Source organism: Bos grunniens, chromosome 26, assembly GCF_055505025.1.
Source record: "Bos grunniens cultivar Pamir isolate PY7600 chromosome 26, Bosgru_T2T1.0, whole genome shotgun sequence".
NCBI lineage: Eukaryota > Metazoa > Chordata > Mammalia > Artiodactyla > Bovidae > Bos > Bos grunniens.
Window position 1 is genome coordinate 47,388,734 of NC_141190.1, and position 71,170 is coordinate 47,459,903.

General features: G+C 49.4%; 2 long non-coding RNA genes across 7 annotated transcripts; one reads left to right on the forward strand and one right to left on the reverse strand.

Annotated features, from left to right (window-relative positions):
• Positions 1 to 14,476: 14,476 nt before the first annotated feature.
• LOC147344543 (uncharacterized) lies at positions 14,477 to 36,796 on the forward strand. Of its 6 annotated transcripts, none has more exons than XR_015155391.1 (7): positions 14,869 to 15,167; positions 22,529 to 22,696; positions 27,978 to 28,168; positions 31,555 to 31,755; positions 32,356 to 32,916; positions 33,846 to 34,064; positions 35,815 to 36,796. It is a non-coding gene; the product is annotated as an uncharacterized LOC147344543 (long non-coding RNA). The 6 variants fall into 6 exon arrangements; XR_015155393.1 differs by having other exon boundaries at positions 32,356 to 32,750; XR_015155392.1 differs by lacking the exon at positions 31,555 to 31,755.
• A 29,705-nt stretch (positions 36,797 to 66,501) lies between these two features.
• On the reverse strand, positions 66,502 to 67,549 carry LOC147344544 (uncharacterized). The gene is made up of 2 exons (XR_015155397.1): positions 67,377 to 67,549; positions 66,502 to 66,799 (listed from the first exon to the last, which is right to left on the reverse strand). It is a non-coding gene; the product is annotated as an uncharacterized LOC147344544 (long non-coding RNA).
• Positions 67,550 to 71,170: the final 3,621 nt, after the last annotated feature.

The window sequence follows — 71,170 nt, forward strand, 5'->3', positions numbered from 1 at the left end:
AATGCTTTAACTAATTGCATCACGATTTTGGGGTATCAGAATCTCCAGAATGGCACATGGGCACTTGTACTCTCCCATGCCCTTGAGGTTTTATTCTGCCCAAGGGGAAAGTTGGCACCAGACTATACATCCTAGCTTTTGTTTTCCAAATCCTGAGTCAAAGAGTTCATACCAAGGGGTCAGGGGAGGGAAGGGTTGTCAGGAATTCCTGATAAAGGTCATGATTGCTGAGAGGTGCAGGTCTCCGTGGGGTACTGAGGAAGGCTGGTCCCTGGCATGGGGACCTCCAAGAGGGTGAGGTTTCCTGGCTCAAGCCTGTCTCCCAGGGAACCCTTGGGCTCAAATGGCAAGGCTACCCAAGATGCCTGTGATGAGCTGGGGATGCAAGGACTGTGCCTATTTTCCGGACACCTTGTAAGTCCCCTGTACTATTATGTGGGCTTCCCGGGTGGCTCAGAAAACCTAAAGAATCTGTCTGCAATGCAGGAGATCTGGGTTCAATCTCTGGGTTGAGAAGATCCCCTGGAGAAAGGCATGGCGAACAACTCCAGTAATTTGCCTGGAGAATTCCATGGACAGAGGAGCCTGGTGGGTTACAGTCCACAGGATCACAAACAGTTGGACATGACTGAGCAGCTAACACTTTATGTGTACTGAAGGAAGGATGGGAGCTTCCAGGAGATGGCTGAGATAGAATCCCTGACACCTAGGGGAGGGGTGCTTGAAGCTGGATTTAGGGAAGTTGGTTCTAGGGAAGTTCCGAGTCTATGGTGCGTCATCTAGCCCTGCTGTACCATACTGTGTGTCTTGACACGTTTCTTGCCCCGGGTTCATCTGACTGGAAAGCTGAATTCTCCCCAGAGTAGGCTTAGAAGGAGATGGCGGCCCGGAGCATGGGCCAGGGACAAACTAGGGTCTGAGTAGACGCACTGCCTCTTGTGAGGGTCGCTGGCTTTTGCCTTCCTCCTGCTAGATGGATGAGTTGGTTGGAGGGCATCACTGACTCGACGGACATGAGTTTGAGTAAACTCTGGGAGTTGGTGATGGACAGGGAAGCCTGGCCTGCTGCAGTCCATGGGGTCGCAAAGAATCGGACACGACTGAGGGGCTGAACTGAACTGAACGGACCTGCTAGGATGGCCACTGAAGGTCACCCAAGCAATGCACTCGTTAGGGACTTAGACCACCAAGGAGTCAAGGAGAGTGCATTTACAAGCCTTTCATTTTTTATGAAGATCATAACAAGGCTTCTTGTGTGACTCAGTTGTAAAGAATCTGCTTGCCAATGCAGGAGACACAGGCGATGTGGCTTTGATTCCTTGGTCTGGAAGATCCCCTGGAGAAAGAAATGGCAACACTCTCCAGTATTCTTGCTTGAGAAATCCCATGGAAAGAGGATGTTGGCAAGCTACAGTTCACAGGGTCGCAAAGAGTCAGACGTGACAGAGTGACTGAGCATGCATACACAAATACATTCACAACAAGGCATATTTTCAGATGTACTAGTTCAGTATTTTAAGATGTTCCTCTCCGGGATCCTCCGATGGGTGAGTCATTGGGATGGAATAGCAGTTACTATATTCCCTAATTCTTTCATGTTTGTCTCATATTATATGTATTGTAGTTCATGGTATAACTGCTCTTTTTTTCCTTGATGAACATTTTTTTAATTAATTAACTTTGTTTATTAAAAATTAAAAAATTGGAATATAATTGATTTACAATGTCGTGTTCATTTCTGCCGTACAATAGCATAAATCAGCTGCCTGTATACACGTATCCCCTCCCTCCCACCCCTGCCATCCCACCCATCTAGGTCACCAGACAGTGTGGAGCTGAGCTCCCTGTGTGGCACAGCATCTCCCCGCTAGCTAGCTGTTTTGCATACGGAGGGGGTAGGTGTGTCCAAGCCACTCTCACGTCACCCCACCTTCTCCTTTCCCTCCTGTGTCCACAAGTCCACTCTCTACATCCGCGTCTCTCTTCCTTCCCCGCAAATAGGTTCATCCTTGCTGAAAAATTTCAACACCACAACTGAGTTTCCTTCCTGAGTCAATTTTTTTTTTCTTAAATAACTATTTTTTGGGGGGAGGGGGAATGATTTCAGATTTACAGAAAAATTGCAAAGCTAGTATAGGGAGTTCCTGTCTGCCTTCACCCATTCCACTCATGATGACATCTTCCATCAGTTCAGTTCAGTCACTCAGTCGTGTCCGACTCTTTGAAACCCCATGGACTGCAGCACACCTGTCCATCGACAACTCCCAGAGTTCACTCAAACTCATATCCATTGAGTTGGTGATGCCATCCAACCGTCTCATCCTCAGTCGTCCCCTTCTCCTCCTGCCTTCAATCTTTCCCAGCATCAGGGTTTTTTCTAATGAGTCAGTTTTTCCCATCAGGTGGCCAAAGGATTGGAGTTTCACCTTCAGCATCAGTCCTTCCAATGAATATTCAGGACTGATTTCCTTTAGGATGGTCTGGTTGGATCTCCTTGCAGTCCAAGGGACTCTCAAGAGTCAAATATCTTACATAACTGTGCACATTTGTCAAAACTAAGATGTTAGGACATTACTGTAACTAAACAACAGACTTTATTCAGATTTCCCCAGCGCTTTTAGTTTGGTTGGTTGTTTTTTGCTTCCCACACCCCCCACCAATGTCCTTTTTCTGTTCTAGGATACAACCCAGGACCCCACACTGCATTTAGACTAAGTCACATTTAACCTTTGTATGACGCCGTTGTTTCTGCTTCCCCTCTGTTTCTAGCTCACAGCTTTCAGCCTCCTATCATGTCCTTCTTGTGGCCTTCTTGCCACCAAAATATCATTCCTGTCACTGGATGTAGAATTCATATCCGATAGTGTCTCTTTAATAAAGTTCCTAACTTTTATACACTTTCTGTGAAACCGCTACAACTTGGACACCATTTAAAGACAGTCTGGGCCATGAGCCAGATCATCATTGCAGCTTCAAAATATAACTTGATGAAAAATATTCCCCAGAGAGCACCTTGGAAGGGAGTATGTATAAACCCTCACAAGTTAAAATATTTTTCTTTGCATGCAAATTTGGAAATTTCCATATTCCTCCTTGTTTGTGGGCTGAAAGGTTAGGAGGCAAATGGATTTGTATTTTTATCTTTTCTGTTAAAAGATTAGTGTATGTTGGCTTTAAAATGCTCGTAATAGTTTTTTTTTAAATATCCATAGACTTTCATATATGATTGTCTAAGTAATCCAATTGGGAAATTAATTGCTTGATCTTGTAAGTTTCTGAGTACAAGACATGGAAGGGATATCAGAATGTAATTCTGTTTGATGGTATCTTGAGATAGACTCACCCTTGGAATTGATTTTTGGGTCCGTAGGCGCCGACTGTGATATCCTGTACCGGCTGGGGAGGCTGACCTTGCCGTTTGATGCTGTATATTCGCATTTACACTGTGTCTACATTTGGCTTCAGAAACTTGTGAAACAAAATTATAAAGTGGAAAAGAGGCCCATGATCAATTATTTAGTCTTTGTAACACCATAACTGGCTTGTAAGAACCTTTTCTCACCAAATTGCCCGTGCTTTCTTACGGTCACGCATGTATTATTATTTCTGCACCATCTTGTGGGACCCTCTCCAGGAACACTCAATACAGGGATCCGCGTCAACCTCATCCTGACACGGATACAAAGAACACAGCACCAGCCACCGTGCTGGAGCATCCTGCGTTACTTTCCCTGGCTCTGGGAATTTTTTTTCTCAACTTACATGCTCTGAAGACCTGGTACGTTCCTCATGCCCTGTATCCTCAACTAGGGCAGATTAGCTTCATCTTCATGCCCTTGGAGACCTGGCTTCTTTCAAACCCGTCTGCTATGAACTTTTTCTCAACTGCCCTGCTTGAATATAACCTCAACCCCTTCAAATCCCCATAGACCTAAGATCTGACTTGCTCGTTTCTTGAGAATCATACATTTCTTTGCTGGGTTCTCGAGGTGTAAGTGATTTCTGCCCCCGCCCACGTCCTTTCCCCCTCTGCACACCCCTAACTTGCAAGATTGTGGTAGAAACTGGTGGAGTTCTGTGCATGCCCAGTAACCAGTCAAGGGCACCACTTCTGGAGCATCTTCCAGACATTACCCATTCCGTCAGGGAACACATGGATTACCCCACAACTTTTTGAGATGGCTCTTACTCTTCTCATTTTATCTGAGAAGAAACCGAACCAAGGAGTTTGGTGGTGGTGGTTTTAGTCGCTAAGTCATGTCCGACTCTTGAGACCCCATGGACTATAGCCTGCCAGACTCCTCTGTCCACGGGATTCTCCAGGCAAGAATACTGGAGTGGGCTGTCATTTCCTTCTCCAGGGAATCTTCCCGACCCAGGGATCGAACTCTGGTCTCCTGTATTGCAGGCTGGTTCTTTATGGACTAAGGCTTGAAAAGCTTAGTGTCAACTTCAATAGAATCTCTGGGCCATGAAGCTGGACTAGGAGCCCAGTTGTGTCAGGACACCAGAACTGGACTGTACTTCTCTCCCTGGAGATATAGGCCTTATCCCCTATGATATAGGCCTGGTCAGCACACAAGACATACTTTTAGCTAAAGCACTTACGGATTTTTTTAAATATCTCACTGATTTGTTCACTTGGCTGTGCTGGGTCTTGGTTGCTGTTGGACCTTTTCCCAGTTGCGGTGCTCAGGCTTCTCACGGCAGTGGCTTCTCTTGTGGAACACAGGCTGGTAGCTGAGGCGCACGGGCTTAGCTGCTCCAGAGCATGTGGCACCTTCCCAGATCCGGGATCGAACCCATGTCTCCTGCATCGGCAGGTGGATTCTTTACCGCTGAGCCACCAGGGAAGCCCTAAAGCCCTACAGCAAGGAAGAGTTCAGTCTTCTAAAGCGCGTTCTGACTACATAGTGCAGTCCCCAAGTATATTGTTTAACTGTCCCCCGATCTTCGAATGACTTTATTGTATCATGTCCTGTCATCCTCACATTCTGAAATTGATTTTTGAACAGTTTAATCTTTTCTTTGAACTGAATAATATGATGCTCCAATGTTGCCCAGATCTTCCCATCCTGCAGAGGCACTGAAGGAAGTCTGCAAGCTCTCGGGAAGTTTCCCGATCATTGTCACTAGTGATATTAGGGGGCATGGACCGCTACCCTTCCCAGGTCCTCCACCTGGGCGGCGGCCCTCTTCCCAGAGCAGAGAGGCTGCAGCTGCCTCTGAATGTTTGGATTTCCTGGAGACCTGGGTGAGCACGTCCACATATGCCTGTGCTGTGAGATGGCATGGTTTTCCCGGGTTAGCGCAGGCATTTCTGGAGACACAGGGCAGGAGAAGGGAGGGTCACCGGCTTGGCTCAGGGGCTATGTGCTCAACGGCCTCTAATTCTTACGTGTGTTTCTTGGGGAGGTTAGGCCAAGCCCCCGTCTTTCCCAACGTGACCATTTGGATCAGGCTGTGTCTCAGTGGATGGTTGTCGGACTCTCAGTGGGACTGGACTTCCCAGCACCTGGTGGAAAAGAATAGAGGCTTTTGGATGCAGGAGGCGGAGGGCTGGGCAGGGCACTGGCTGGGTCTTGGGAAGCGTGGGGCCATGGAGAATGAAGATGGGAGTGTGGCCATCCTGTGTTTCTATCCCAGGGAGGGGGAGGTTGCGGTCAAGATCTGGGGTTGCCTAGCTAGCCGGGGTGGGCGGTGGGAGTGATGAGCAAGTTTGAGAAGAGCTGGCTCAAGGCTGGAGTAAGTGCCACTCCTCTAGGCTGTGGGCCATTTCCAGTGGGAAGGACTGGAGAGCAGGAATGCAAAAGGACAGCACGAATGCAAACTGCAGAACGGGAGAGGTTCCTGGGCCGCCTTGGCCTAGGAGCTCACTAATGACGGGAGACAAGTGGAGGCGGGGGTTCCCAGGGGCAGAGATGAGCCTCGGCTTCCGGGGGAGCTGAGGGCCAGGGGATGCCCCCTAGCCATGGGACGACGGGCCACCAACGGCACTGCCTAGCTCCCCTTCCAGCTGAAGGAGGTGTCCGCGTGCAGGCACTTCAGGAGGAGTGGAGTGCAGGGAGGCAGGCGGGGAAGAGAAACCGGCTCCAAGGGCCGCCACGTGGGGGCAGCAGCCTTGAATATTTCACGCTGCCAGCCACTCTGCTGCCGAGATGCTGGCAGCAATAACTTGCCTATTAACAAAGGACATCTCGGATTTTAAACAATTTAGGGGCAAAATCCTGTTTTAACATCAGAGTCCGGGGTTTCCATTTATATTCATATTCAGATTCATCTCCTGAAAATAATTCGTGGAGTTAAGACTCCGGTGAAAGTAACTGATGAAGAATAGAAATCACAGCCAGAGTGGAATAAGCCCTGGAAAAAATCACAGTATGAGGTCGGTTTTCTGAGTGGATGAAACTGGGCTTCGAGTTGATGCTGGGAGTATTTGAGCTAAATTAAGTCATGAAAGAAGATAATACAATGTACCATCATTTCAAAGTAATTTAATCACGAAAACTAAAAATTTGGAAGAAAACAGATATTTTACTTAATAGAAACCATCTGTATCGTACAGTAGGCAAATTGTATAAAAATGAATAAAACTGTCTCTGAGGAGTGTGGCTCAGGCACGGGCTTATCTAATGAAGATGTATATGTGCCTTTTAGCATTTGCATTGTCTATTAGATGAGGAAAATCGCACCAGAGTCTAAGGGAAACAGCTACAAATTTTATTACCATCGTATGACTGATGACAAACGCAGCATTAGAAATAATGCCTACGAGACGGGATTGTTCCCAACTGCAAGTGCCTCTCCACTTCGGACTGGTCTTGACGGCCGAGTCTCTCTGGAGCCCTGGGTCACTCGGGTGTTTTCTGCCTAGTTACAACTGCGCTGGCGGCTGGTGCCCACACGGACCATCTTTTAACTTGTTTAGGCGCCAAGAGAGCTCTTTGATTTGATTCGGTTCCACCGGGGAAGGAGCTCATTTAAACATGTCCGGGGTGGCTTTTGCTCTGGACTTTTGGCTGCAAGGATGTGGGCGGGTGATCTGAAAAGCATCTCTTTACTCCCCTTGACCTACATCAAAATGCATTTATTTGACAGGAAACTTTTGTTCTCCTAGAACAGGGGTTGGCTCATGTTGCTCTGTAGCTGAAGGTCGAGTGGCTGCATTTTTCAAAACAGGCACTTGCTCCTAATCTGCAAATTAACTAAATAATCACAACTGCTAATTATACAGTATCAGGCCCAGAATACATAGGGCTTGAGTAATAATCAGCTTTTTAAATTAAGTTGGTGACAACCACTATTAGCTGCTGTGATTTAATAATCCCAGTAAATGTGCACATTTTAAAAAGGGGCTCTTTGTAATTTTTTCCCCAGCATTTGCAACTGAATCTGTTAATGAAAAGAGAACACAACAGTTTTATGTTACAAATGATACCATAATAGGTAAATAAAAGGGCTCCTCCAGATGCTGTTACTGACAGAGGTGTGGTGATTATGAATGGGAGAGGCACAGCGAGCGAAATCTGAAATCAAGTTTCTGCATCTGTTTGTGATGATGAATTAAGGCCAGACAGAGAATCTGATTCCCATTGTATATTCAGCATTTTGGGGCTGTAAGGAACAGACCCCACTAACAAATGTGTGAAATAAATATACCTCCCTGAAGATTTAGAATTTGGCAAATTCAGGACAAATGAGATGCAATTTCCTGTTACTATCTCATCGGCTTGCCTGGATTTACCTAATATTATTATAATACACCGACTCACATGGGGGACCTCTGTCCCTGGGGCCAGGGTGCATGCCTCAGAAGCAGGTGGGCGTTCCTCTTTTCCCACCCTGGGAGGAGGAGCAGGCCTGGGGGCTCCATCGGGGTCGTGGGGACCCTCACCCTGCTGGACACACGCCAGCCTCTTCCTCCTCTCTCCGCACTGCTGGAAGTACCTTTTTTTTTTTTTCCTAGTGGTCAATTGAAATTTTATGGCTAAGTTATTTAAAGGAGACTACAGAAGAACCAGATGAGGGCAGGATGATGGCAAGACTGTTGCCCGTCTTTTACAATAATTACTCTTGATAGCCATTTGAACTAATTTGCATTAAAAACATCCACTTAACCAATCTGCTGAAAAGGCCGACTTCTTGTATACTGTTTCCTAAGACCTCACTGCAGACTCTTTTTCTTCCCCCTCCAAAAACAAATTGAGTTTAAATGTGGAAGCCATCCAGGGCAGCGAGTAAATCTCTCGGCCTAGGACCTGGATTAGGCTTGTTTTAAACTACCTGCGCAAAATTAAGATATCGCGTTTCATGGCCAATTTGGCTCATTTCTCAGAACTGCCCTTCTCTTACGTGGAGCAGCTTGAAAAGCCAGGAGCCGAGGGCAAAGGTCGGAGCCAGGATCCCAGGCTCTGTTCTCCTGGCGTGACCCTAGACAAAAACCCCTGAGCTTCAAGTCCTGGGTTGTTTTCATCAGAACAAGAAAAGAAGACAAATGCATTTGTCTCTCCACTCTCCAAGGCCGTTGCAATATATATGCATACGGAGTATCAGGGGATATTATTACTAATCGTCAGCATCGGTGCGCCTGCTCTCCCCCAGTGCCTGCAGCAGACACTGATGGTCTTACATCAGGCACAACCCAGGGGGGCTTCCCTGGCACTGGAGGGGGCATCCTGTGTGCCAGTCACGTGACCAAGAAAGCCAAACGGAGACGGTTTCCCTGACATCACTCTCTCCGCACCTGGCTTCCTCCTAGGACACCTGACATTGACCTTACACTTTGTTTCAAAAAACAGAGACGAGGGTCCAGGCTGGTTATCAGTACCAACCTTTGGGACCCTCCCCCTTTTGTTTTGTTCCCGTCCATGAAACCCTTTCAACCTACACTCGGGATGCAATTCGAAGCCAGCGTTTTTCTGAGCCTTTTGACTATGTTGCAGGCATGGTGAGCAGAGGCCTGAGAACCGAGTCGGGAGGTCACGGAGCCAGGATTCAGGGAGCTGCCAAGGGTCTCGGTTTACAGATGGAGAGATTGAGGCCCTGACGGGTAGCCAGGCACAATTTCTGGCGTTTTCCCTGAAGGGCTCATGCTTTCTGTACTCATGGTTCAAACCCTCTGAATATGGAACCGAGTTTCTGGAATCTGACATTATGGCTGAAACCAGCTGGAAGCCAAGTGCAGATGCATTTGTCTCACTCCTGGCTTTGTTCTCACCACTCCTTCCTTCTCTCCTTCCCTTCCTTCCTTCCTTTTCTCTTTCTCTTCTGCTCACCTCTTTCCTTTCTTTCCCGCTAGTGTTCTGACCAGCTCAGTTCCACGCTGCACACACCTTCCCAGCCATGAGCTGCACACAAAGCCAAGGCCAGGCTGGCTGGGACAGCAGGCTGGGTGACGAAAGACCGAGGTGGTGCATGTGGGGTGCAGGTGCGGGGCGGGGGGCGTCCCTGTGCCCTCGCTTAAGGCCACAGCACCTCGGGCCGTGACCCATCATGCAGAGGCCAAGCAGGCTGGCTGCGCCAGGGGAAGGAGGCAGGCTCCTGAGATGCAGCCCGCGATGCTGAGCTCCGGCACCTCGCAGTTGCACCCTGCGGGCACTAGATGGCACTCTTAAGCTGCACAAGGCATGGGGTGCACCGCGCATCCCCGGGACCTCCAACCTTCCCCAGCCCCTCCTCCTGGAGGGCCTCCTGGCCAGGCAGGAAGAGGGGAGGAGAGTTGGAGGCCTCCTGGACGTTTCCTGGCGCCCCCCGTGCGGTGCCCCTCTGTCTCTGCTGTCTCCTTAGGCGGCCAAGGGCTCTCAGAGACCCACAGAGCTGCGGCTGTCAAGCGCAGGGATCGCCAGTGTGGTCCTCACTGTGGCTTCTCAGGCTTTGTTTCCCCAGCAAGGGGCAGAAGCAATCTAGAGAGCCAGGTCTGAGCCCTGTGTTCCAGGCCTGAGGGCTGTGTTCTGTGATTCAGTGGGAGGGTCTTGGTTTGCCCACCCTGGTGCCGGTTCAGAGCTGTGCTGGCGAACGAGCCCTGGGAGGGAGGCCTCTGGGTGTCTGGGAAACCCCGACCAGTGGGGGAGACTCTCTTCCTCTGGAAGGCGTGCCCAAGGCCCTGTGCCGGGGGAGGGTGCCTTGCCGTCTGCATCCGCTCCCTGGGCCACAACTGGCCACCCATCTGCCTGGGAATCCCTGAAGCTGGGCCCAGCCAGGGCAGGCAGGGCACCAGAGCTGGGTGCGGTGGGCAGACAGAGGGGTCAGAGCTTGTGACAAATGCATGTCTCGGGGACCAAAGGGATGAGATTTCAGACGTGTGGGAGGAGGCAGGAGACCTGGGCGAGGGCCATGGGACGCCGTGTTAGGGTTCAGGGCTAGGGTTAAGGGGAAAAGTCAGGATGTTACAGCGGCCTTCATACCAGTCGGCTGCTGGCGAAGCCATGAAAACTCTCTAGGTCTCAGTTAAGTTGTCTGCAGAAGGACCCTGGGGATCAAATTGCATTTCCAACTGAGGGTCTTGCAGTACGCGTGAACGAGATCTTGTGAAGAAACGCCAGAATTCATAGCTCGTGATGAGGATAAGCGCTAGTTTTTTGAATTTTATCTACTGTTTTAATTTTAAACATTTTGCTTATTTTTTAGTTTTATTTTTGCACTTTTATATTGGAGGATAATTGATTAACGAAGTTGTGTTAGTTTCAGATGTACAGCAAGATGATTCAGTTATACATTTCCATGTATCGATTCTTTTTCCAATTCTCCTTCCATTTAGGTGGTTACATGACATAGAAACTTTTATCTCAGCGTATCTGTGTACACACACGCTCCCATGAAAGCGTGCACACACGCAGATGTCTGTATGTCAGCCCATGAAGTTGAAGTTCCAAGAAGCACCAGCCTCTGCTCTGGAGGATGGCACGGTACAGGGTACCTAAAATGAGCTGGGCTGTTCCAGTCGGGGCTCCTGGGTTCCCAGGTGGTTCTGCCACATGTGAACTTCGTGACTGCTTGTGTGCCCACTTCCCTCCCTGGGCCTCGCTGGGCTGAACTCTGCTGAGCCCTGATTGCCTGGTGTTCTTGAAAACAGGTCCACCAACACACACGGCTTCCTAGGCTGAAGTGATTTTGACCAGGTTAGAGACTTGCCGGTGGTCCCGTGGGGTGCCCAGAAGGAGGCGTCTGCTGGAGGGAAGGACCCGAGAGGACGGGGGGCGGCAGTGACGACTCCCGGTGTGAAGAGCCAGCGAGCTGGCCAGAGAGGAGTGGCTGGGGCTGGGTGCCGGGTGGGGCAGGCCCTCTCATTTCTGCCTTGAGCATTAGTGGCAACCTGATCGGAAAGGTGTGATTGACCCTTTCTGTCATCACACTGTCTGTCTGTTGCAAAGATCTGTGTTACTGGTTTGGACAGAGGTGTAGATGCTGTCTTGGTTTTCATCCCCTGGGGTCTTAGGACCAGGCTGGGGAGAAGGTGTGGACCCCACTCAGACAGAGCTGTGGGTGGAGGTGGCACCTACCTCCAGGTCTGACCGGGCTGATGAACCCCTGTGTGCTTATCCAGATGCTGAACCCGCAGCCCTGAACTCGGGCCACCCCTGTGTGACCAGCTCATGCTCCCCGACTGGGTCCCTGGGGCAGAGAGACCCAAACTGAAGATATGGAGGTCTGTGGTCCAGCTCTGGCCTTTCTTCCCGGAACACCCTGGGCAGAGCTGAGCCCGCATCTCAGTTTCCCCGTCTGTGGTCCAGCTCTGGCCTTTCTTCCCGGAACACCCTGGGCAGAGCTGAGCCCGCATCTCAGTTTCCCCGTCTGAGAAACCAAGAGGCCATGTGGGCTCATCTACAGGCCCCTGGAGTCTGGCTGGAGCAGAGGTTACTCATCCACTTTTCCATTCTGAGGGTCTTAGTGACCCTCCCCCTGATCCAAGTTCCCCGGTTCCCAACTTCACCTTGAATCAGACCATAACTCCTAGCCACTTGCTTCACAAAAGCTTTGGTTTGACGATTAGCATCCTGGCTTGGACTCCTGCACCCCCGTGTCTGATCCGGCATAAACTTTTTAACCTTCAGGTATGGCACGCAATTACCTCCCAGGAGACTTCCTATTAGTTTTATAATCACTGGGCCAACAAAGAATTGATAAACTGTATAATTTCACCTCCTGGTTCTATTACTTTGCCCTGTGTTATTATAGATAATATTTTAACTAGCATTGCCTTAATTGTGTTTGCAAAACATTATTTCTGCAGGGTATTAGAAAGTATTCTGTGGGGAAGTGAGAGGAGTGTTCTATAATCCATTTGAGAGGCACTAGTCACGTGCATTTGGACGGGTTACCTCAGTGCAGACCTTCTCAGAGCCTTATCTGTGCAAAGAGAATTGGGTGGACTCTGCCTCTTCCTGCAAGGAGTCTGTGGATCTACAGTCACTGCTGTGACAACGGGCTGAGGGACACCCTCTTTGAGATCCTTTTTAAGCTCTGCTGTTCCTTAATTTTGGTTCTGATTCTCACTTCCTCCTAAACAATTGAGAGGAATTTCTTGGACTTTTACGACATATAAGATACTGACGGAGTTTATATCTTATGTTACATAGCTTATTAACCCTGAATATTCATTGGAAGAACTGTTGCTGAAGCTCCTCCAATACTTTGGCCACCTGATGTGAATAACTGATTCACTGGAAAAGACCTTGATGCTGGAAAAGATTGAAGGCAGGAGAAGAAGGGGGTGACAGAGGATGAGATGGTTGGATGGCATCACTGACTCAATGGACATGAGTTTGAGCAAACTCTGGGAGATAGTGGAGGACAGAGGAGCCTGGCGTGGTGCAGTCCATGGGGTCGCAAAGAGTTGGACATGCCCTAATGACTACACAAGAACACAGAGCTTATACAACCATGTCCTGTGGGAATACCAAGTCATGGCTTCAGCCCTCAAAATGGTTCAACTCACCTTGGGAAGGCAGGACATGCCAAAGGTTTCCTGGCGAGTCAAAGTCATCTATGTGACGCTACATGATGGGTAAGAAGTGGTGGTCTGGGCTGGTCAGGAGGGTCGATGGATGAAGTTGGACTTAGCTGGATGTTACGTGAAGGTTGTGTTTGCACAGATCGGGGCTGCGAGGGAAGAGCCTGGAGTCGAGGTCCCTGGGGAGTGGGGGAGGGCAGGGATGATGAGGCTAGGCCTGTGCATCTGTCCTTATTTCATCAGGGAGGGGTAAGGGCATCCCAGCCTGACACCGCAAGCAGCAGCTCAGTTTTACCCAAACAGGCTTCCTCTACCTTGTCCTGGCTTCTTCCTGCCTGCCCATCCCCTGGCCCAGGCTACTCCCTCCCACCTGAGCGACTCATTTGTGCTTTTCTGAAATGAAAGTCACTGCCATTCAACAGGTGCATATAGCGTGATCCTGGTCTGTCTGGTTTGCCCTCAGGAGTGGAGGGTTTGAAGGCTGCAAGGCAGCCCCAGCCCGTCTCGGGGTGTGTAGGTTGTCTCGCCGCCTCTCCTGCTTTGTTCTGAGGGCACAGATGTCCGCAGGTGGCTTAGGGAATCAATGTTAATGGCTTTTCCTCTGTCACGTCACCTCGGAGCTGTTGAAGCCACCGTAGTATCAGGAGAAAGAATCAGTGACAACTGTCATCTTTGGATGTATGTGTTCACGCTGAACAATCCTGTACGTTAACTAACTCTAATGCGTTCCACAAATACATTTTCTGAGCATCATTCACGTGCTTTGCACTCGTGATATGAAGGAGAAAAGGCAAAGGTGCAGTCCTTGTTTTGGGGTTGCTCGCGATCAGGGAGGAAAGACACCCATGACAGACAAACAAATTAAAATACCACGCAGCCGGCTATCCTGAGCTGAGCCCCACGTGTTGCGCCTGTGGTCCAAGCAGTGCGCCCGGTGCTCCGCATTTTTAATTTTCTCCTTTCATTAAATGCTCACAATAATCCTTTGTGAGCTGGTAGAGTCGGTTTGTGCTTCATATTATTATGTATTTTACAGGCGCAGAAACAGAACGACAAAGCAGGTGAAGACCGTGGTCTGTGTGAATCTATGTGAATCTGTGTGTTTGTTCTCTCAGGCACCAGGACATGTTAGAAATGGGGGTGGAGGTTCTGGACCACAGAGGAGGGAGATGTTAAGTCTGCCTGTAGAGCTAGGAAGGCTTTAGGCACCAGGAAACACCTGAATTGGGTTTTGAAGGATGAGTAGGAGTTTTCAAGATATGAGCTTTGAGCAGAGAAGGGAAAATCATTTTCAGGTCATGGAACAGCATGTGCAAAGGCCACAGGTCAGAGAAAAGCGAATTAGGGACCTGTGCATGGTTAAGTCTAGTGGAGGGGGAATGCTTGGGTGTGGTCTGGAAGGAAGAAACCTGAGGGCTGAATACGGCCTACGTGAAAAGCCCTGTATGACAGGGTGAGGAGTTTGTATAAAATGACATAGACTTTAAGCCAGAGGAGTTACCTGAGTTTCTCTCCTCTTCTCCCCAGATTTACAAAGTCGCATGGGTTACTTGGCGGGAGGTGATCCGTTTATCTGGAGGAGGAAGCGTGGAGCAAACCATTCCTTACTCGATGAGAAACTCACCTGTGAAACTTTACGTGGCATAAAAGAAGCTCCATCTCCTCCTCTCAGCAGAGTCCATCACGTGTGGACGCATGGCACTCCTTCCCTGAGCAAAGCCATCTCAAAATCCCCATCAGCTCCCCCCAGATAAAACAGAATTTCCATAAGCAATTCCACTCCGGGCTCTATGCCCTAAAGACTTGAAGACAGAAACCCAAACAGGTATTTTTACGCAGATTCTTAAAGCAAAGCTATTCGCAACAGCCAAGAGGTAGAAACAACTCTAGTATCCATCCGCAGAGGAATGGCTAATTAGAAACAACTCTAGTATCCATCCGCAGAGGAATGGCTAATTAGAAACAACTCTAGTATCCATCCGCAGAGGAACGGCTAATTAGAAACAACTCTAGTATCCTTCCGCAGAGGAACGGCTAATTAGAAACAACTCTAGTATCCATCCGCAGAGGAACGGCTAATTAACATGTGACACACTCATGCAGCGGAATAGCATTTGGCCACGAAAAGGAGAAACAGTAGTGACCCAAGGCACCACACGGAGGAACCTTGGGCATGTCCCAAAGAAGGATCACATGTGCATCAAATTTACCAGAACAGGTAAATCCAGGGAGGCCGAAAGCAGACTGGTGGTTGTTAGGGGCTAGAGGTAGGGGGACTGGAGAGAGGCTGGCCACGGTGCAGTTTTGTTTGGGGTGATGAACTTGTTTGGGAATTAGAAGGAGGTGTCTGTTGTGCACGGCTGTGAATGTCATCTACGCCATTGAGTTGTGTACTGAAAATGCTTAATTTTATGTCATGTGGATTTCACAGCAAAAAAAAAAAAAAAAAAAAAATCCCAGTCAATGGCATTCTGGGTGCTGTTTATGAGCTGGAAAAGGGGGCAGCATGGCCAGGACTTTGGGGTGGGTCCCACAGGTTCTGGTGTCCCTGAGAGGCCCTGTTCCCTTCTCAACTCAAAGGCTGTCCCTTGGGTCTCCCGGGAGGAAAAGATTCTTCACCATGGAAAGAAGATTATTTCCAAGTGGACACGATTGACTCTGTAAATCACTTTCTTGAATGCAAGATAGTAAAGGGCAAAAGTTACTCCTTTCCTATTCTTTTAATTGCCTGGATCGATAGGCACAATTGATTTGAATGGAGAAACAGTCTCCAGGTAACGTTTAGGAAGAATCACTGAGACGGGGACATGGCGGGTGACCCTCTGCGGCTCTCCGTGGGGATGCCTTTAGGGTTCCAGCCGGTGCAGGAGGCCCTGTGCTGAGAGTGAGGGAGGCCAGAGCTTCAAGGCCCTGCAGTCCTCTGCCCAGGTCCTGGATATTTCTGATGGGAGGGTGTGTGCCCTAAAACTACACTGGCCGTGGGGGCTTTGCTCTCCTGCTGGGGAGGAATCTCTGATCAGCAACCACCTCCTTGGAGTGCAGGGGCAGGCCCGGACCTTTAGCTGGGCGTCGTCAATCAGAAACTCCTCTGTAAGGAGGAGATGTCAGCCGACATGGCTTTCTGAAGGCCTCTCCTGTCTCTGCGCCTGGGGATGCACGCCCTGCAGGGGACAGCACACTCCCTTTGGGCTCCATTTTGCACATCAGATTGGGTGGCGTGAGGCAGGGACAATGTGCCATGGTCAGAGCAGTCCACGCCTGGGACTCCCTGCCTGCCTGAACCTTTCTGTAACTCTTGGGAGGAACAGCTGGTCTCAGAAGAGAAGCCAGTTTCCAAGCCCAGTTCTCTGGGAGTGATATCAGAGGGAGGAAAAGAAAAAAAAAACCGTATGGACTCTTAATATCCTACGTCGGTGAGACAGCTCATCAATAAGATTGGGGGACAGGATTGATCTTTTACTTATAATGCAGAACATTCAATGGATGGCAAAAGTGCTTTTAAAGGGGGCCCACGGAACACTTTGAAAATATTAATTAGCGTGTTGCAGCATTCTGCATAGCATTTCATAGCGAAACTGCTCCAGGGGGTTGCTCAGGATGAATTATTAATAAGAAACCCTCTCCATCCTCCGCTTCCTTCCCACCCTGATTTTGTGGGTGTGGGTGCGGGTCGGGTGTCTGTTCTATCCATTTACTGCTCATTTCAGGCCAGGGCTGAGATCGGGGTGGCCCATGTTGGGGGTCCACAAGTCTGGAAACACAGACACACCCCAAGCACCAAGAACACTCCATGCAGGAGAAAGGCGTGCATGGTGGTGTTGGTACTCTGTATGCCAACTAGAAACCAAATGGGTATGACTTTCAAGGGTGAGTTTACGTTTTCCTAAAAATTCAGCAGCTTCTTGGAATCACTGGAGAGAACTCAGGGGCCTTGCTTCTGCCGTCCTCTGAGCCCCCACCTGGCCTGTATCACCAGTGGGAGGAACCACCATCCCCTTCCCAGGGGATCTTCACTGTGCTAACTGAGCAACCACAAGGGTTCTCGGAAGCTCACCAAAACACAACGTCCCCTAAACAGCTTAGCAATTGATTCCAAGCTGAGCACAAAACCTACTTTCCCCCCCCCCCCCCGCCCGTTCTCAGAAGCATAGATTTGTAGGAATATAAACATATTAGTAAGGGCATTTTGTTTTAAAATTTTAAACTAATTCAATCAAGGATCATAGAGATACTTATAGTTCTGCAAAATTGAACAATGAGGCTGGGGGGTTAATCTAGTTATCCCCGGCACTTCTTGCCTTGGAAGGAGGCCAGAGCGTGCGTGCAGAGGAATGCCTCCGCCAGTCCCCAGGTCTGCTTTTGTTCCTCCTCTCTGCGCTCCCTTCATTTCACACTTCACATTTATGGATTCCATATCTTTTTTCTTAAAAAAAAAAATATGTGCAGATGTCCTCACTTGCTGGAAAACAGTTCAAAACTATGTCTGTAAATGATGGAGATTTTCGACCTGACGGCCATGTTAGAGAATCAGATGAAATGGTGAATTTTCCACTTTAATTCTGTTAGTGTTCACCGGTCTCAGGATATAAAAGCCATGGCCCTTCCAGTTTAAAAATGAATTAGTCACCTGGACTTCTTTGTTCAGTAGCTTTTATAGGAATGACTCTGGTCTACTGGGCCATACAAATGTGTATGCACCAACCCCCCACCATCCCCAGAAAGTTTGAGGTGTCGTATTGGACACATTTGTTTAACCCTCCGGGGAATACCACAACCACAAGCTTAACTGGAATTTTCGTGTTGACAACTTCGTGCTACGGTGATGGGAGCTGGATCCTTAGGCATTGGCTACGCTTGGGCAGTGGGGATTGGGAGCAGATAGCCAGGCAAGGCTTTGGAGCCGCGACAACAACACCTCTGCTTTTTAATGAAATGAAGAGGGGACACGTTTTCCTGAGGAAATCCTGCTCATGCCGTGGATGTTATGGGACCGTGTCCTCTGGAGTGGGCTCTGGAGCCAACTGATTAACATTTTAAGCATGTAGACGACCTCCTGGCCTTCGGAGATCAGTTTCTCTCTTGCCATCTTCCTTTGTCTGTGTCTTTCCTTCTCAGGAAAAAAAAAGAGAGACTTCACTAAAGACGTCTCTAAAATTTCACATCCCCGGTGCGATATGATTATTTTATTCACTTGGTTTCATCAGAATTAAGCCCAGATTGGAAAGAGAAAAATCAGCAAACAGGGAGGGTATTGCCTGACCCCCTCCCTTTATTGGGTTCTGCTTCTTGGCGAGGGTGGCACGGCCGTCCCGTGGGCAGAAACTGCTGTCAGTCTTCCTCGGCGCCAACTGAACACAGAGCCTGAAAGTGAAAGGAAAGGAACCCGGAGATTCACGGCTGCCTTACCCACCTCCACGGACAAAGGAGTTTGCAGTGAGCTCGTGTGTGTGTGTGCGCGTGTGTGTCAGAGGGGCCTGCTAGACGTTGCAAAGTTTTATTTTTATTTATTGTTTGGTGATGATTTAAACACCTTATGCTGCCAAAGCATAAGCAGAAAGAAGCCTGCTTGGCTTTTATCAGCTAAGAGAATTAAGGTTATTTTTTTTCCTTGACTTTTTTTTTTAGCAGCCCCAGTGCCTTGGCTGGATTCCAGTTCAGGTAATTACATTCTGTCTTCCTAAATTCCCTTGTAACTCCAATTGGGCAGGTTGCTCTCCACTCCCCTCCTCAAAGCGGATGTGCGGGGTGCCTGGCACCAAATGGGGTGGCATTCCTATAGTGGGTCCCAAGGTGTTCTGCTGCAAACGCGCTTCCAGAGGCTTCCGTGCTCAGGGCTCGTGTGCAAATGGAAGGAGTATTATTTATTGCTCTTTCCCGTCAGCAGCTGCCAACCCGAAACTACCTCTGAATGACATTTTAAATATGAAGGCCAGGGTCATTAGGACGATTAGACACAAGGTCTGCTCTGCTCGTCTCTAGAATTATTGGGGGGACGGACACCGGGGTGGGCAGTGAAGGAAGGAAATGCGTCTCATCACGCGGACTGCTTTGTGTTCCAATTTTCCACAAAATGGCTCTTGTTTGCTTGTGGTTGTTATTTGCTTTTTTGCTATCTCCTGATTAAAATTAAGGGGGATTATTGGGCTTCTTTGTTTTTATTTTTATTTTTTTTTTAGAATGAATGGAAATGAAAGTGTTTTTCATGTGTAGAACTAAAATGATATAGCTTTTAAAAAAAAGTCTGAGGTTCAATTCATTTTAAGTTAATTCTTCAAATATTTATTGAGTCCCTGCCATGTACCAGACCATGTCAAAGGACTCTCTTGGCTACATAAACACTTGTTGTTTTTTTTAATGTTTTCATTAATATTTATTTTATTAATAATTATGGATACAAATGTGTTTTTCAAAAACAGTGAAAGTAATTCCTATAAAATAGCATCTGTAGGGATAACCGAAGTATGAAATGACCAGCTTGTGTTTATGTGGCTTGTAATAACACACTTGGTGGGTAGCTGATTTTGGTGAAGGTATATTTGCCAAAATGGACACCCGTCTTTGCCACAAATCAGAGGTTAGGATATGTCCTGAAGGATTAAAAAAAGAAAATCTGATGTATGGAAACCGTTTTCATTTTCAGGATAAACGTGAGTGTAAAGGGATCCTTTTTCCAGTGGCCATTAGAGATTCAGGAGCTGCTGCCACAGGCCTATCGTCAGTTCTGCTCGTGTCATAATTCCTGCAAAACAAGGGTGTGGAGGTTTCACACACGGCGTTTCTGAAAGACCTGGGTTGGACGCTCTGGGGCGCACTTTGGCTCTGTGTCCTAGTCTGGGGTCTTTCCACACACCTGGAAGCAGACACATTTCCCCAGGACTTTTAAGTTTTACTTCTGTTAGCTTTAATGTTCCTAACCCCGCGTCCTCTTTCTACTCAGTGTATAAATGGATGGCTCCGCGCATTTAGGGGGACAGAGCAAAGCCACTCTGAGGGGCCTGGTGACCACATCTGATGTTAGGTCTTATCACCCCTGGGTTTAGATAATCATTTCTTTTTGCCCTTTTACCTCCCACCCCCGTCTTTACAAAGCATCGAGTCTTGGCAGATATTAAACAACTCAACTCAATCCTGCGATCTCCTCTGGGCTTGTAACTCTAGTGAGTTGCATTTTTTCCTAATTACGGGAAAAACAGCAAATTGGCAAACATCAGGAAGTGGGTACACCCCCTCTGATTTACAAGGAAGAGTGTAGGGTGACTCTATGGCTCAGGAATTCAGTGAAATAAATTTATGGTTAGAAAAATTCATGTTCTTAATGTGATGAAGGTCCTTTAACTTTTAACACGCTTCTCCAGTTAAGCTGCGCGGGACTCTCACGGAAATGGCTGTCTACGGCTGCTGCAAACTGATTTATCCCCAGATAATAGTCAGAGCTGCAGACCAAATTGTTGGAAAGAAACAGTTCTTTAATTTCGGCGTTTGGGGCTGTCTGTGTCTTGTTTATGCACATTCCCACTGTGTACATGAGTAGAGACTTGCGGTGGCCCAACTTTTCCGGGCAATCAGGGTGACTCCCCTCCAGGCCAGAGGGCCTGCCCTGCTGATAATCTGCACGCAGACACCCTGCTGAGCTGGGCGGCTCACACTGGATCCTTCCTTGGCATCGAAGAGTCAAGTGAGACATCCATGTGTATGGCGCTACTAATTTGTATTTTGAAAATTGTATTTGGAGGAGCCGCTGAAATCATTTGCATTGTGCAAGTGATGAAATCTGCTCCATGTCTAAGATGTTTTCTGAGAAAGACAAGAGGCATCGTCCCAACCCCGACGTTATCTGGGTTTTGCTGGGACCTCCCTTCTGTCTCCAGAGGGAGCAAAGCCAGACACTAGTTACTGGAGAGAGCTATGGCTCCAAGCAGAGAACATTCCCTCAGCACCGACTGTGTGTGGAGTAGTGTGTCAGGCCCTGGAGACACTGGGGCCTGTGTCTCCTGGAAAGACTGGGGTGCATGAGATAGCACCAGCCCTGCTCCTTGGATTTACAGTCAGCTGAGCGACAGAAATGAAACAAGCAAAGGGATGCTTGCAGAAAGAATTGCCAGCTGTGCGGGCACAGGGAAAGAAGACATACAAGGAGTTGCAAGAGAGAAGCTGGGGGCCCTGGGAGTGGGTGACAGGAAATCAGGCACTCAGCCCCCAGCCCTCTCTGCCAGGCTCCTAGGAGCATCTCCAGCTTCTCAGCAGCAGAAAGAAACCTGGGGAAGTGTTGTGGACAGAGTTGAATGGATGGCATCACCGACTCAGTGGACATGAGTTTGAGCAAATTCTGGGAGATGATGAAGGACAGGGAAGCCCGGTGTGCTGCAGTCCATAGGGTCACAGAGAGTTGGACACGACTGAGTGCCTGAACAATAACAGTGTGGACAGGGGGTCAAATCACAGGCTGGTCAGGACACAAGGCTCAGCGGGGTTCAGCCCAGCCTGGAAGTCCATTCCCTGGGCCAGGCCGCTCTGTGTCGGTGCTGTCCCTGGAGGGAGCCGGGCATCTCTGCTCGGGCACAGTGTGGGGGCCCCAGGCTTCGTGCCAGAGCGTGCCTGCCCCCAGGGCCCTGCAGCTCGAGGCTGTTACCCTCTCCTCTCTGATTTCTGCGCTCGGGGTCAGGGCTGTGCTCCTTCCGTCTGTGTGCACCTGTCTGAGCCCATCCATCCCTGCTCCGCTCTGGTCCACCTAGCACTCTAGCCCCTGAATCCAAGATCTGATTTCTCATTTTTCTACAGCCTTGAGCCTGGATATTTGGGTCTGACCTCTTTTTGGGTAGTTGAGGGTAAGGGCCCAGGGTATAAGACATTTTCATCTTTTGTGACAGCGAAAATACTCATTGTATATTCATTGGCTTAAAAAAAAACTGAATGAAAATAACTGGAAAAAAATGTATACTTGAGTACCGTAATGGATATTAACTAGACTCACTGTGGTGATAATTTCACCATATATACAGATATGGAGTATGCTGCTGCTGCTGCTGCTAAGTCACTTCAGTCGTGTCCGACTCTGTGCGACCCCATAGACCCAAGCTCACCAGGCTCCCCCATCCCTGGGATTCTCCAGGCAAGAACACTGGAGTGGGTTGCCATTTCCTTCTCCAATGCATGAAAGTGAAAAGTGAAAAGTGAAAGTGAAGTTGCTTAGTCATGTCCAACTCTTAGTGACCCCATGGACTGCAGCCTACCAGGCTCCTCCGTCCATGGGATTTTCCAGGCAAGAGTACTGGAGTGGGGTGCCACTGCCTTCTCCGGGAGTATGCTATATACCTGAAACTAATACAATGTTATATGTCAATTACATCTCAGTTAAAACAAGCAAAAAGCCCTTGATTTTTTTTTTTTTTTGCTTTTGATAAGATTAAGACACAAAAAATTAAGATAAAAACTCAAGAGACAAGCAGACATACAAGAATTAGGGTTAGGGTTAGGGTTACAGTTAGAGTTCCAATAACTTAGGAACAAGAAGAACCTGCCTCGGGTGACTCTCAAATCCTTATCCCTCCCTCTGCCCTCCCTTCCCTCCTTTTCATCAAGCATCTTTTGAATACCTGCCTGACCCTGCTGAGATGCTGCCAGGCCCTGGTGATGCTGTGATGAAGGCAACGTGGCTCCTCTGTCTTTAGAAGCACAACCCTGGCGTGTGAGACAGCTACATACATGCCAGCCCCAGGAGAAGCCTCACCAACACATACCTGTGCACAGGTGAGCCACTGGTGCGACTTTCTGTGGGAGTGCAGAAAGAAAAGCAGACTGGAAACATCTGGGAAAGCCTCCCCAGCAGGAGTAATAACCTGATGTAGGCCTTAAAGACTGAGAAGAATTTTTCTAGAAGGAGCCCTGGGGAGAAGGGTACTTCATGGCAGAGATGATGGTCTGAATGAATGCAGAGAGAGGGCCTGGGACAGGTGGGAAGGGAAAAGGATCTGCCTGGGCCTCCCAGGATGATTTGTGGAGCAGCCCGTATTGCTGAATCTTTCTGGAAGGTTTCCAGAACCTTCAACATTTAGCTGTCCTTTCTACCATTCCTGCAACAGGCCTGCTTCTGCTGTTGGCTCCATGAATACTCTAGAAACAAAGGTCAAGGCACTTAGCGGGCTTCAGGGTCTTGCTCACCAAGTGCCCGTGACCTAGTTGAAGGCCAGGATGCCTTGGAGCAAGCGACTCTGGGGGGACCCATCACTGCCAGGTATGGGTAGGTGCCCCTGGATCGGGGACCTCTGAGTCAGGCTGCCCCCATCAGGGAGCCCTGTGGGGACTCAGCCATCTGCTCAACAATGGTCCGTGGGGCCCCGAAGGACAGTCAGGGAAGCATGGCCACGTTGTCGTGTTGAGTAAATGTGTGCCTAAAAGAGAAAACACTGACTCCATCACTGATGTTTGCTCCACTTTTTATTATTCAGTGTAGTTAGCTTGGGCTTTTCGAGGAGAACTGTGAAAGAATTTGCTTGACATCCAAGAAAAAATTATTTTCACCTTAGTTCACCTTCATACCCAAACTCACATGAATTACTATTTCTGTGATACACTGAGCTGTTTTTCATTGTTCTTCCCTTCTTAACATCTAGAGGCTCGTGGCTGAGGTCCACGAGCTGGGCTTCCAGACCATGGCCCTGCACTGCTTACCGCTCTGTTCATCCCTGCCTGGCAAACCTAATACTCTGGACACCTTTCCACTGTGCCCAGCTGGAGGCCTTTATTGGTTGGAGGCCCTCATTTCTTTATCCAGAAAATTTTCACTGAGGCTTAGGATGTGCTAAGTAAACAGGGCCCCTCATTTCTGTCTTCATGAAATGATGAGTCCAGTGGGAGAGAGAGAAAGTCCCACTAATCACTGTAGGAACTGGCCAGACACCATGTGGGTTCTGAGAGCCACGTAACTACCAAACACGGCTGAGCCACAAGATAATGCCTGCTGGGCGCTAGGGTCAGGGCCCCAAGAGGGATGCCTGTGGAATGTCCATGGCATGGAAGGCAGAGAAAGGAGGGGAAACGGCGTTTCCAGCAGAGGCCATGGGGCAGAGGCAGGGACGGGTGAGAGCTGGACTGAACGTAGTGTGGCCAAGGTGAGGTTAGGAGGCTGAGCCCTCAGACAGGGCTCAGAGGTTGGCTGTGGCCAGACTGGAGGGCCCAGTGCCATGCTGGGGACGTGGCCCTATTGATACGACCAGATCTTTATTTATCCCCCAGGATGGAGAAAGAAAGTAAGAGGTAGGAAACGGAGCCATCGGGGCTCTGAGAAGAGGGTCACAGGAGGGATCTTTGGTTTAGGGATGCATAAAAACATATAAGGGGCAGAAACAGGCCAAGGAGTCCAGACCAGGCCCCACACTGTGTACCGCTCTGTTCAACCCTGCCTGGTGCCTACAGTGTGGGCAGGTGGCCGTCCAACCACCCCCTCCCCAGATGGTTGTAGGTTCGCTCCTGTGCGCAGATCCCGAGGCTACAGAGATGCAGGGTCTACCTGCTGCAGAAAGAGCAAGTAGGCGCGTGAGGAAGGTTCATGGCTGTGGGGCGTTCAAGGTGCTGTGAAACTTGCAGGGGTGGGGACCATAAGGGTTTAAGCCTAGCTCGGCGGGCAGGACACAGACTGGCTTAGAGGGAAGAGGAGGACCTTCAGGGTAGGGAGCCTCAGACCGTGAAGAGGACTGCTCATCTCGGAAACGGTTCATACAGGGGAGGGAGATAATAAAGATTTGTTGGGGCAGCTGCATGTGGGGCCTTGACGACCAGTGATAAGTCTGGCTGGGCAGTCGCTGCAGGCCTCTGAGCAGCGCAGGGTCTGGGGACAGGAGGCCTGGGAAGACTCGGGGCCCAGGAGACTTGCCTGTGGGCAGCTCCCTTCCTGGGCTGGCGGACAGAAGCCCTCAGGAGCAGTCATGTCCTGCTTCAGGATTTGCCCTTTGCTGACAGGGGTCTGCTGATGGTGCTTGTCTGTTCTGTCTGTTGGGTGGGTCAAGCGTGGGTGGGATTCTCATAGGTGCTCACGGGGCTGTGGGGGTCTTGTTTGTGCCAGTCTGTTCTGTGCTGGGGCTTCCTTGGTGGCTCAGGGGTAATCTACCTGCCAAGCATGAGGCGCGGGTTTGATCCCTGGGTTGGGCACATCCTCTGGAGAAGGCAATGGCTACCCACTTCAGTATTCTTGCCTGGGAAATTCCATGGACAGAGGAGCCTGGTGGGCTACAGGCTATGGGGTTGCAAAAGAGTTGGACACGACTGAGCGACTTAGCACACAGGCACGTTCTGTGCTGGGGATACCCAAAGGGGGACTGACTGTCTTGGTGGTCTGCTGGCCCTGAGGGTCCTGCTTCTGCTTCTGGCCACTTAGCACTCACTGAGCATTTGCTTTGTGGCTGAACCGATGCAGGCACTGGGGAGTCAGAGACCAGGTACCCTGCCTGGGCCCTGGGGACTCCCTGCCCAGCAGGACACACGGGTGAAGAGGCTTCACAAGGGTGCTTGGCCCAGTCTGAGGAGGGGTACCTCAGGGTCCCTGACTTGTCCGGAAGCCGAGGGCTGGGCCCCAGGGCCCCCTCTTGCGGGCGTGCTGCAGTGGCTCTTTCGGACTTAGACTGCGGCTGGTGGACCTGACCAGCCATGACATAAAGCGAGGGCGTCTCTCCAACCTTTCTGATGGGCTTCTTAAAGGACGTCAACAGCTGCTTATGGAGCCTGGGCAAGTCCCCTAGCACTTTGTGCCAGGGTCATGGTCCCACAGAGGAGCGCGCACCAGCCTACCTCTAACATGGGGTGACCTTTCTCCTCCATGGTACTCCGAGGAGCCCCCCGGCCAGGGCAGGGAATGGAGTGGGGATGATGCAGGGCCTCCGGGGACAGGCGTGGAAGCTGGAGAGACCCTGCCCTCCTGCCCATCCTCTAGAGCTTTCCAGGCTCTCTCCTGCTCCAGTGGCTTTGCAGAAGGGAGAGCAGAGAAGAAAACATGCCTTCAAGGGCAGCATTAGGTGATCAGAACCCCAGAGAACATTAGAACAGTCAGAATTTACACAGGAAAAGAGATGACATTGGACTGACCTTTGTGTCTGGACAAGAGACATAATTACCAGGAAGGCTGGTAACAAAAGGAGCCTGGAAGGAATAGAAGCAAGAAGGGACGGCTTGACTGGCCATCACCCGCCGAAGGGCAGGACCCCCCAGGCTGAATGACACTCACCGTGTACTTCAAGGAATGCACATATCGGGAGAGGTGAAATCAGGAGCCTCAGCCCACCTTGCTGACTGTGGTCCCCGAGACTGCTAAGCATTTGAAATACTCCTGGACTACAGGAGCGGAAGTAGCTGAATGCCGAGAAGACCTCCTCGTGGGGCGATCTTCTGAGTGAGCGACCCCGTGGCTTGGTCTTATGAGCAGGTCAATCTTTCAAAGCCTTCTGAATTTGCTGAATCCACTCAAGTTTACTATTCTTCATTATCAGCATCGCGACGAATGTCTGCCTCCTGGACACTTCGGGGTCATCAAACCTGTGCTGTAGGATGTTCGGACACAGGTAGCACTGTCCTTTCAAACGGGGACAATAAGGAAAGGAGCATCTGTCTCTTATTGATCAGGATTTCTGAACTAAGGCATAGAGAGCTCTAATCGTGGCCTAGGAATTTATTTTTGAAAATACCAAATATCACCAAACAACGCCAGCAGGGGTAGAACAATGGAGAATTCAGTTTGCAAACATGTGGCTGAAATGATACCTTTTATTTTTCTCTTTTTTTTTAAATTTATTTTTAATTGGAGGATAATTGCTTTACGATATTGTGTTGGGTTCTGCCACACATAAACATGAATCAGCCACAGGTATATGGATGTCCCCTCCCTGTCTAGCCTCCTTCCCACCTCCCACCCCATCCTACCCCTCTAGATTGTCAGAGAGCTGAAATGATACACTTTAAATGAAAGAAACTTTCACCACACATAGCATGTAGTGGGTGGTTATTTGTGCAGACAAAAGGGAAGGATACTCTTCGCCCTGGAGTTTGCTTTGCCAAATTCCGGGCCCCTTCCTGTGGTGGGTTAATTTCCAGGCTCTGCCAACACCTCACCTGCACCCAGCCAGCCTCTCCTCCCCTGACTGTTTCCCAGGGTGTGGGTGACCTGGACGTGCCGTGGCCTCAGTGCCCCGGGAGGACATTGTAGTTTGAAGGCATCTCAGTGGGGCTCTCTTCCAGAGCGCTCCGGCCTCTCTCGGTCTGAAGAGGAGGCTGCCTCCTGGGCTCTCCAGACTTTATGCTAAGTAGCTCCCACTCATCCATGTAAACACGGGCGTCCTGGCGTTTCCAACAGGCCTTATGTAAAGTGATAAATTGCCCCTAGAAAGGATCGACCAGCACGTGGGCCTTAATTGTCTCCTGGCACCAGGGGTTCCTAGAGCCCTTGAAGATGAGTTTGCAGCTCCTGCGGACCACGGAGGCGGCGGCATCCTCCTTGCCCGCTCCCATCCCCGCTCAGGCCACGCAGGGTGCACCCCCGGGTCGCGCCCCTGGGGATGCCCGGCGGCCCAGCCGCCACCCCCGAGCGTGCACGCGCGCCCACCCGCCTTCGCCATCACGGTCGGGGTCGGGGAGCGCGTGCTCGCATCGGTTAATTAGAAGCCGGAGTCAGTGGAGCCCCCGCCCGCCGGCCTGCGCTCTGCCCGCCAGGGGCGCCCTCCCTGCCGCCCGCCGGCCCTTTGATCGCCCGCGGCCCGCGGCCCGAAGCCCGCTCCGCTGCGCGCAGGTGGCGGCAGCGGGGCGCGGCGCGCTCGGGCGCTCCGGTCCCCCGGCCGCGGCGCGCTCCCCGCCACGCCGCACATCAAGGCCCGGCCGGCCGGCGGGCGCCTTCATTAGCAGCCTGAAATTATAATATTATGTTAAAGAACAAAGCTGCTCCCCGGAAAAATATGTGCTGCATATCTGACAAAGATAAATTGGATTATTCAAAATATTCTTGATGAAATGTTACATTTTGCAACTAATTATCAATCTGTTTTATCTGCAGACCAGCTGGGCATTTTTGTGCATGCAAGACCTGCCTTTCCAATGATCTTAAGATGTCACTGCAGCGTTTACATCTTTTATTTCAAGATTTAAATAACTAGGAAGTAGCTAATGTAATTCACTGCTGAGAAGAAAGAGGAGCTTCTTGATTCCTTTCCAAAGCCATCTCCTTCTAATGAACTTCTTTGGACTGTGAGTAATGAGGCTTTATTCAAATAATGTTTAAGGAAGCCTCTGTCAGTGTAATTTCTAAAAAAAAAAAAAAAAGGGACCAATGTTTAATACATTTAAAACATCTCAATTCATAGGATATTAGGTCATGCAAGCCCACAGTAGCCCTTGCCAATGAGATGTTCCTCTGGTGTAGCTCTTTTCAGTTGAACCTGGCCTGGCCAAGCCCTCAGATGGCCTCACAAATCCAATGACTTGGCCCACTTTTTATCTGATGTTTTGCTGGAGCTGAGATGTTTAAGATACTCTGGGTTGATATAAATCCTGACCATTAGGAAGATTCAGCTTTCGGCTCCCGTCTGCCCATGAAAATCTCTCTCCTGTTCTGATCTATCTGGGGGATTGTGTCAATGTAGTTTTCTTGTTTTGTGAGTATTTTATGGCTGGAGGCAGCAGAAAAACAGACTCTGACGGATTCTAGGCCCTTCACACTTTCCTGGAGGGTAGAGAGTGGCCGGAAGATGCACTTTGTCTGTATGCTTAGCGTCCGCCCACCCGTCTCCATGTGGTGAATGCATTCTCCATTCAGGCTGAATAGACACACTGGAACCTACCGTGTATCAACACTCAGAAGTGCTTTCCAAAACCTGCTCTAGGCTTTCTTTTTGTTAGAGAGAAATATAGGCTTCTCGGGTGGCACTAGTGGTAAAGAATCTGCCTGCCAAGGCCGGAGACCAAGAGACATAGGTTCGATCCCTGGGTCAGGAAGATCCCCTGGAGGAGGGCATGGCAACCCACTCCAGTATTCTTGCCAGAAAAATCCCATGGACAGAGGAGCCTGGCGGGCTACCACTCATGGGGTTGTAAGGAGGTGGACACAACTGAGCACGCACGCATCATTCATCATTCACAGAGAAATATAAGAATATTCTCCTTGCTGAACAAACTTCACTCCTTCAGTCTCAGTAGATACTCCACAGTCCGAGATGGAGGAAGCAAGGTGCGGGGGGTGGTGGGGGGGGCTTCACTCCCATTGCACAGGTGAGAACACTGAGGCACAAGGAAAGAGATGATGTGATTTCCTCAAAGATACCCCGAGAGCTGGGCTTCCCAGATGGCGCTAGTGGTGAAGAATTCACTCCTGCCAGTGCACGAGATATGAGAGACGCAGGTTCGAATCCCTGGGTCAGGAAGATCCCCTGGAGGAGGGCATGACAACCCACTCCAGTATTCTTACCTGGAGAATCCCATGGACACAGGAGCCTGGTGGGCTTCAGTCCATGGGGTCACGAAGAGTCGGACACGACTGAGCGACTGAGTACGCACAGCAGGCACCCTGAGAGCGGTGGAGGCGGGGCTGCAAGCCTCTCCAGGCTCCCAGCGCATCCTCTACGCGCTCCACTTAGATGATGAAAGATGAACTTGTAGCTGATGGGAGGAACATGTGGGAAGGTTCAGGATGTGGGTTCCCTTTCTCAGCTGAGAGGTCTTCAAAGTGGTTATGAGGGAGCACGCCAAGGAAAATCAAGCAGCCATTTTCCCACTGAAATGACAGAACATACATCCTTCTTGCTTTTCTAATTGATTGCATTCTGACTGCTTCTCCATAAAATGATCCCCAGACAGGTTCTCAGAGCTGTCGCTGAGCCATTTGAAATTTCGCATGAAGCACGTTTATGTGTGCGTTTCTGTATCTATCTGTATAACTCTTTCCCCCTTATTTGGCTTGGTTAGGAAATGTCTTTTGTTCAGATTGCAAAAGAAAATTACACCTGATCTGCTTTCTGCCCGATTTGACTCCAGGGTTTTCTCTTTTGGCATTCCTGTATCAAGGGTCAAATTACAGTGCTCAGAACAGAAATGTTTTGCAGAAACACTGACGGGACCGTCCTAAGACTACGCTTTCTGGTGAGAGTCTCATCTTCTGTTTTTATTTACTTATTTTTTTTTTTACCTTTTTTCCCGTGATAAGTTAATTAATTTTTGTTGGAGTGTAGTTGATTCACACTGTAGTGTTAATTTCAGTGCAATGACGTGGATCAGTTCTGCAGATTCACGTGTCCACTCCTTTTAGACTCGTTTCCCATATAGGTTACTGCAGAGGGTTGCATAGAGTCCCTGTGCTGCACAGTAAGTCCTTCTTAGTTATCTGTTTTATGTATACAAGTGTTTACATGTCAATCCCAATCTTCCAATGTATCCCTCCCCCTCGCTTACCCCCTGCAAACCCTAAGTTTGTTTTCTATGTCTGACTCTATTTCTGTTTTGTTAGTAAGTTCACTTGTATCCTTTTGTTAGATTCCAGATACAAACGGTATCACATGATATTTGTCGTTCTCTGCCTGTCTTACTTCACTCGGTGTGATCACCACGAGGTCCATCCATGTTCCTGCAGATGGCTTTATCTTCTTTCTTTAAGATGCTAGTTTCCTGCCTCATGCTTCTTATTTGAGAGTCCACGGCTGTGTCAGAAGTGAAGGTGCAAGGGTCCCTTGGAGCTCAGAGGAGACTCTACTGGCCGTTGGCTTTTCCCAAGTAGTCTCCTGGGTCTTTTGCCTAGAGTGATTGAGGGGCTGTCATCTCATGATGCTAACCCCCCAAACCCCAAAATCCTCTGAATGTAAGGTGAGATCTCTCTGTCACAGAGATGACTATAGGGCACCAAATATTCGGTGTTGTTTTTTTTTCTAAAATAATTTCAAATTATATGTAGAAAGACAAAATATCAGGGCTTCCCTGATGGCTCAGTGGGTAAAGAATCTGCCTGCAATGAAGGAGACACCGGAGACACTAGTTTGATCCCTGGGTCAGGAAGATCCCCTGGAGAAGGAAATGGCAACCCACTCCAGTATTCTTGCCTGGGAAATCCCATGGACGGAGGAGCCTGGCGGGCTACAGTTCAAAGGGTCGCAAAGAGTTGGAGACGACTGAGTGACTAAGCACGGGAAGACAAAGCAGATTCTCTTCTCTCTTCTATAGAAGAGTCACTGTGTGTGTGCAGATTATTTAGCCATCTTCACAGTACGTGGTGTAAGAAAATGTCAGAACTCTCCTGGAAAAGTGTGCTGTGCTTTGCTTGGTCACCCCAAGCTGCCCACGCCTCACCTGTGGGTAGTGTGTGGCTGGGCCCACAGTGGTGTTCGAAGGTCCTTTAAAGCATCAAGAGCAGGTATCCACAAAGCTTTTCTGTAACGGGCCAGATGATGAGTGTTTCCGGTTTGCAGGCCATCCCCTCTCTGTCTCAGCTACTCCATTCTGCCACCGAGGCTCTGAGGCAGCTGCAGACAATTTGTAAATGAACGAGCGTGGCCCTGTTCCAATAAAACTTTATTTATGGGCACTGAAATGTGAATTTCAGATAATTTTCATGTGTCATGAAATATTATTCATCTTTTGATTTTTTTCAGCCGTTTACAAATGTAATAACCATTCTTAGTTTGTGGGCCGTACAAAAGCAGACAGTGCCCAGATGTGGCCCGAAGGCTGCAGCTTGGCCCTTCTGCTTTGGAACTGAACCAGGAAACTTCCATCCGCTCTGACTCTCCCGCTGCTCTTGTATGAGTGAAGGAGGGATGCCTTCTTGATCCACTGGATCCACTCAGATAATAGTAGGTCCACTCTTAGCCCCCAGCCCAGTTTTATTGAGCTATAATTTGACATTTAATATTGTATAAGTTTGAGGCGGACGATGGAAGGGCATGATTGTGCATTCCTTGCAAGGTAATCACCAGGGTAAGTCTAGGGGACATACCTCAACTCACAGAGTCACACGTCCTTTTCCTTGTGATGAGAATTTTTAAGATCTATCCTATCACTCAAAGGGAGGGGATTATAAAAGATATCTGTTAGGAGGATTCCATGGAGTAGTTTGATTTACATGGTTTCAGTTAGAGAGAAAACTCTCAGAAGTGAGAAGGTTAGATGAGTTCTGGAAGAGGCTGAGGAACAAAAGAGATTTGGACCAACCAGTCTGTGCGGCTGCCGCAAGGACTGTGATTAGATGGAGGTGGGGAGGGGAGTGGAGGGTGGGGGAGGGGAGGTGAAGGGGGAGGGGGGCAGAGGCGGTCAGGTCGGGGGGGCCCTTCTGAGGATTCTCTCCAGGCCCAGGAGTTAAGGAGCAGACTGGGAGCTGCCAGCTGGCCCTTCGCAAGCATCTCGTAGCCCCAGGTTTTCTATAAAACTGCACACTTTTCCTCTCTATTCCACAGATCTGTACAGAGCCCCTACTGGGTGCCAGGTCCGTGTGGGAAGCCCTGTGGGGCAGCTTCCTGTGGCTGCTGTCACAGCCTGTGGTCCAGTCTCTGAGCTCCTGGTGATGCCGGCGTGCTTGGGCTCACAGCACATCCCTCCAGCCTCCATCTCCCTCTTCCCATGGGACTCTCCCTGCCTGCGTCTCCCTGTCCAGATTCTCCTCTTCTGGTGAGCGAGGCCGTTGCTGGAGCAGGGCCCAGCCTACTCCTGGAGGCCCTCCTCACAGCCAGATGACATCTGCAAGGACTCTGTTTCCCAAGAAGATCACATTCTCAGGTCCCAGGGGACTTGAACATTTTTTGGGAGGTGATGCAATTCAACTCGCACGACGCAGAAAGCGGAGTAAACAGAGGTTAGAATTGGGGCCCAAGTGGCAGCTGTCCCTTTACCGTGTGACTTCAGTGGCCGACGATTGGCCCTGATCCTTCCTGGCAGCAAAACACAGTCGTGGTGTTGACGGCTGTGGTTGGGTCTCCAGAAGTATCATCCCCACACGATCCCGAGTGAATCTCACACAGGTTAGTAAAGGTTTCTTCGGGGATTTGCCTTGCTCACTCAGGGAACAACTTCACAGCCCGAGGCCCTTCTTGCCACACACTCCATGGACTCTTCTCTGGACCCTCTGCCATGTTGCTGCTCCACCTGCTTCTCTTGGGGATTTCTCTTGGGAAGTAGGATTCCTGGCTCCTTAATCAGGGCTTCCCTGGTGGCAATAGTGGTAAAGAGCCTGCCTGCCAATGCGGGAGATGTAAGAGGTGTGGGTTTGATTCCTGGGTTGGGAAGATCCCCTGGAGGAGGAAATGGCAACCCACTGCAGTATTTTGCTTCGAAAATCCCATGGACAGAGGAAACCAGCGGGCTACAGTCCATGGGATTGCAATCAGCTCCTTAATCAGCTTGACCCCAGTTCCTGTCCCCAAAGCTTGCAGATGCACTCAGCGCTCAGCATAAGGAAGGGCTCCCCCAGTGCCGGGACCCCACCCTCATGCGCAGCTTTGCATCCTTTTGTTATGAGAGCTTGCTCTCTGCCCCAAGTGAGCTACCAGGGTATTTCTTCTGTATGAGCACCCTTCTTTTATTGTGCTTCACTTTATTGCACTTTACAGATATTGTGATTTTTGCAAATTGAAGGTTTGTGGCCACCCTGCATTGAGCACATCTATTTGGTACCATTTTTCCAGCAGCATTTGCTCACTTTGTGTCTGTACCATATATTGGTAATTCTCGCAATATGTTCAACCCTCCACCAGCAAAAAGATTACAATTTGATGAAGACTCAGATAATGTTTAGCATTTTTAGCGATAAAGGGTTTTTAAAGTAAGGTTTGAATGTTGTGTTTTAGACATAATGCTATTGCACACGTAACAGACAGCAGTATAGGGTAAAGGGAATGTTTATATGCACTGGGAAATCAAAAGAATTTTGGTGTGACTCTCTGTATTGCAGTATTCGGTTTGTTGTAATGGACTGGAACCAAAGCTGCAGTATCTCTGAGGTGAGCCTGGAAGAGCATCGTCCCTAGGAGGAATTTGGTGAATGAAATGACCTTCAGCCCCTTTCCAGCCTCCTTGATAATGGGGTGAACACAGGAAGCACATCCAGCTCAGGCGTGGAAACGAGAAGTCACCCGAGGGACAGGCAGAAGGCCCAGGTGATGACGGCCAGGTGAGGTGAGGGAGGAGAGTGTGTGTCGAGCGAACCTGTGCTGGGGACTGAACAGCTGTGAGGCTCAGAGGGCTCTCCTGGGAGGAGTGATGCTGGGCGACTCAGAGCTGCCAGCTCACCCTGGACGCTGAGACTCAGGCGAGGAGGAGGGACTGTCCCTGAGCCTCAGGGACTCCGGCCAAGGGACAATGAGAGGAGGTGATTCCACTCCAGGGTATTTCTAAACACCTCCTATGGTCTGCCGCATCCTCAGCCCTGTGTGTGTGTGTGTGTGTGTGTGCACACGCACGCGTGTGTGTGCATGTTGCTCAGTCATGTCTGACTCTTTGCCACCCCTTGTAGCCTGCCAGGCTCCTCTGTCCATGGGATTCTCCAGGCAAGAATACTGGAGTGGGTAGCCTTTCTCTCCTCCAGAGGATCTTCCCAACCTGGGTCTCCTGCATTGCAGGCAGATTCTTCACCATCTGAGTCACCAGGGAAGCCCCATCCTTAACTCTAAATTGCACTAGATTTCCTGCCCTTTGAAATTTAACTTTGTTCAAGCTTTGACCCCCATCCATGCAACCAGTCTCAGAATTTTGGGCTCATCCTGTTTCCTGAACCACCTCTAAGTTAGAGCCTGTGAGTTCAGGTGCTGGAAACGCGCAGAGAGAAAACAAATCCACGGCCAAGCTGAAAGAACCCAGGGCAGCTTCAAGCTGAAAGAACCCAGGGCAGCTTCAAGCTGAAAGAACCCAGGGCAGCTTCCGAAAGGGGCTCAGCCCCGACTCACCTTTGCTCCTTGTCACCCTAAGGAGCACCCTCCCCTCCGCCACCATCATCACCACTGTGCATTGCATGCTCTGTGATCTTATTTAAGGCTTACAACATCCCCAAAGGGTAAATTATTTCCCCTTTTAAGGACTATTAAAACACTGATTTATCCCTGCCTTCAGATGAGGAAGTCGAGGCTCACGTAGGGTGAGCACTGGTCTCCCTGTGTCACTGCCGCAGAGGTCAGGGTCAGCGTGTGTGAGGACGAGTGCTGTGTGAACACGTGTCCGCATGTGCACGCCTGTGAGCACGTGTGTCCCTGTGTGCACCTGGCTGCCACGCGTGTGTGGCTGCAGATTTATGCATGCGTGTGTGAGCACGTGTGGGCTGTGTGTGTGTGCTGGCGGGCTTGTAAGGCCTCCAGGAGTGGGCGTGGCAGCCACTCTGGCCTGTCTGCGCCTCCAGCACCCGCGTGGAGGCCCAGGAGGGCAACAGGGCTTCCTGAGAAGCAGGCAGGACCGATGGGAGCAGGATGTGGGCTGGCCGGCGAGAGGCTGACCTGGCTGCGTCCACCAGCCTGGGGGGTGTGAGAGCCCTCCTGAGATCTTGCCTGGCTTGCGTGGGGCCCAGCCAGGCTCTTTAATTGGCAGCATCAAGTGCTGTGCCAGGCTTGGCTGCCTCGGGGTCCCCTGGCAGGAGGGGCTGGAAGCTGGGGTATGCAGGGCTCCGTGTGTACGCTCTCAAGCTGGGGGAGGAGATCCTGCTTGGTGGTGGGAAGGTTGGGGAGAGGAGGCGAGGAGTAGCCTCCTGCCTGGTGCCTGTAAGCATCTCAGGCCACCGTGGGGCTCAGACCTGCCAGTCCTCCTGGCAAGGAGCCGTCCAGGCTACTTCCAATACAGCATCCGCCAGCCACAGCTAGCTGTTTAAATGTAATCAACTAGCTGATTAATTATCAATGGATTAAAGAAATTAATTAAAATGAAATGTGAATACCCAGATCTGCAGTTGCACTCCCCACCTTTCACGGGCTCAGTGGCCACGAGCTCCAGCAGCACAGATGAAGAACACTTCTGTCGTCACGGAAACTTGTCGGACACCACCGCTCTAAAGGGCAGGTCTCCAGGCCTAGCCCCGTGGCCTGGGTCAGGTGAACGATGCTGTCGAGACCTCACGGCCCCCCGTCCCAGCTTTGTCCTTGAACCCCTCTCTACAGCCACCCATAAGGTGAAGGATTTCACTGGTTGTTGGCTCATCAGAGGCTTTCAGAGGGAAGTTCAGGTGTTCAGATTCCATCCCACCTATGGGAGGAGATGGGCACGTGAGGGCACCGGGAACTGACCCTGTGGCTTTTTTTTTTCCTTTTAAATACATGAGTCATGGGACTTCCCTGGTGGCCCAATGGTTAAGACTCTGTGTTTCCAATACAAGGGGTGTGGGTTCAATCCCCGGTAGGGGAACTAAGATCTTATATGTCACGTTGCACAGTCAAAAAAAAAAAAAAAGATGCCAGTCACAGGGCTGCACACTTTACATGTGCTACCAGTAACAGTATTAAGTAATTGTGACTGTCACATACTGGGTGCTTACGTGCATGCCAGACCCCAGCCTGTCCTTGCCAGGCGTCGCTTCCCCCCAGGAGAGGGCCAGCACTCGCCTTATTCACGCACTGAGCCACCTCTGGCTGGAGAGGCACCCAGCTCATTCTGTCCCTGACTCTGGGGTGATTCTGCTTGAATGCTGTCTACAAAGCCATTTCCCAACCATTCACCACAGTCTCTTGTTTCCTTTTTAATTAGAATAACTGTAACTTTTTAGTATGGCCTTAACGTAGTACTTTTTTGTCCTATTTAAACTCACCCAGGGATGATTTGCAGGAAAAGGAGACTGGGGACTCCATGACTGGGTGTTGACCCCTCCACCCCTCCTGCTGTTTGTTCTTGTTTTCTGTTTTAAATTGAAATATAGTTGATTTACAATGCTGTGTGCTCTTGCTCTTTAAAAAACAGACTTATAGATTCTCTTCATGTAAAATCTCATCATTTCCATTGGTAAAGCTGTCATCCTCGGGAAGTTATTTGAGCCCATTTGTCCTCATGATCAGATCACACAGCTTCTTTCTCCTCTGAAGAACCTGAAAAGCAGTTTACATTAAATATTAGAGCACCTGACTACCACTGGCTAATTTAATTGTGGACTTCAACGTAAGCTTCAGGGATGTTTTTCCATCCTGAGCTGTCAGTGGTATTTGCTGATGAGAGGTTTCAGTTTGCAATCCCTGGTCAATCAGTGCTTTACTCTCAGGAGGAAATTAAAGAAATCACTTGAAAATGGCTGAGAAATTGGAAAAAAAAAAAAAACACAACCCAAACACGCTTGGCTCCAGCAGGCATCCTGGAGGGTGGATGGGAGGTCAGCTGAGTGCTAAATGCTGTTGCTGCCTCTCGGGCCCTCCCTTGACACCATGGCTCTCAAAGTCCCGCCGTGAGAGAAGACGGAGTTGGCTGCCTTAGAGATGACTTTCGGTGGGCTGCCGTGGTCTGTTAGAGTCATAAAGTGCGTTATGACGAGCGTTGGGGCGGGAGCAGGACTCTCTCTCGGGCTGGTCTTTAGAACAAAGAAAACAAGCTCAGTATCTACTAGGAGATCAGTTTGCGCCTGATTTGGTTTAAATGCTAAACCCTATGAAATGATCTTAAGCAGAAAAATCAATTTCCCAGAAGTCTCAGATGTACACTGGAACTCTCATATTTGAACTAAATCTAGGTAGAGTTAAATAATTGAGCTTGCTCTCTTTAAGTGCTACAAATGTATTTCACACTAGAAATAGCTCACGTGAGTCGGGCAACTCCGGAGGGTGCTCAGGCACCCAAGTCCCTCGGAGATGGGCTGGGAGCAGCTTGAGATCACGCCTGCCCTGAGGGGGTAGGGCTGGGGTGGCACCGAATCCCAGATAGCTCCTTGTCCAGAATAAGCCGGGAGAGGCAGGCACCAAGTTCACGAGCAGAGCTGGACGCTCTTGAAATGACCTGCATTGATAGAGAAGAATGCTTGGGGCTTGCCCTTGCATGTGGCATCTGAGAGCGCAAGGACCCAGTTTGGGGACCCCCAGGTCCTGCCAAGGAGCAGACAGAGATGAAGGTCACCGCTTCTGACCTCACCTCCTGACTCCCATCTCCTGCCTGGGTTGACTGGGATCTACAACTTCTCAGAGCCTCGGTTTTCCATCTGTGAAATGGGACTTCATTTGCTCCTGCACTTTTATGGGACTTCGTTTGCTCCTGCACTTTTTGATTGTCCTGGGCCCTGGGGTAGAGCAGTGAACACGGTGGACAGAGCCTCGCCTCTCTGAGCTTGTGGGTCTGTGGTGGAGGCACACCGCATGGGGTTTCCAGAACCATTCAGTCTGGGGAAGGGCTGGAAAGGAAGAACACACCCCTCTGAACAGGTGTACCTGCTTCCAAGAGAGTGGGGGGTTGAGTGAATTAGTTCAGTAAAATGCCCAGAGCTGCTCTTTCATCACATAGGCCAGTCAGAGAGAGAGGGGAAAACAGGAATTCAGGAAAAGGGAATTAAATAGAAATGCAGGGCTGGCCTGGGGAGAAGGGGGTTCCGGGTTTGTGTCCACCAAGATGTAGGCACATGCTGACTACCTCCAGCCCAGCTCACCCCTGGAGGCAGTAAGGAAGCTCTCTGGGCCCGGCTTGGGCCCCGCTGACCCTCGCGTTCCCTCTGTTCCCCTGGTCGATCTGCGGAGCATTTACAAGTGGGAAGCAGGCCAAACTCTGGCCTGAGCACGTCCCTGCTGGCGCGGGACCTGCGGGAGTGAGGGCTGGTCCAGTCTGCTCCAGCGATGAGCCAGAGGCACCCCCAGATGCAGGAGTGCAAGTGTGTGTGTTTATCGTTGGATTTCGAAGCTGGTCCTCCGGGTGCATTTATACTGAAGCCGGCGTCCCTGTGGCCAACGCATCTGGACATTTCTCCTGGCCTTCCTTGCTAGCAACCCATTCTTCTTCGGAGTGTTTTTTAACAGCTGGATGCTTGCCTTGCCAATTTAGAGTACACGGGTCCTGTCATAAAGGCATCGATAACCCGTTGCAAGGATGACGTGACCAGCGCAGCTTTGGAAGATAGAAAGCAGATGAGGGTTACTTGGAGGTGAAATGTGGTTTTTGCTGCTTACAATTGAGGCTCTGAAATCCAAGCTCCCCCTGAGTTTCAACGGCCTATATTTGTTTGCTTATTTTGGCCGCACTCTTGGCTGTTGGAATCCCCTCTCCCTCCCCTGCAGCCTGGCCAGATGACACAGGTTTAATCGAAAACCATGAATCCAAGGTTCTAGGGCCACTGCTGTCACCAACCAGCTGCGTGACCTCGACAGGCTAGTCAGGCCTCTGGCAGGATCCCTGCTTTCTGGTCTTCAAGGGAGGGCCTCGTTCCCGACTGCAGGATTCCATTGGTTCCACGGGAACGTGCTCGACTTGGAGAATTTGCTTAACACAAAATATGATCACGGGAGACCATCCAGGGTCTGTGAACCGCGAGGCAGGGAATCGGCGGGTTTGTTTTCTTTTACACCTTCTGTATTTGCAGGAAAGCACAGTCGACATCATAAGGTCGACTTTTAGCTGTCAAATCTACATTTCATTTATTTACGTCTTCCAGAAAGTGCTGGTAATACACTGATAAACTTCCATCTTTAAATAAAACCTCTGTGTGAGGAGGACTCCACTCTACAAAGAAGGCACGACCTTCATACCCAACAGCGTCCCAATAAGATGGATTAGTTGACATCAGGGGTGGCGAGAAGCACTCTCCAGCCCTGCGACGCACCGCAGTCTGCTGGGTGAAGTCGTGTTTCTGGCTTCTATCCAGCAGAAATGAACAGTAAATAAATGAAGAAGTATATTAGGCTGAACCGCTGACATTTGTATGCAGGGTAGTAAATGTTTGTAGATGAAGAGCAGCAAAAGATTTTTTAATAAATGCTTTGGTGGCGGATTTTATACTAAATCATTTCTTGACATTTCGACTAAAACCAACAGCTTAGATGATGGATCTGAGGTTCATACCATATGCATATACTCTGGTTTGATGAATCCTCCGCTAAAAGGACCTCCATGAAACTGGATTCCCTCCTGACCGGGAGAAGATTGTATGTGGAATACATTAATTCACGGAAGTCGGGGAGGACCAGGGCTGCGATCTCGCCCACACTCTGGATATGAGCTGAGGCTCATATGAACGACGGTCTCCTTGGGTTTTCAGCTGGAGCTGGACTACGCTAAATAAACTCCATAGTGGAGATGATGGTTCTATTTTCTGATGGGAATGTTTACTCAAGAAAGTGAGGCCCAGAGGGCTGGACAGGAAAGTGGGGGAGGAACGTGTTGGCGTGTGGACAGGTCCCTGTTGTCAAGGTTGCCCAGTTCTTCCTCTGAGCTGGGCAGGACCTCCCTGGCCATCCTCCCCTTTGGGCCCGCAGATGGCAAACCAGGACACATGGCTGACTCCTCGGGTCCTAGAGGTGGCCCTTTCTTGTTGCCTGCAAGCCCCAGCTGAGCGCAGCTCTTCCTGCTGGTCTGGTCTATGGGGCCGGAGCAAGTCCCTGTGGATTCAGATGCGTCCCCCCTCACTTTGGGCCATCGCCTCCCCTCCTTTCTCCTGGGGGCTCCCCTTCATCTTGGGAGCCCCCGTCATCTTCTTTTGGCAGACTCTTCCCTTTCCTTCAGTGGGGTCCCTTGCTCCCTCCTGCTGGAGCCTGCTCCTCCTGCTCCTCCGTCCTGTGCTGTCTTCCCGGGTAGCCCCACCTGCAGGGACCAGGGTTCCTCCTGGGAGGGCGTGTGGATGCCCAGAGTGCATCAGGCCTGTCGAGCATCAGACACCCATCCCTGAACCCGAGTCCCCGGGGACCAGTGTGGGAATCTGCATCCCCAGCAGGTACCACCCCTCAGTGTCCAGCCCTCACGAGGTCCCCAGAGGATGCATGGAATGGACAAAGAAATGCACGAGAAAGAAAGAAAGAAAGGCATGCTGTAACCCCTGGGTCTGAGGCCCCAGGCAACGCCTCACCTCACGTCCTATTGCTATTTTACGTGGGTCCTGTCGTCTCCAGACCTCATCCTGATCCATCACGGTGTAATAGATGAAGCCATCCTTCCAAAAAAAAATGAAAGAGCCTTGACAATGATAATTGCTGTTAATATCACTCCGGACATAGGTTTACTGTCTGATGAGTTTGGAAAATTTCCTTCTGAAACAACATGAGGACCAGTCCAGGGTTTGGTCAGCGGGTGGCGTGGCCACACTTGAAGAGGTATCTGAGGGGCCAGAAAATGCATCTGTGGTGCAAGAGGGGAGCCCCTCACCCCCGTGAAGCCGGGGTGATGCCTGCTCAGGGTCTGCTGCCTCCCGGGATGGTCGGGCTGTGTGAATACTGCAGGGTGCCACCCTGGTCGAGGGACATCAAGAGGTCAGGTCCCCAGCTCGGGCCTGCTGTGAGTGCCAGCACCTTCCTCCTCTGATTTTCCTTCCTGTTTCACATACTCGCTCTCCCTGGTGAACAGTCCTTGGCAGGTTTCCCAAGATATCAAATTCCGGGAGAGAAAATACACAGGTCATGTGTAAGGACTAAATAGAAACCCTTAGCTGGAAATGACTTTTGTCAGGTGCCTGCACAACAGCTCCGCCTTCAGCTATGAGTTAATCAGACAGAGAGCAGCGGGCAGACGTGGGCATGGGGCCCTCTGTGGCCTCCCGTGACTCCAGACTCACCTTCGGCAGGTCATGCAGCTTCAGGGGGCTGCAGCCTCTCATCTCACTAATTAGGGCCTTGGACGAGCCGCGCCAGGCTCTGTCCAGGTTGGGGAGTGAGTCCCTCTCCTCCTCCCCTCAGTCCCAGACTGCCGTCCTCTGCAACCGAGATTGCTAAGGCCTGGCCACACTTCACGTGCTTAGCAGGAATGTGCGGCTGTAACGCAATCTTGAGTCTGTTTTGCGACTTGCTTTCAGTTGAGTTCAGTTCAGTCACTTAGTCGTGTCCTGCTTTTTGCGACCCCATGGACTGCAGCACGCCAGGCTTCCCTGTCCATTGCCAACTCCCAGAGTTTACCCAAACTCACGTCTATCAGGTCACTGATGCCATCCAACCATCTCATCCTCTGTCGTCCCATTCTCCTCCCACCTTCAATCTTTCCCAGCATCAGGGGCTTTTCCAATGTGTCAGTTCTTTACATCAGGTGGCCAAACTATTGGAGTTTCAGCTTCAACATCAGTCCTTCCAATGAATATTCAGGACTGACTTCCTTTAGGATGGACTGGTTGGATCTCCTTGCAGTCCAAGGGACTCCCAAGAGTCTTCTCCAACACCACAGTTCAAAAGCATCAATTCTTCGGCGCTCAGCCTTCTTCACAGTCCAACTCTCACATCCATACACGACCACAGGAAAAACCATAGCCTTGACTAGATGGACCTTTGTTGGCAAAGTAATGTCTCTGCTTTTGAATATGCTGTCTAGGTTGGTCATAGCTTTTCTTCCAAGGAGCAAGCGTCTTTTAATTTCATGGCTGCTGTCACCATCTGCAGTGATTTTGGAGCCCCAAAAATAAAGTCTCTCACTTTCCACTGTTTCCCCAACTTGCTTTGACCTGTTTCTAATGCTAGAAACAGGTGAGTTGAGTGCATTAAAGATGTTTACTAGGTCGAAGGGTGCAAAGCTTCCTGTGTGGGCTGCAGTGACTTTTCTGGCCCTTTGGTAGGACCTGGAGGTGTCTCCCAGCCCTGGTGGGGGGAGTTTCCCATGTGTGTGCACGTTGCAGAGATGTGCCCTGAATACGCACGGGCAGAGTCCCAGGCGACGTGGGCTGGAGGTTACTTAGTAGGCCTGTGTCAGGAGAGGCGGGGCTCCGAGCCTGGATTTTCTCATCAATAAAACAGGGAGTGGGGGGGGGGTCCCATCCAGCTTGTGAGGAGGAGCAAATGTGCAAATGGACACTGTAAAACTGTGTTGGCCAAAAAGTTCTGATTTTTCTGTGAGATGGTACAGAAAATCCAAATGACCTTTTTCCCAACCCGGTGTATGCACAGCATTTTGAGTGGTGCTGACCCTTATTAAGGCTGCATGATGGACTTTCCTGGTCCAGCAGCTGAGACTCTGCCCCCCCAAAACACAGGCCTTGGGTTTGATCACTACTCAGAGAATGAGACTCCACATGCAATAACCAAGAGTTTGCATGCTGCAACTAAAGACTCCACATGCCGCAGTTGACCCGCTGCAGCCAAGCGCATATTTCTTTTTAAAGCCTGCACGAGTGTTAGATAGTAATGTTATCACAATTCACCCACGATGTACACTGGCTGAGTCCCTTCAATACCTTCCTTCTGGTCACCACCCTTTCCTTGTGTTGGGAGGAAGGTCAACTTTCTGATTTCAATGGTTACCTGATTCTCTTGGTTAACTTGAGCATGGAGAAGGGATGCTGATCCATAGAGGTGGGATGCTGGGGTGGGATGCTGGTCCGTGGGGGTGGGATGCTGGTCCGTGGGGGTGGGATGCTGGTCTGTGGAGATGGGATGTTTGTCCATGGAGGGCAAAAGGCTCATTATGAGATGGGAGGCAGTGAGGAGGGAGCAAGGAGGGGGTATATGTGGCCTCACCTCTTGGGAATTTACTTTAGGGACAAGCTGGACTCGTTGTGTGTTTTGGTGTTTGGGGATAAGCTGGGCTCAAATGTCATGTGTTTGGGGTTGAGTGACCACAGTTTTAACACAGTTTGTTGATGAGCTCAGACAGCACCAAGAACAAGACAAACTTTCCCGTCAATCGGGGTGGTCCAGGCCAGGGCTGGTGCTCCTGCAGGTCCTGTGACCGTGTCTCCTCTGGGCGGCGGTGTCCTCGTATAGGACTCTGTGCCTTTGGCTCCGGGGCAGGGACCGTGAGGATGACTGCTGGTGCTCGGAACCTGGTTGCTGGGTGGGTGGAGGGGACACAGCTGCCCTAGGGGATGCTCATTCAGTGCATCTCTTCCTGAAAATGGAGGCCTGAGAGGTTTTGCCCCTACCCTCACCCACTCTGAGCTGCACCAGCCCCATTCTCGCAGTCTCCTGGGATGCACCTGTGTCACAGCCTCCTGGGCCTGTGTCACTGTGGACAGGCTGTCGTGCACCTGCTTGCACCGCTGCACGGGTGACCCACCCTGACTACACATGGTATTTTTTAGCAGTTGTGTTTTTTAAACAGTTGTATAAAGCTACAGATTATACACCATAAGTGAACACATTTTTGGTCTACAGATCAGCGATTTTTAGTAAATTTATCGAGTTGTGCAACCATCACCACAGTCCTCTTCCACCCACCTCAAAAGATCCCTCAAGGCCCTGTGGAAGCCCTTCCCCGCCCCCAGGGAGACGCCCATCTACTTCCCGCCCCCAGGGAGACGCCCATCTACTTCCCGTCTCCAGGGAGACGCCCATCTACTTCCCGTCTCCAGGGAGACGCCCATCTACTTCCTGTCTCCAGAGAGTTGCCTTTTGTGGACACTTCACATCCGTGGAATCACGCCACGTGCAGTCACTTTCACCAGCAGTATTGATTACCCTCTCTCCTGGCTCCTGGCAGAAAACAGTTTGTATTTGTGGTTGGAGAGTATCTGGGGGTCAGCAGGGGCTGCTCCTGCCCACACTGGCTGAGCCCCACTCGCCTGTCAGCCCCTCCTCCTTTCTGGTGTCAGTGGGTCCTCTGTGCCCATGTGTCTCTCTGGTCTCTGTCTCACCACCGAGAACAAAAGCTGTGCTCCAATCTGGTGATGCTCAGCACCTGAATGGGAACTCCCTGCGCTGCCCCACACTGTTAGTGAATATGGGGGTCCGCCCTGAGTGGGCAGGCTCCAACAGGCGCCTTTGATCCCCGGCTCCCGGCCTGTGCCATGTGTGGCGGGGTTCTGGTTTGCTTCTGGCCCTAGACTCCAGCCAAGGCAACGCGAGGTATGTGCTTCCGTGGCTCCCTGACCTAGGACTGTAGCATCAGTCTGGCCGGAGTTTCTCTCACCCCGTAGTCATACTGAGGTGGTATAAGCCGGTGGAAGCATACTGACGAAGCATGTGGTCATACAAAGGGTCCTAATGCCAGGACCATGGGCGTTTTCCTCAAACTGAGGACAGCCTCCTCCGACCCGAGGCTCTCAGCTTTGCAGCTACAGCTGCTGAATTCATGTCAACAGTCACACAAGTAACAAAGCAGATCCCTCCCCGGTCAAACTGTCTGATGAGAGCCCCGGTCTTGTGGGCGCCTTGACTGCCGTCTGGTGAGACCCAAGCAGAGGGCCAGTGAAGCCAGGTCTGGGCTCCCAACCCAAAGCAACTGTGAGATCATAAAGATGTGCCTTTTAAGTTGCCGATTTCATGGAGGTGTGGTATTGGAGCAGTAGAAAACTAATGCCTCCCTGCTGCCTGGAAGGCCGCTGTCTCAGACTTATCCCTCCTGCTGCTCCAGCCTCCCCACCCCGCCCCTACTCCCCGTCTCCTCCTCCCACCCCCCTGCCCGGCCTCACTTCAGACCTCATCTTGCCTCTGGATGACTGCGGTGGCCCCTTGCCATGTCTCAGCGAGGGTCTCTGTGGAAGTAGGGCTGGCCCTGGCAGCGCTGTGTGGCACTTCAGAAGGTCACAGTCATGGCCATCCCCAGCATCTCCTCAAACTCTCTCTCCTGTGCCTCCTGCCTGCAACCCCACGTTTGGGCCTCATGGACCAACCTGGCCACCCTTAGATGTTCTGGGCTTGTTCCACCTCTGTGACTTTGCATCTGCTGTTCTCCCTTCCTACAATGCTTTTCCATCTCTTCTTACCTGAAAAACCTCGTATTCATTATTTAAAACCCAGGCCCAATGTCACCTCTGTGTGAAACTTTCAAGGGACTCCCTGAACCAAGAGAATGTGAGCTCTGCGTGGCCGACTGTGCCCGCCTGTGTTCGCTGGCCATCACCTTGTGCTTCAGTCTATGTCCCCCAGTTCCTCCAACAGAGTCTGGATGGTGATTCAGATTTGCTGTCTCATAACAGCTGCAGTGTTGAGTGTACATTTCTAGAATAAATAGCTGACTACCTGCCTGCGTAACTGGCTGATCCCTTCAGTATACGAACCTACAGCTCTGATGTTATATCATGGGCATCTTATGGCCCCTTGATTTCCAGGGAGTTGGGGGTGTGGGTTGGATGGGATGGGGCAAAGAGAGTGGGGCGTTCCAAATGTTGAGACACATTCTGGACTGCTCTGTAGATCAGAAATGTCATGGCCATTGTTCTACTGAAGGTCCCTCCCGAGCTGGGTGCCAGTGACACCCACGGCCCCTATTCTTCATCCCATGCCCACTGTCTCAACCCATGGACGCCAACCTGATGGAAGTCTCAAATGGGCATCAGGGATCTGAGAGACTCAGAACCTTTCCCTCCCTGATCACTACCACTGAGACTGTGCTCTCTTGAACTTCTCTGATGGTCCAGAGGGTAAGAATTCACCTGCCAATGTAGGGGACCTGTGTTCGATCCCTGGTCTGGGAAGATTCCACACGTGTTGGAGCAATTAAGGCTGCGTGCCACAGCTACTGAAGCCCTCATGCCCCAGAGCCAGTGCTCTGCAACAAGACTTGCTCTTGTTGAATCACGCAGTTGTGTCTGACTCTTTGCGACCTCATGGACTGCAGCACGCCAGGCTCCCCTGTCCTTCGCCATCTCCCAGAGTTCACTCAAACTCATGTTCATTGAGTCGATGATACCCTCCAACCATCTCATCCTCTGTCATCCCCTTCTCCTCCTGCCCTTGAATTTTCCCAGCGTCAGGGTCTTTTCCAATGAGTTGGCTCTTCGCATCAGGTGGCCAAAGGATTGGGGCTTTAGCTTCAGCATCAGTTCTTCTGATGAATATTGAGGGTTGATTTCCTTTAGGATTGCCGAAATGAGAAGCCTGAATACTGTAAGTAGAGAAAGCCCAAATGCAGCAATGAACACCCAAGGCAGCCAAAACTAAATAATAAAATAAATTAATGAAAAAAACAAAATGAAACTTGTTCTCTCACCTCAGGTAAATCCTGTCTTTACTGCTGTTTCTCCCCATACTCTTTGCCATCAGATTTAAGTATCATTCTTATTTATCAGCTTGTTTTCTGTGTCTGCAAGGAGACTGTAAGTCCCAGGAGAGCTGAAGTCTGTCCTTCCACTTGCATCTGCGTTCCCAGTGCCTGGGACATCATTGGCACGCAGGACAGATGGTTGAATGAAGGCGAGAGGGCACAGTCCCTGTGTTTCAGCTCTGCCAGCATCAAGGCTGCTTCCCCTTCTTCCCCTTAAGATAAAGAATACAGTCCTTACCTCCAGAAAACTTTTATGGGGCAATTCATCCCAGATTAAGGATTTAAAGAAAGCCCTCTTTTTAGAGGTTACATGTAACTCTAACCTCATCTGTAATTCTACCCTAACCCTAAATTCTAAAAGACATAATACTAACTTTTCCTCCTGGAGAAATTTATTTTAGACCGTAATTTCAGCTTCTCTTCACATGATACAATGATAAACACTGAGATCCTACAGGAGGTTTCTCTTTGGTTGATTGCAATTTCAGAGACTTAGAGCTGAAAGTGTGAGGATGAAGATGGACTTAGAACTGGGTGGTGATCCACTGAAATGGTATTATCCTCTGGGTGGAACTTAGGGCTTCCCAGGTAGCACTAGTGGTAAAGAACCTCCTGCCAATGCAGAAGACAGAAGAGACACGGGTTCAATCCCTGAGTCGGGAAGATCCCCTGGAGGAGGAAATGGCAACCCACTCCAGTATCCTTGCCTGGGAAATCCCATGGACAGAGAAGCCTGGCAGTCTGTGGGGTCATAAAGAGTTGGACCTAACTGAGCACAGCACAGCTAAAGGGTCTGACTGTGATTCTCTACGTGGAATTTGCTCCTTTACCAGCTTCTTCCTTTGTGATGCTGGATGTGGGGTGGGGGTAACTGACTTCTCAGGGTTGTTTCGATTAGTTTCACGTTCTTTGCAGAGGGAAGAGAAAATTCCCTCCCATCCACTTGTACTGAGGCTTGTTAAGCCGTGGCCTTGGGGCCAGCTGAGCATTGGTGAGAAGCGGAAAGCAGCCTGCAGCCTTGGCAGTCACCGGGCAGGGACAGCCTGTGCTTCATGGAGGGGGTCACCTTGTTGAAAACAAAAAAGCAAATCATGCTGGCATCCCAGAGCCCACTGAAATCTGCCCAGCTTGGTGTTTGGGAAGAAATCAATGACATGTAGGTGCTGGGCCCTACAGCGGGGCAGCAGCCAAGATGCAATGCAAGGGTCTTAGGGTTGCGGTTTTTTCCAGGTGATTCTTTTCCATCAGCGAGTCTGCGGAACACAATGGTAACGGCATTCTAGCTGTTTTAGGGAGCGCAAGTGAATACGGCAGCCTCTGCTTAGGCAGCCCTTTCATATCATATGTGCTCCTTAGAAATGAAAATGAATCCCTTTGGGGTCAACTGTAGACCCCCAAGGACACCCTCCTTTGGGGTTCTGTTCCATTTTCAACAGTGAATGACCCCCTCCCCCTCCAGCAGTGATGTGAGGGTTTTCTTTGGTGGATTAGAACAAAAGGCTCCATCACGTCAACTCGAGGAGGGAAGCTGGTAAGGCACGAGGTCATCTGCGGTGTGCACGGCAACTCCAGGGGTCGCCGGGGGGTGAAAAAGTGGACTTAGGTCCCCATCAGACATATTCTCAAGGCCCTGTGCCCTAAGCCATGAAGGAGGAGATCTGTGCCATTCAAAGGGGCTCATGGATCCCTGGGCAGAGCCCTCCCCTTGGTAGGCACAGCAGGGATGCAGCCAACCCTTGAGAAATGGTGTCCAGAATGACCACCCCAGTACCACGCCAAGGAGCTCTCTAGATGGTGAGGTCCTCTGAGGCAAGGGGCAGATGTCTTCAGAGAGGACTCAGGAGTTTGATACCGATTCTTCTCACCTGACCGTGACATCTCCACTTGGCTGGACTGTCCTCTCCAGGCAGGCAGGCTGAGCGGTTCAAGAGCAGGAGAAGATTCGAGCTTCCCGCCCTTCCTCCCCGTTTGGTGCTCTGCCTGGTGGTAGCTGTGCCCCAGACCACGCTCTGGGTTCCAGGAGCACCTCACTCCACCCCGGAAAGCATGCGGAGTCCAGTTCTGCCTGTCCTCCTCAAGCCCTGTTTTCCGCACTGTCCTCCCCCAAATGCATTTGATTTGGTCTCTGAAGGCCCCTCTCCGTGCCCACAGAGCTGAGCCATCAAAGAGCTGCAGATGGGAGCCACCCTCTCACCATGATCACTGAGGTTGTCCACGGGCCCCCGAGACCCGGCTGGACCGATAATTGCAACCAGGATGTAGCTCTCAGATTTCTGCCAAGCCTTTCTGGTCAACGATTCTCCACGTGTCCTTCTGGGCCCCGTCCTTAATTGCCTGGTGCCAATTAACTACCTGTTCTTTTCTTTTCGGCTCCTGGAATTACTCTGCACTCTTTGCAATGATGTTTAGTAATTCTCATCGACTGTTGAGAAGCCTGCTGGGACCCTGCCAACTGATCTTAACAAGCCCACTCACTGCAGGGTCTCCCACTGGTTTCCCGGGCTTGGAATTCCTTAACCAAAGGCAGCTCTCCCAGGAGAACCTTGCGAAGGTGCCTCGTTATGAATATTTTGATGTCGGAAACGTTCAGCGTGCAAGTGGTTTTGCAAAGGCGGCCGGTGTGTTTGGAGGAACGGGGTGGGCCTTGGGCAAACGTGGAGCGGGGTGGGGGTTCCGATCCTGCCGCCTTCGCCTTTCATCTCCGGCCGTCTTCCTTCCGGCTCATCCTCTACCCGCTCACCCGGCTCCAGCCGCTCCGCCACACGTCGGCACCAAAGGCTCGCGCGCTAATTGGTGATTAGGCATTAATGCCTGGCGCGTGTTGGCTTGTTTCCTCTCCCAGATCACCTTTTCTTCCTTTTTGTATTAGTTAGAGCCTTTCATGTCTTAACAAGAGGGGCCAACTTGTAGGAGATTTCAGGCGTGCTGGGTGGGCGAGTTCTGGACTTTCGGCTCCCCTCCCAGAATCGCGGTGATCAGGTGTGTATGCACTGGGCCATGCCCGGACCTGGGACTGGTTTCCAGGAGGTTCTCAGGGCGGTTTGATGGAGATGCTGGTGGGGGTGGGGGAGGGGTGGTGGTGACCCCTCCAGACCTGGCTGCAGAGTGTAAGGGTGGGGTGCATGTCATAGGGCTCCGTGGGGTAATGAAGGATGAAGTGCCCCTTCATGTAGCCAGGCACCCCAGTCAACAGGGACACCTACAGGGACAGACTCTGGGCTGAGCATTAGGTAGGTGGAGGGAACCGCCCGTCGGAACCACACATGCTGGGAAATAAGAATCTGTCATCAGGCAAGCCGAGGGACAAGCAGCTTATTGCCCTACGAGCCTTTTTCATCGAAGAGCAGGTGAGACGGTTCAAGAACAAAATCAGTCCAATAAATGGATTGATGTGTACAGATTTGCTATAGGATTTGATTCTAGAAATGGACTTGTTTTCATCTTCCTAGCTTTCTGAGATGTGGGAGAAAAGCTACATGGAGAGAGAGCATGCTCCATCAATAAATGAACAATGTTCTCTGGGCTTAGAGTAGCAGCGTCAGTAGACTTGCTGATGACACTCTGTTGCTGTGTAGTGGGGCAGTTGACTAACTCATGAAGCTGCTATTTAAAGTGGGCATAGAGGGACCCTACATCAACACGCATGCTCAGTCATTCAGTCGTGTCCAGCTCTGTGTGATCCCATGAACTGTAGCCAGCCAGGTTCTGCTGATGGAATTTTCCAGGCAAGAATACTAGAGTGGGTTGCCATTTCCTTCTCCAGGGGATCTTCCTGATTCAGAGATCAAACCCAAGTCTCTGGTGTCTCCTGCATTGGCAGCTGTTAAGTAAAAGCTGGCACCACCTGGGAAGGCCTGCATCAACATAATAAAGGCCACACACGGCAAACCCACAGCAAAGATTATTCTCAACAGTGAAAACTGAAAGCATTTCCTCCAAGGTCAGGAACAAGACAAGGATGTCCACTCTTGCCACTGTTATTCAATGTGGATTTGGAGGTCCTAGCTGCAGCAATCAGAGAAGAAAACGAAATAAAAGAAATTCAAAGTGGAAAAGAAGTAGAAGTGTCCCGGTTTGCAGATGACATGGTACTCTACAGGAAATCCTAGAGCTGCCACCAGAAAGCTTGAGCTTATCAATGAATTTGCTGACGTTGCAGGATACAAAATTAATGCACAGGAATCGCTGCATTCCTACACACTAACAGTGAAAGATCAGAAAGGGAATTCAAGGAAACAATCCCATTTACCATTGCAACAAAAAGAATAAAATACCTAAGGATAAGCATACCTAAGGAGGCAAAAGAGCTGTACTCAGAAAACTATAAAACACTGATCAAAGAAACACACTTATTTTTAGAAAAACATTTTCTGCTCTACCTGGAAAATTGTTATTTGAACTAAAGCCATTCTGTCTGCATGTATCCTTCTTTATTTCTCCTAAAGCAGTGACTCATGCCACGTGCAGCGTTTTAGCCTCGAAGATGTTCCTCACAGTGTTGCATATCCAAATGTGTGACAGTGGTACACTGGGGAGTAAGAGAGTGTATTTTTTTCAAAGATGGAAAGAAAGGGTTTAAGGACTTGAAAATTGCGCATATTATGTTGATAAACGAAAAGAAAAAAAAAGCAAGCTGTAAAATAACATGTAGCGTATTATCACATTTTTGTTTTACAAAGGTATGTCAGTATATGTTCATGGGCTTCTCCAGTGGCTCAGCGATAAAGAATCTGCCTGCCAATGCAGGAGACGCAGGAGATGCAGGTTTATTCCTGGGTCAGGAAGATCCCTGGAGGAGAGCATAGCAACTCACTCCAGTATTCTTGCCTGGAGAATCCCATGGACAGAGGAGCCTGGTGGGCTTCAGTCGATAGAGGTGCAAAGAGCTGGACAAGACTGAAGCAACTGAGCATGCATATATGCATATATGTTCATTGAAAACAATTAGGATAATATACCAAAACTCATGGTTACTCCAGGAAGTAGAATTAGAATTAGAGATTTTTGTTTTTTTGCTTTTAATATTTTCAGTTTCTGGTTTTTTTTTTATTTTTTTAATTGGAGGCTAATTACTTTACAATATTGTATTGGTTTTGCCATACATCAACATGAATCTGCCATGGGTGTACATGTGTTCCCCATCCTGAACCCCCCTCCCACCTCCCTCCCCATACCATCCCTCTGGGTCATCCCAGTGCACCAGCCCCAAGCATCCTGTATCATGCATCGAACCTGGACTGGCGATCCATTTCACATTCATCTGCTGATAGACATCAAGGTTGCTTCTATGTCCCGGCTATTATAAACAGTGCTTCGATGAAGACTAGGGTACACGTGTCTCTTTCAATTCTGGTTTCCTCGGTGTGTATGCCCAGCAGTGGGATTGCTGGATCATAAGGCAGTTCTATTTCCAGTTTTTTAAGGAATCTCCACACTGTTCTCCATAGTGGCTGTACTAGTTTGCATTCCCATCAACAGTGTAAGAGGGTTCCCTTTTCTCCTCTCCAGCATTTATTGCTTGTAGACTTTTGGATAGCAGTCATTCTGACTGGTGTGAAATGGTACCTCATTGTGGTTTTGATTTGCATTTCTTTGATAATGAGTGGTGTTGAGCATCTTTTCATGTGTTTGTTAGCCATCTTAAATTTTTTCTTTTATCCCCTGAATTTTTATTAATGTTCTCAAAAATGTTTTGTTGTGAAATTGGAAGGAAAAAAAAAAGTCTAGTTTTTGGTGGAGAACAAGCTGGAGGGAAAGTGCCATGGAGGCCAGGGAGGCAGAGAGTGTTCTGTCCCAGAATTTGGCTCCATTTCCCTGGAACTCACCAATTAGATGCCTTCTGGATGGGAAACCAGGGGAGGGCTCCTTCCTCAATCTAAAGAGCGTCTTCCTCTGCACAAAGCCAAGCCCAGGCTCCATTGGCTCCCGGTGACGAGCCGGCTTCCGCTGGCACCGAGAGTCTCTCTGTGAGTGGGCAGAGACATGGCCACGCCCGTGTACCCCGCCCAGGAAGGGAGCTTGGACCCCCACCTGATGAGACCAGATGTTGTGTTAGGGTGCCGCGCAGAGCCTGGGCCCTCCCAGCGAGCAGGATAAACTGAAACAGGACTGCCCACTAAATTAGCTGGAGGAGTCCCACTCCCAGGGGTCATGACTGTCGGCTGGAATATGCAGGTGTAGGGTGAAGGGTGAGGGTCATTAGGACCCAGGCTGGGGCAGGGCGGCTCCATAAACGGTCTCCATCAGCCAAGCAAACGCTGGTCCACAGAGCGGGGACCTTGCGAGGGGACAGTTAAACATTTTTTAATTGGATCCCACTCTCTTTTGGCACATTCATTTGGTGGTGACTTGACCTGCGATCGGAGGGGGAAAAAATGGAATTCTTTAGATGCTGGGGTGTTCCTGGCAAGGTCTGACTCTCGGGTCAAGGCAGAGGGCTGACTGCCGACAGCCAGCCAGGCTCTCCCACCCTGGCAGCCCTCCCCAGGGTCACTTCTGGAGGCCACGTGACCCCGTCAAAGTGGAACATTGCTCAAAAACGCATTTAGACGCGACTTTTGGAACAGCCTGCAATGCTTGATGGTCATTCATCCAATTACTCTGGAAATGGCCAATCTTATCCTCAGAAGGAGGTAGATTTTCTCTTTAGAAATAGAAAAAAGTCACTGGAGCGGAGTGTGATGGGAAGCCCAGAGGCTGGAGGGTGATTCTGCCCTTCCAAGCGCCTGGGAAGGCAGCCGGAGGGGACAGACACACCCACGTTTATCTGGGCAGACAAGGGCTGAGCCCCCGTGCTCACTACCCTGCTGTCTGGCTCTGGCTGGAGGGAAGCTGACGGACTGGACCAGGTGGCCCTGTGCTGGCCCCGTGAGACGACTTGCAATGACCCAGCGCTGTGTCCCACAGTGAATGATGCTCCTGTCCTATGCCCATGGCTGATTCTGGGCATTTTGTTGGTGTTTCGGAACCACACCCCTCTGGAATGATGTCAGCCCATGTCCCAAACCTCTGGATATGGGAAGATATAATATGTGGGGAAGGATGAACTTTCTCCTGTCTCATCTGAAAGTTCTAGTGTTAGACACGGGCTGCTCTCCTCATTTTGTGCTGCAAGCACATATTTTTCTGGGTCGAGAGATTTATGTGCTTCTTCCAATAAAACAGCCTGCCATTTAAAACCATGCCTGTTCTGATGCAATCAGAGCAGAGTGCATTCAGCACATGCCTCCCCAGGGGTCTGCCCTCCCTGCCTCCACCAGTTGGGGAGCGGTGGCCCCACATCCACTCAGAAGTTAGGCTGGTGTTTTTCTTCCTCTTATGAATTATTTGGACTTTATCTTTAATATATATTCAGATGTTGATCTTTTCACGAATTCAGAAAGGGCTTTTACTTTTCAGCCCCCATTCATGAGGTTTTGATGTGCTTAGGGCAGTGGTTCATGGCGGCAAAGAGGGTCTGGGACCCCTGCATGAAATTTTTGTAGTTTGGGCTGTCGAGGGTCTTGACTGTATCTCATTCTAGTTTTCTACTTCATTTAGAATTAGAAAATTTTGGAATTGGCGGTTCAGGTTTCTAGGGTATGCTTCCTCCTCCTTCTCTTCCTCTCTCCTACTCCTTCCTCTTCTTTCTGTCTCCCTCACCCTCAATCTCTCTTACAAGGAAATAATGGGGAAAGCATAGAGCACTTGGAGTCGGTGCCCACCGTGGCAAAGATACTTTAGGGAGAACAGGACAGTGTGGTCCATTTCAAGGGGCTCCAAAGCTGTTCGGGGCCAGTGGTTGACATGACAAGGCATTACCAAGGCCCCTATGATGTCACAGGCAAGAGGGGAGTGCAGAGAAGCCCTTGGAGGCACTGGGTACAGCAGGACATTGGCCTTGACCTGATGGCAGCTGACCATGGCTGGGACAGCAAAGCGTGCCTGAGGTGTCCTACTCCAAAGTCTCTTCTTGAGTCTGAAGCTGGTCCATCCCGGGGTTCAGCTTAGAGCCCTATGCTCTCTACTCCCACCTCTCATCTCTCCCCATCTGGTTTTGCAGAGGTTGCCTCTTTCTTGTCTTAATATTTTTTAATAAGAAAGCAGGGGTGCTCTATTTAAATGAATAACCAACAAGGACTACCGTGTAGCCCATGGAGCTCTGCTCAGTGTGATGTGGGAGCCTGGATGGGAGGGGAGTCTGGGGGAGAATGGATACGTGTATGTACATGGCTGAGTCCCTTCACTGTTCACCTGAAACTCACAACATTGTTGATCGGCTATACCTCAATACAAAATAAAAAGTTTAAATAATAAAAAAGAAAGCAGTGGCATTTTCTAAGGTGGGGCTGTTGACTGATTTACTGATGCCAGGAGTGAAAGCTGTCTTAAGACACTGCCTGCTCGGCAAGGTGGGTTTTTGATACTAGGAGCCACAAAGCTGGCATTGTTTTGTGAGGGTTAACTAAGATTAATGAGGAACGAAACGTAAAGCCATAAAGGATCAACATTTCCAATCAATGACTGAATAAATTTAATGTGTATCCCATCTGCAGTTTCTTTGGCACAAACGCCTGTTTCTGAAAGGCTTTGCCTTTTTTATGCTTCTAAATAACCTACCAAGACAAGAACAGTGTACATCCAGTGTAACAGTGCTTTATTTAAGGTTTATACCTCAATCGATGTATCGATCAAGAGGAATTTGTAGAATGCACAGGCGTGTTTAATAAGAGCTGGATGGAGCACCGCAAACCTGCTATTCCCAGGACTTCTCACAACTGTGAATTGCAACTTCAGCATCTTATTTGGGAGATGAAGGAAAAGGGAGAGAGAATTAATTGTGATTGGATAATGGATACAGCAAAATGGATACAGCTCTCTCACCTACCAAACTCCCAAGTCGTGAAATCAAGAATTGTCTCTATAGGTGTTCTGGAGAAACTTGAAAAGAGCAGCCTTGTGTATTAGCTTTTTAAGGGATGTGTATTTAAGCTGAGGGTAATCACTGTTTCAGGTGGGGAGCAACGGGAGGACTCTGTGCACTTGATTTCTGACATTCTGGATGTACCAGCAAGAGAGCATCTCTCTCCCTAATCACCCCGAGATTAGCCTGCAGTTGCCTCTTTCTAGTCGACATTTGAATAACAAGCTTGATGAAGCCACTTAACTCCCTCCAATTACAGGTGCCAAACGGGGTGGGGGGGTGGGATGTGCCGGACAGAGAGGCCTTTTACATGTGTGAATGGTTTCGCAGTCCAGTGTCATAATCAGATTCCAGAAATTGAACTTGCAGAAAGTTTGTGCTAGCCTTGTGGATTTTCATTTCAGATGTTGTCAACTCAAGGGCATTTGGACCAATCAATATCTGTCTGTCTTCTCGCACATAGAAAGTTGGCTATTAGAAAAGAGAGGCTTACAGCAGACTCAGCCAATACCATTAGCCCTAGCCTTAGGGCAGTTCTGTCCATGTGCCGGGGTAGGCACCTGCCCCCGCCCCTCCCCCACCATTAGGGAGGCCTCTTGGGATGTCATTTGGACCGAGCGGGCAAAGAGCACTTCTTTATTCTTTCTCTTTTTTACACCCAGACTCCCCCAAAATCAATGAATCTGTTCTTTGCTTATTTTCAGAACTTTACTTCAATATAAGCAAGGACTTTCCTTCCAGCAACAAACTTGAGTAACACCATGTCAAGCTTGTGTGTGTGTGTGTGTGTTTTCTTTCTCTGTTCCAATTTGAAAAATAATTGGAAATAATATCTGATTGATGTTTCCCCTCTCTCTTTTTTTGAAAAAAAAAAAAAAAAGCTAAAGATTTCCTAGATGAAAGACCTCGATCCACGGCCTTTCATGATTCTGCACTTGATTTTCTTCTGCTCCATGCATCCTTCTTCTCTGAGTGACTCTGAGAAATTAAGCAAATGGAGCATTGTTTCCTCAATCAGAGAGAACACTGGACAAATTGTCTACTGGCTGCGGTTTTGTGTTTTGTTGCTCCTGATGCTTTTCTTGTGATTTCTGTTTTGCACCAAACAGCTCCCTGATCGAGAGAACACCCTGAAGCGGTTGCGATACTGGGAAAGGAGGACTGAGGATTGGTTAGTGATGGTTTGGAGCATCTCCTGGCATGTTTCAGAATTCTGTTCAGTTTGCTGTGATATTTCTCTCTCCCTCTCTCTCTGCTTCTCATCAGAATGGCACAAAAGAGTTGAAATTGGTGCTCACTATTGCAGAGGCCCCTTAGGAAGAAAGGGGCAATTATGGTTCATTCTGGGGGAAGACCAAAGCATCTGGGGCCAGCTGTTGCCATGTTGAAGCATTCCCAATGCCTCTGTAAGTCCAGAGGCACAGTGGGAGTGATGCAGAGCCTTTGGAGTCCCCAGGAAACTGCAGGAGAAAACTCAGGGACCTGGAGGAGACCAGAGACAGGGAAGGGCTGGGGCAGCAGGAGGCAGTTGTGTCCCGACAGAGGAAAGAATCAGTGTTGGAAGCAGAGAGGGGATGTGAATATTGAACACATGGTCCAAGAAGATGGCGTTTTCCGTGACTGGAACCACATAGAGTGAGTGTGTATCTGCAAGAAATACCATTAAGATGAAGTATTCTTCAGAGAGACGGATGAATCAGAGAATTCAAGCAGGTTTGTTGGCTCAAGCCAGCCCTCTGATACCTGACCCATCTGTAGGCAGAGAGGGCATCCTCTACAGGAAAGACATCTGTTGGCAGACAAAAGTAAAATGTGAATTTCCTTTCAATTTCCTGAGAGAGCACAATACTTTCAGTTCTCTCTTTTAATGCGATGCTGGATTGCTTTCTCCCTGACAGTTAGTTGCTACAGAGAGAGTGTGGGCTGCTGCGCAGCACAGACATACTCTTTATTTCATCGTAATTAGCAAGGGTAATTTTCTGGCATGGCTCCGGAATGGTCCATGAGGGGTTTTCCTATTTGAAAGCAGAGGAGAGCTCAAGGTGAGATCCTGAGCTTCAGTGACAAAGACTGGTTCGAGTCTGGAGCTGGGATGGTGATGTCGGGACACAGGTTGGGTTACTGGCATTGCTCAGGGCTCAGGGCAAGTGTCCTTACTGGGTTCCTCCTCACGCCTCTCCTGGGGCCTTGGTCAGGGAGAGGTCATGGGGTCTGGAAATCCAGTGGCCTTATAAGGTATTTGCCATCTAAAGGGCTCCGTCGAACCAACTTCTGTTTTGAATGAGGACATAGATCCTTCGTTCAGAGATTCCCTGTCGCTGTCCCTGACCTGAAGCCCATCAGTCGCTGCGGTGCTGTAATTCTTTGTGTTTAAGTGCATCTCCCTGCCCAAGCAGTAAGAACTAAGCTTGTGTGTTTTGTTCACCTTTGCATCTTCAGTATCTGCCAGGGCAGCTCGCAGAGGGGTCCCTCAAACACGTGAGCCCAAGCATGTCACTGAAGGCACTGTTCAGTCCAGCTGACTTTTGAAAAACATTTTTCTGACTAATTTATCTTTGACTGTGCTGGGCGTTTGCGGCTGCGTCGGTTTTTCTCTGGTTGTGGGTGCAGGCTTCTCCTTGCGGCGGCTTCTCTTGTGAAGCACGGGCTCTGGGGCTTGTGGCTTCAGCGGCTGCGGTTCCCGGGCTCTAGAGCAGGGCTCAGCAGTTGTGGCACACGAGCTTAGTTGCCCTGTGGCGTGTGGGATCCTCCTGGGCCAGGGGTTGAACCCATATCTCCTGCATTGGCAGGTGGATTCTTTACCACAGAGCCACTAGGGAAGCCTTTTTATTATTATTTTTTTTAATAGCAAGACTTTCTCAATAAAGGAAGCAGCGTCCTGTATCAGACAACTTGTGGGCACCACTGCTCCTTGGACTAGACTTTAAGGGATGCTGGTCTAACAGGCAACCCTGTTGCTTGTCTGGATCTAAAGGAGATACTGCAAACCACCCCATCCCATCTCCCTTGTGAGGAGGGGTAGGGATGGCACTGAGGTTGAAGCAGTCCTTGTGTCTGTCTTGTGATCATGGGCTTGACCTGGATGTGGTCATGTGGCAAAGTCTAATCTAAGTCTAACCAAACTGAGAGAGTAAAAATAACTCTTTTTCTTCTGATGGACGACTGGGATGGTAGGAGGCTAGCAGCTTCCAGAAACCCTGGTTTTGGCCTTCAGAGAAGCTCAGCTGTGAGAATAAAACCAACCTGCGATTCATCGGGTCGCGAAGAGTCGGACATGACTGAGCAACTGAACTGAACTGAACTGAGTAGAAGAGAGAATGGGAGGGACTTGGCTCCGTCCAGTCTTAGATCCAGCTGTCCCCACCCACCTGTACGCTTACCCCTTGGGCCAGGCATCCTCCCTTTTCCCCAGCTTGTTGGAGCTATGCTTCTGTCATTGCTGTGAAAAGTGCCTTGAGGAAAGAAATCTCAAAATTCCAAGGGAGCTGTGGAAGTCTGAATTTTTAAGCGAGTCCTTACTTTTTAGAGTATGATTCCTTTTAAAAGAGGGGACTTCCACGGTCCAGAAGATAAAGAATTTCTATAGCTACCATGTGGTCTTTCTAAGCAATTTGAAAGGACTGTTTCTCAAATTATTTAAACAGTCATTCCTTTGAATTATTCATTTTCCAATGTATATGTGGTTTTTGGCAAACAGGAGACAATTTGCATTCATTAGTGCTATTTAAGCAAATTCCCCTGAAATCTTTCATTTTCAGATAAACATGAAACTTCTTAAACATTAGAGGGGACGCACACCTGTGTTTCAGTGTAACTTCCTCTTTTCTGAATAACATGAAGGGCGTTGGAAGCAAAATAGTCTTCTTCCAAAATAGACTATTTTGGAAGCAAATAGTCTTTTGAAAACAAAAAACTTTGTTTTCAGTGCAGTTGGATTCCACAATGCTTTTTTTTTTTAACTACAAGAGACAATGCAGTGGAGTTAAAAAATAATGAGACCAACTTCATGATCAGAATCATTAACCTGACACTCAAAGCAGGTAGTTTGGAGCCTCAATACAGTTTATTTTCCTTTAAAACTGTTTTGAAAATTAAATTCCCTATAGCTGTGTGTGTGTGTGTGTGCGTTTTAATATATCATTGAGCCTAAGCTGCAAAATGAAATGATTTTAAGTGGAAGAATAGAACTTTATCTGAAATTGCTACTAAAGTCCGCCTTCTGAATGTCCACAAGCATTATAAGGATACTTAGTAGACCTATATTTTTTGTGTCTGTTTAAAATACTTTTCTTTGAAGAAATAAGTTTGATCATGATCTAGAATAGTCTTGCCCAGATTCTGAGGTCAGGTTGGAACCCCTTCTGCCTTCCAGCCCGGGAAGCCCTGGAGTGCACCCCTGATCCCTGATGCCCGGTCAGAGAACCTCATCTCTGTAGCACTAGGGCTTGTCTTGACAACCGGTTCAGGGCCCACTTTGGGCTACAGAGAGTCCTTCTCTGGGCTTATGCTGGAGCTTGCAAGAAGGAAGCTCGCTTTCCCTGGGATCGGCAATTTGAGGACGTCAGTCTGGAGTTGTAGAGAGTATCTGCCTGAGGCTACAGTCAGAGGAAGCAGGGTTGGAGGATGGAGCTGTCCGCCTGACTGGGTTGAACCTTGGAACTCAGTCATATAGGAAGTCATCCTGACTCTTCCCCTGGACTCTCCAAGTTATCTGAGGCAATGGTTTACCTTTTGTCTTAAGCTAGTTTGAGTTGTCCTTCTGTTAGTTTTGTCCCAAACTGGCAGCTACAATGTGATGGGGTAGAAATTAGAAAACACATTAGTTTTTATTTAACTTTTGCCAAATTTCCTAGACACGTTTATGTGTCTGTGCTGTTCTAGGAAAGTGTGTCTGCTTGTCTGAATCCTAGGGTGGAGTCAGTCATTTCTTGTTGGGTACAGGATGCACTGATGCCTTTATTTTATTTTTTATTGCCCCAAAGTAACTACAGACTCAAACAATAGGGTCAGTTTCTTGCCAGGAGCATCAATAATGTTTGCAAACCCTGAAGATTGTAAGATAAACAAACCGTTTAAAACTTGCAGTGGAAATGATAAATAGACTGAGAATTGGAGTCAGGGTAACAAAAGTGGACATTTAGTGGGTGAAATTCTTCAGTTATAAGAAGCTGCTGTACACCTGGAAACCACAGTCTTGAGTTGGGGCCGATTTGTCATCTGGCTTTTGTATCAATTTCCTTGAGTTCTGGCAACTCCTTTCTGCCTCCTCCTTTCTGTGTTTGTGAAGCTGGGGGTATATGTGATACACACCACCAGGAAATGATAGGAATACTAAACTTTCGCAGTGTTTCAAAGCATTTTCACGTCTTTACATCTGTTTTATCCCAACATCTAGACATGATCTTCTTGTCTGTCATAGGCTGGAAAGAGCAGGGATTGCCCAGAGAAGGGCCACATTATGCAGGGAAAATAATGTGACTGGAAGAGAAAGAAGGGGGTGATCCAGAATGACATACCTGAGCTGGTTATATTTCTGAGACTGGAAAACAGCTTTCTTCTGCTACAGTGATCCTTGCTTTTTAGAGGTGAAAACACTGGTGTAAGAATCGGCTTACTTCCACTGTGATTGACTTGGCCATTTGGGCTTTGATCTGTGTTCCTGGCTGGCTCTACAGAGTAGCCAAATCTAAGAATGGAGCAGTGTCATGGGAGGAAAGGGCTGGGGAAGTGCAAACAGGACCCAAGGCAGAGGAGACGGCAGAGCAATTCTTCAACTATGAAGTTTCAAATGGTCAACTGGTCAACTTTTATGATGGTTTTGGGGGGGCAGAATCTTATCCTGTTGTGATAGCTAGTTTTTTAGGAAACTGTATTTTATTGTGAAATTACTGCAGATTTGCATCAATTGTAAAGAAATGATACAGAGAGCTTCTGTGTACACTTGGCTTCATTTCCCTCAGTGGTCCCATTCTGCCTAATTGTAGTACAATGTCACAATCAGGACACTGATTTTGACACAGGCCATTGACCCTGTTAAGACTTCACTAGTCTTACACCCACTTATGTGTGTGTGTGTGTATTTATGTGTGCATTTAGTTCTATGGAATTTCATGGGTTTGTGTGATCACCATCGCAGTCAAGATAAGGAAGATCTCCACCGTTTGAAGATTCCACACTGAAAAATTTAGGGACTTCCCTGGGGCCAGAGGTTAAGACTTCAGCTTCCAGTGCGAGGAGTGGTTTGATCCCTGGTTGGGGAGCTCAGATCCTGCATGTCTCATGGCCAAAAAAAAAACCCAAAACATAAAACAGAAACAATAGGGTAACAAATTCAATAAAGGCTTTAAAAATGGTTCAGATAAAAAAAATCTTCCAAAAAAAAAAATTTAAATCTCTAAGCATTTTTGTTATGGTCTTAAGTGTGATTCTGTTTACTATTTGGAGCCCAGCTTTTACATGGAAGATTATGGGAAATAGGATTTGGGGTGCTGGTTCTCAGCTCTACTGAGACCCATGCAGAAGGCTGCCCTGTGGTTCCCACTGTAGGTTCCCGGAGATGGTGCAGAAGGGCTCCGTGTCCGGGAGGAGCAGCCCCTTTGGGCTTCTCTGCGTGAATCTTCCTCCTCACTGGTCGTGCACCTGCAGGGAAACCACGGGCTCTTCGTGCTGAAACGCCAGTGCCCTGCCGTCCGCCACGCTCCACAGCTGTCAGCTCACCTGCCTGCAGCCTTCTCACATTTACTTAACTTGATGTACAGGAAGCACGGAAAATAATGAAAATTCTTTGCAAACTATTGATTTTCTTCTGCATGCACCCAAATATTCCAAAGAGCATAGTTGTTTTCAGTCCATGCCATTCTCTGGGCATATTTTCAGCATAATGTATGTCCACCCATGGCTGATTCATGTCAATGTATGGCAAAACCCACTATAATATTGTAAAGTAATTAGTCTCCAATTAAAATAAATAAATTAATTTTTAAAAGTGGTGAATTTAGTTAGGGGTTCTGAAACCCAGTGTACCTGGTTCTGTGACGGTCACTTCCAGGCGCCTGTCCTAAAGCCTCCTTCTTTGTACCATGCAGTCACCTGGTCCATCTGAATCTCAGCTCCCCATCTGCAACTCTCACACCCACACAAAATGCCTTACGCTCCTGAGTCCCATTTTTCTTTCATATAGAATTAGGCGTATCTTGGGGACTTCCTTGGTAGTCTGGTGGTTAAGACTTCAGATTTCCAATGAAAGGGGCACAGGTTCAATCTCTGGTTGGGGAACTAAGATCCTACGAGCCATGTGGTGTGGCCAAAAAAGTATTAAAAAATTAGGCATATCTTAATATTGTAAAGATGAAATGAGTTAATGTTCACAGAGCAGGTTCTTAATGAATGCTAGTTATTTTCATCTGTCAATGATCTAGCATCTCCCACAGTCAGGCATTTGTTGGGTGGTAAAGATAGAGAAATAAAGCCATCCCTACCTTCACGAGAATCACAGTCTAATCGGTTCCAACAATTATAATAGAGCCTGTTTCGTGCTAGGAGATGCATTCCTTTCCAGGGAGTCCAGGCTTGTTGGAAGCCAGGGAAAGTCTTTCTTGAGTAGGTACTTTCTTTGTTTATCTCTTGGATCAGATTTTGAAGGACCCAGACTCTGAAGAGAGGGGATGGTGTTTGAGGAAGAGAGGAATGTGTACTCAAGGTCTAGGCTTGGAGCATAGGAGCAGCAGAGTGAAGACAGATGCATGGAGAAGTCAGCAGGGACCAGAACCCCACAGCCGCCTTCTAAAGTCACACTGTCCAACATGGGCTGAGTTCTGCTGGCAGAGGGTCCTCCTGCAGAGCTCAGATCCGGCATCCAAGCTGATTGGGCTCAATACCAAGACTTCATGGTCTCCTTAAGTTACAAGACCCCAGGTCAGTTCAGAGCCCTATCTTGTGTCATGAGGATCCCAGCCCCAGGCCACAGGAGACTGACTCCAGGTCCACTTGGCCTCCAACCCGCCCTGAGTCCTTGGGCAAGTCATGCTGTGGACTAAAGAGGCTGGGTCTGCTAGCTTCCACAGTTCCTAACAGAGCTAGGATTCCTTGAGTCTCAGTGGTTTTTCCATGATCGCAGAGTGAAAAGGTCAAGAATAGTATGAAAGCAAGTGTGTTCTGTTTCATGGAATGCTGTACTCCGTATCAGAAACTTCAGCCCAAAACAGGACCCACCGAGGGTCTTGAAATCAAGCTATCTTCTTGGCCAAGACAAATCCTATTGATTACAGTCAGATCCTGATTAATATGACCCAGAAGTGGGGTTGCGGGCTCACACACTTGGGAAGTCTGAAGTGAAGGCTCCCGTTCTTCACACGAGGTGTGGGGCTGTGCATTTGGGAATTCTTGGGCCCTGTGTCCAAGAATTTGGAAAAGGGACAGTATCTGTGGGTGTGTTTTTGTTGCATGGATATATTGATTTGTATTGTATCTTAGATCCACCTTTAAGGGATATTATGTGATATTTGTCCTCCTCTTTCCTATTTATTTTACGTGGATGGATATAGGCCATCCCTGTTGCGGCAAACAGCATTTTTAGCGGAGGCGAACACTAAACGTAGGGTGGACAGACAATAAGTCCTGCTGTAGCGGGAGGGGGGGCTATATTCAATATCTGAAACAAACCTCTATGGATAAGAAAGTGAAAAATTATATATATATGTATGTATAACTGAGTCACTTTGCTATAGAGAAGAAATTAACACAATATTATAAATCAATTATACTTCCATAAAGGCTTCCCTGGTGGCTCAGATGGTAAAGAATCCTCCTGCAGTGTGGAAGATCTGGCTTTGATCCCTAGGTTGGGAAGATGCCCTCAAGAAGGGCATGGCAACCCACTCCAGTATCCTTGCCTGGAGAATCCCCATGGACAGAGGAGCCTGGTGGGCTACAATCCACGGGGTCACCAAGAGTAGGACACGACTGAGCGCCTGAGCACACATACTTCCATAACATTAAGAAAAGTGAGGGGACGGTCTTTGGTTATGACGTGCCCTCATGCTGTGCACGCCCCCTAGGGTGGCCACCCCATCCGTTTTGGGCCCCTCGCAGGACAACCCTTTGGGCTGAGCTATGGCTGGACTTGGCCTGCTGTGCTTGGGGGCACGCAGCAGTCTGTCCTGTGGACTGGTCTCTGGCCGGTTCAGGTCGGGGCATTCTTGGCCAGGCTTGGGAAGTAGGACACTCAGTTCTCAGATTCTCTTTGGCCACTGTCTTGCTGTGACCTTCTCAGACTCCTGAGTCTGTTGACCTACCTGCCCCTCCTTCAGAGAACCTAAGGCTATAAGACCAAGCCTTGTTTTGATGGCTGCCCGTGGTCAACTGAGCAATATCCCAGGCCAGCAGTACCTGTGTAGGAGCCGGGTGACGGCACCCTGGCAGAGACCAGCCAGTACCTGCAGGAGGCACGTCCACTCTGTCTTACCAGCCTGGCATGCTGCTGGCACATGCAGCTCCTCCTGGAGGTGGACCCCCAGGATGTCCTGCTGAGCTGTGATCTGGGGCTCTTCCCTCCATGAGACCCAGAGCATCTGCCTTCCCCATTGCACCTCCACATGTCTCCACTTTTCAGGGACACCTTTGCTTAGATCATGCCTCTAATCAGCCTTGTCATGTTTGGAACGTGATCCTAAGCTGTGAATCCTTTGCACACCCAACCACGTGTTCTCTGTGGACCTGGGAGCCTCCCTGCCTCTCACTGGAATGAAGGTTCCTCTGCGTGGAGGGGGTTAGACCAGTCTGTTGCCTTCTGGGAGCTGACAGGTGGACAGAGCCCTGGGGGACTTTGAGCTCTAGCAGATGAAAGTCTAACGGCCCCGTGGGCTTTTGTGTCTCAGCCGTGGACACACGGTGGCTCATCCATCTCCTTGCACCAGAAGAGGAATGGAGAAACTCATCTCCCCATTTCTGAGAGTGCCTCTCTGGGCTTCTGGTCTCAATCAGCCTCTTTTCCCCCACACTCGCCCTTCAAGTGCAATTTCAGACTTGTCCATTCATAGATGGTGTGGTTTATCGGTATGAATTGATACTTCTGATTCTAAGAGTAAGGTCTGCTCATTATCAAATACTTGACAACAAAGACAAGCACACAAAATAAAGTCACCCATGTATCTGTCTTTCCAGGTTTTGTTTCCTGTACCTCCGTGGGCAGGCAGCTCTCATTCATATATTTGGGGACATCTCCCGTACACTATCTAAATGCTCCTGCCTTTGCTCCTGTGTCTCCACTGAGGATGCTTCCCTTCCCGAGTGCCCATTCCAAGGCACCTCTGTTCCAGGCCCTGTGCTCCCTGCAGACCTTCTTCTCTGGCCATGGCACCTCCTCCTCTGAGATCCTGCTTGGGCCTGGCATTGGGTTTCAATCCACAGACACACTGGCCTGTGCTGTCCTCTGACTTTATCCAAACCTCTGTGCCCAGGACCACCTGCTTCTATTTCTTCCAACATCCAATAGCATCTAACGCAGGGGCTAGAAAAAGGGTTCGTTAACGAGATAGATAAGGATGTTATTGAGGAATGAGAAAATTATGAATATATTCATAAACATGAGCCTCTTCATTAATAATTGCTATCTCAGCCACTACTATCTTTGATGCTCTTTGGCGAAAATTAATGTGCTTCATGATTTTTATTCCTGGGAAAGTTGACCGTGCCCTTTACCAAGCCTGGAGCTTTCAGGAGGTGTTTCAGGAGGACTGGAAACAGACATTTCCACCCGCTTGCGTCTTGCAAGTGTTCTTTGTAACGGGCACCGAGCAAGCTTAAGCCCAGGGGATTTCTCAGGCAATCAGTCTTAGTCTTCTGGCCCATCTTCCCTCTCCTCCTCTGGCAGATGTAAGAAGAGGGGCTGGAGGCATACAGAATAGACTTGGGGGGCAGGTGCCCTTTCCCTGGGGTAACCTCTTTTAAAGACCTTCCTTTCACTGCAGAAAAAAGTGACAAAGAAAATGTGGTTATGGGGTGTGTTTCAGAGATCAGTGCCCTGCTACACGGCCGGGTTAGACCCACACCCGTGTTTTTAATGATCTGACCCAGCGGAAATCTCCTGGTTACAAAGAGGCTGCTTTAAGAATTTTAAAAAACCTAATAAATAATTTGTTATAACCGCAGGGTATCACGTTACCATATTACTTATTATGGAACTAGGATAATATTTAAATTGCTTATTTACGGCATTAAAATAAATAGTGGTTTGGGCATTCTGGCAAAGCTGGGGATACATATGGTGGTTCCCAGCCCCAGCCCCCCAGCTTCAACACACCCTTCCATCCTACCAGCTCCGGGCTCTCTCCCCATCCACAATCACTCCATTAGGCTATTAAGGTTCAGAAGGTGCGACACGCCTGACCCCTGAAGGCATTTGCTACTCATTTTTCAAAACCTTTTCTAATACCTGTAGGTCCCTTTCTGGGCTGACATTTGACTGCGCGCCTTCAGTGGGGTCTACCGGGGAGCTGTCCCTTGAAGCCCACTGGCCTGGCACCTCTTGCGGCCACTCACCGGGGTCCTCTCAGATCTCCGAGGGGGGCGGCAGGCAACACAGTGAATTAGATATCAAGAAAATCAGATCAAATGGCAGCCTGGTCGTCCCCCACCCCCAGGTAAGGAGCGGGCTGGGGAGCCGGGATCGCATCTGAGCAGGCTCTGGCCTTCCCCGGTTCATGCAGGGTGCCGGAGCCTTGTTCTACCAAGTGGCCCCCACTTAAGCCCCACTAATTGGGTGGGATTGCTGCAGTCTGATGAGTCATAATTAGGATGCGGCGGCTCCAGGAGGAGCCGTCTTATTGGGCAAAAGGTCGGGGACTAATGACTGCAGGAGTGGAGGGTTTTGTTGATGCTGGGACTTGCTGCTGGAAAAAAAAATACGACACTCCTGCTGCCTTTCTTAGGGCATCAGGCACTGAATCTTTCCCCTCATTTGATTCACTGACCTCTCAAGTGCATCATCACCCCGAGGGCTCCGGGCCGTCCGGCAACTGTTAAGCCCCTTGGGTTGATAATCTCCTCCCGCGTTTGCCCTTAACACCAGGCGTACCACCATTAGCCGCAGCTGCACCGGTGCTCATTAGAGGCGATCGATGCCGACCAGATAAAGCACTCTGCCGCTCCCCACCTCCCGTCACTGCAGACCCACAGGCCTGCCCACGCAAGCCTCCCTGTCAGCTACCCAAAAGAGGGGGCTCTGTTTTGAAAAAAATAAAGAGGGGGAGAGGAGGATGAAAAAGGAGGAGGGGAAAGTCCATATTTACCTTCTTGGTCTCAGGATGCTGTTGACTGTCTAGAAGAAATGTTATTTTCACTGTGATGTGAAAATCGCCCATCTTTGCCTCCTGAGACTCCTGGTGTCCAGGCAAGGCCCAGAGAAAAATGGTTCCTGAGGGAAGAAGGACGGGCTAAGATGAGCGGGACGTGGTATTGAAGCTGGACCCAGTTGCTGTTGGGTCTCTGCAGACCACGGAGGTCTGGGGCCATGGCCGGCAGTAGTGGCTGGAGTCCTGCTTCTTGCCAGAAGGTGTTGCCAGAGAGCCTGGGAACTCGGGCTGGGAGTTGGGCCCCAGGGGGAGCTGGAGGCAAGAGCGGTCTCAGGGTGCCCCCCACCCCACCCTGAGTCTGCTCAGCCTCCCAGACTTCTGCAGCTTGGCATCCTGTCCCAACAGCTGTGTCAGGATGCCCACTGGACGGTTCTTCACCGTGGTGGGCTGGGAGGGACCTGGCCCCTCACTGGGTGAGGAGTGGCCTGCCTTGCTCACTTGTGGGGTGGCAGTGGCAGCCAGGCACCCCCCCTCCTTTCTCTCAGGTGCCGTTGGGACCTCCTGGCTGCACAAACCCATCCATCCTTACTCCATGGGAAGGGCCAGAGAGATGGGAACATGGAGGACACCCCAGGAGGAACCAGAGATGACAGGAGCATCCGGGGCCAGAACATTCAAGGGGTTTCACCTACGTTTTTCCACACGTGGGGCCGTTTGGAATGAATACCTGACCTAAATCATATCTTTTCCTGATGGAGGCAGTGCTCCCTTGAGAATTACTGGAGACAGTCCCAACCAACCCGGACTGCTGACCCCTACCGTGGAGAAGTTAGGCGGGGACAGAAGAGTCTTGTGTCAGGAAAGCGCCAAGACCCTACCAGTGGCTGTGCCAGGCAGAGGATAGGGACTCTACTCCTGGGAGTGCGGGCCCCCCGAGCAAGCTCGGGTAGGCACTCTCCAGACAGAGGCGAGTCCCTATGGGGGATGACACCCTGCTCTGGTTCCCCAGCAGTCCCACTGCAGGGCAGGTCACTCTTAACTTTCCCCATGTCCTTTAGTCTGTGCCTGGAATGTTTGTTTAGTGACAGAAGCCATAACACCAAAAAAAATGGGTGAAAAAAGAAACCTTCATCTGTAAGGATAAGCAGAGAGAGAATAGTGACTCATGACAAAAAAACAAAACAAAAGCAAAAAACCCAGGAGTCCTGAGCAAATATCCTTCCACGAAATAAAGTAACAGCAAGGCATAGGAAATTCCAGAAATCTGCAAGTTTCTGTTTTTAAGCAAGATGGCGGTGACCCCGCAGCTATGAAATTGGAACGGGCAGTTTGGAAGGTGGCAAAAACAAGACCCTCAAAGGCGGTTTACAAATAAAGAATTGCTGACATCTAAAGGGCAGCTTCCTAATTGTGGAAAATTGATTCAGTGAGTTGGAGGTGAACTTGAGAATTTAAGGAAGCTCAGAGAGTAGGTATAAATAAATAAATTCATAAAGGAGAAAGTAGGAGACCTGGAAAGGCAAGAACCAGGAGCTGTACAATGGGAATTCCTGAGAGAGCAGAGTGAGCAGAGAAGCCAAAATAATCACCGGGGAATCCAAAGAGCTCATTGAGCACCAGGCACAATTAAACGAACCTGCATTTCCAGGTAAAGGAAAGTATACATCCAAGCTGAAAAACAATTTACCTCCAAAGAAACAGGAGCTGCACTGCAATTAGCCTCTTTTGCCTACAACACATCCAAATCAATTTCACTTTTATTTGAAAACAGCTCTTATGCAGCCCCGCTTAAGACTTCCAATGGTTTTGTTTACTTTGTTAGTTGTTTACCTGAACAATTTACCTGAGAAAAATTCAGTTCCAATACTCCTCTACTTCTGACCATAATTTGTTCCTTTGGATAAGTGGGATAAGTTGGTAGACTCATCTGCAATAATTAAAAAAAAATAATGCATCACCGTTGAATGAGTTTTTATGGAAAAATATTTTGACCTGATTTTCTGTATTGAATGTGCTGTATTTGGGTGCATCTGGTTAGCCTGTGAGATCTATAAGGATGAACTGCAAAGCTGTGTGCTGTATCCTTGACTTCTCTCTTCCCTCATCTGGCTAGGTGATCATGGTGTGTATGTCAACTGGAGTTGGCAACAGTAAAAGGTGTCCTCAGATATGAAAGGCAAGTGAAAGTCATTTAGTCATATTGACTCTTTGTGACCCCATGGACTATACAGTCCATGGAATTCTCCAGGCAAGAATACTGGAGTGGGTAACCTTTTCCTTCTTCAGGGGATCTTCCCAACCCAGGGATCGAACCCAGGTCTCCCACATTGCAGATGAATTCTTTACCATCTGAGCCACAAGGGAAGCCCAAGAATATTGGAGTGGGTAGCCTATCCCTTCTCCAGTGGATCTTCCTGACCTGGAATTGAACTGGGGTCTCCTGCATTACATGTGGATTCTTCACCAAATGAGATATGAGGGATATGAAAGGAACCTGGAAAATATACCGTGTGTGTGTTCTTCCTCAAGAAGGTACTAGAAGCCACTCTGCAGTCAACTACAAACATTGTGCATTCATTCCACCCCTCCAGAGTCAGGCCCCAACAAGAGTCCTTTTGCCTGGTCACTGGAGCCAGTAGACCAAGACCAAACCAAGTTAAGCTCAGAAGCAAAGGAAACCTTTTTTTTTTTTTTAATGGACATTGAGGTCAAGCTCTGGTTTCATTAGTCTCTTTCTAAGCAGCCCAAGTGGAGAATGGGTTTTATTTTATTGGCCATGCCACACGTGGGATCTTAGTTCCCCTCCAGGGATTGAACCCTTGTCCCCTGCACTGGAGGCACAGAATCTTACACACTGGACTGCCAGGGAGGCCCCAGAAAGCTTTGTCCTTTGATGGAAGGATGGAGAGGTGTAGCTGCTCTCGCTCCAGAAGGTCACACTGGGTGCAGCGTGTCTGCACACGGCCCACCCCCGCCATCTTGAACTGAGTGTCAAGGGCAGTGCTTCTGCACACGCCCCTGAGCTGAGGGGTGTGCACAACC